Here is a 71,393-nt window from a genome sequence, read left to right as displayed (position 1 = left end):
CAGAGGTGCCCATCTGAGGGGGTGGTGGAGGAGGAGGCGGGGGTGGAGCTCCTGACATAAGTGGGGCTGGAGGAGGAGGTGGAGGAGGAGGAAGTCCAGCTCCAACTCCAGGAGGAGGTGGTGGTGGTGGTGGTGGGTACATGCCATTTGACGGAGAGATTGGCTGCGGAGGGGGAGGTGGGGGGAGACAAGTGGGTGAGGTCATGCAGGGCGGAGGGGGGAGGCCACTGTCCATGGAGGAAGGGGGAGGTGGTGGTGGTGGAGGAGGAGAAGGCATATTGGGGTCTAAGTTGGCAGGAGGAGGAGGAGGCAGGCTGTCGTTTGTGGTGGTGGAGGCAGTTGGAAAGGTGGGGACTGATGGAGGAGGCACAGCGATGCCTAAACTGGACCTGTGTACAGGACATACAGAAACGCTAATGTTAGCATAAATGACGTCGACAGAGTGATACACCTGGAGTGATACATCTGGAGTGATACACCTGGAGTGATACACCTGGAGGTCTTTATAACATGGATATTTGTTATTTGCTTTGTTGGTGGTAGTTTCATGAGCAGATAGATACCACACTCATTTCTGTGCGCTAAATATGGAGCTAGAACCAGCAGCCTGTTAGCTTAGCTTAGCTTAGCTTAGCTTCGCACAAAGGCTAGAAATTGGAAAAATAGCTACAGTGAAGCCTAACTCTCTCCAAAATAGAGATATAAATATACCTCTACAGCACCTCTAAACTCCATTATTACAGGTAAGCTAGCTTGTTTAAGCTAGCTATTTATTGGCTGGACCTGTCACTTCCTGGAGTTAACGCTTTTTTTCTAGAAAATGTTCTAAGCTAAGAAATACAGGGTCGAGGTTAAAAAGTTTTGGTAGGCCAATTTTGTTTCCGTTGGACAGAGCCAAGCTAACTGTTCCATTTCTTTCCAGTCTTTATGCTAGGCTAAGCTAACCAACTGCTAACTGTAGGCTACTTAAGGCTTATGTCTAATGATGAGGCTTCTGATTTAACCAGAGGTGGGAAATAATAACAAAATTGGTTTCCACTGTACTTACGTAGAGTATTTAGGTATCTGTACTTTACTTATTTAGTTTAGTATTTAAGTATTTATTTTTACCCCCTACACTTTAACACAAAAACAGGACTTTGTGCTCCTTACATTACAGGCTGGTTACTTTAGTTAAAATGCATTTAAGGATAATTGCACGCTACTTTCCCAACATGAAGACCAATTTTACGCTTTTTAACCTAAATGAATGAGACAATAACATTCAGAAAAGACTATTCCGACGTAACGGACATTAGTGGGACACTTGACCACAGAGAAAGTAAACCAACCAAAGTTTCAGACGACGTCGGAGCAGATTCAGCGCTGTAAGATATTTCCCATCCAACTGATTTGCACATATAGCTTTGTAAAAATTGAATTCAAACTATGTCTTATAGTCTCCCATGCATATTTCTCAAAACTGTTGCTTTAGTCCATGATGCAGAAACCCTTCAGACATGATCATCAGTGTCAGAAGTTATGTTAGATATTATGACCATTTTCTGATAACCACTATTTGTCGAATTTTGAATAATAAAATCAGTTTTTCTATGCAAAAAGCAAAGGACGACTGTTTGAACGTACACAGAGAAGTCTGATGTGCTCTGGATGCTCTCTGTGGTATCTGCTCTCTTTCTGGGCTGCTGCTCGGTGACCTGTGGAGGAAACTGAATGAAGGAAAAGAAGAATAGAAGGTCAGCTTCACAGTTGGCAATATCTCCCTCAACACCACACTATCACACTATGGAAAAGGTGGTATTCATTTTGCTGTACCCCCTAAGTCCATTGTTAAATAATGAAAGCTGGGTTAAAACTGTTTTCAATTTAGTATTAAATTTACCTGAAAACTGTGTCCGACGGAGTCCAAGATGGAGTACGATATCGGCACTCTCGTGTAGCTTTTCTCTGGCTCCTTGCCTGAAGTCGGCGGGGCCAAATGTTTGGCGCGAGTCTTTGTTTTTGGAGTAGTAAAATTACCGATTTCTCTTCTGGCTACCTTCTCAAAGTGGATCGCTGCAGCCTGGATCAGAGAGCAGAGTGAACGGACTCATTACTTGTTCCCATGACAAAATCTCTCTATAAACAAACGGAGCATAGTTATATCTATACCAAATGGACTATAGGTTAATGGTTGGATTTCTGCTGGAGTCCCTGAAGGTCACACGATCAATGCTAAAGCAAATTAAGTTCATTAATGTGTGAGAATGAAAATAGAAAATATAGAGAACCTATTTTAAATTAGAAAGGCAAATTTGTACAGTGAATACAGATTTCTATAAAAGTTATAATCCAAGAGGGCTCCAGTAATTTAATAAAACCAGCGACAGAATGTTTTTCCTAGCTGCCTACAGAAATGCAGGTAACTCTTTATTTTTGTTCCTTATTCAGTTAGTTCACCAAAACAAATATAGAAATCTTAACGACTATGCCTTAGATATTATTGCCAGCTCCCACAGGTCACAGCCCTTTCTGGTTCAGACCTCAGGTGTATTTCAGGTAAAAAGTGTTCCTCACCAGTGACAGCAGGTTGACGGACGACTCCATATCTTTGATCTGCATGGCCTGAGAGTCCAGCAGCCTCAGCAAGGTGCTAGCCAGACTGTTGATCTGATACGTCACGCTGGCCAGAGACTGGGCAGCCAAAGCTTTGGCCTCCTCAACAGCTTTGGTTGTATCCTCTGCCTGCAGGATTTTTAAGATTATAAACAGAACAGGTAATTAATTCATGGTTCAAATTGAAATGGGGGAGGCGGTAGTGGGGTCTTTACTAGCTAAAAACAGTGGTGATACTACAGTATACAAATACTCCATAATATGTTGAAGTCATACATGAAATTTAACTAAAAGTATGAAATAATATATTCTATTGGAATTAAATTAATAATTGGCTACTGTCATGACGTTTGAATGTATAAAAATACATATTATTGAACATAGATTGTACGTATAAAATCTTGAGTTGATAAATTAATACAGATGTCACATAAATGTAAGGCGTAGGCTATAAAGTAGGCTGTAATATTTTCCTATTACATGTAAAGGAGTACAAGTGAAGACATACGCCAAAAAAGAAGGCCCTACGTCAATTTTGCTGTCAGGCACAGTAGGCTACTTGAGTAACTGTAGCCTACTTAGTTACTTCCAACACAGGTAAAATGCGTCCAAAACTTTTTACAACTTAAAAACATGTCATGTTATGCTTTCATAATTAAGTTATTACGTCTTTTTAACGAGCATTACTCACCTGAAGGTAATTGTTCTCGCAGTAATCCGCCACTTTGAGGAGGTTGCTGTGATTATCAACGAGACCCTTCCTGGCAGCCGGCGCCTCTTGAAATATCTGAGTTATAACTTCAGAAAACTTCTTTTGCTCCGTCATTTCTCCCATTTTCCACCGCAAACAAACCCTTTAAAGACCTTGTTACTTTGCTTGAGGAGGATGCTAAAGTTTCTTGGCAGCAGTCAGTCGGGGCGGGGAGGGGAGTGGTTTGGTGGGTGAACGCGGAATTAACCGCAGGGGTAAGATTTTCACCGTCAGAGCAACAGCTGGTCCCGGGGCAGGGCGGGATGCACGAGCGGTATCTTCTAGAAACATGTGTCTTGTAAGATGTTATGGTGTAGGATGTATTATGTATTACCATAAGTTACCATATTTATTTAACCTAGACATTAACATACCTGGGTTATACAGGCTACTGAAGCATGTTTACTGTATCAATTTAGAGAAATATCAGATTAAAAGTCTCCTCATTGGGTCCTTGCAGGGCCGTGCACAGACATTTTTGGGGGCAGGGGCTCAGGCAAAAAAAGGGCACTTGCCCCACCCACATGCGCTAATTCCCACCCTGATGTTGTCACACTGCTGCCATCCATAATCAGACATTATGTTGTTGACATGGCAACTGTTTATATTCTACTGAACCACGAAGAAACCACAGATTTGACATGTTTTCATGAAAGAAACTCATTCTCATTAAATCAGTGGTTTCTTTGAGAAAGACAGTTAGGAAGGATGCAATTTAATGGCATTCAAACAGAATCTGTTTGAAAAAATTACATAAATTAGCTTGATTGCTAGTGAGTAGCAAGTCCTACTGACCTACTAAATCTGTTTTTTTTTAATGGATAACATTAAAAGTAAGTGTTGTTTTGGTTGATTTAATAATTCAAACAGTGCCTACCTGAGTGATATCATCCACTGTAACAGAGCCGGGGTAGGCCTGGAGTGTGCTTTTCATGACAAGTCAAGACACATTGAAAGTTAACTGATTGATTGAGACAAAATCATTTGGGAGGGGGTAGGGTGGGGAATGCAGAGTACTTCCTAAATTGATAAGGCATATTTTTCATGGAAACTACATTTAAAAGAATCTTTTTATTAAGGCCACTTTTTGACTCTGGGGGCACAAGGGCCGGGGCTCAGGCCCGCCTTGAGTCCTATCTGTGCACGTGCCTGGTTCCTTGTACTGGAGACATTTTTCATTGTTTGCAGGACTAAAAATGCATATTACTCTATAAATTCTGACAATGACTGATGGATTTGAGTTCAGGACACCTCTGACTAAAGATAAACTTAAAATTAAGCATTTTTACAGTATCAATTTAGAGAAATATGTCCCTAAATTCACTATTTGATGGCTCCTGTTAAACGTTGTATTTCAGATGCTGGCTGTCTTGTAATGAGAACACACGTTTCGCTATAGCTAAGTTTCCTTTGAAACTGTCCGCACTTGTAATGTCTGTAACATCCACTAGAGGGCAGTGCAGTCTAGACAAACGTCATCCTCTCAATGTCTGTTGATTAGCTGGTGCTAGTTGTACCCTGCATTATGGATGATATTAATGATGTTGTTATTGGTAATGACAATAGGTTGTGTTTTTTGCACATTATCAACTCTATGAATGTGCCATTTTGTGCTGTCACAAATCAGAGACGGTAACTGTGTTTAAGGATCAGTTGAACTGACATTTGTAATGATAAATTTAACGTCCAAACATTCATCACATCAACATTTCCCTGATCCAAACTAAAAGCTGAAGCCTCTGCTTTCAGTTTGTGTTGATTTTGGCGCCCCCTGTGGACAAAGCACTACATTTTCTCTCTTTGCTGATCTTGTCTTGTAAGTCATGTTTTCTGATGAAAAATCGATGTGGAAAATATAGAAAAAGGGCTGATTTGGCAGCCCAAAGTTTATTGCCTCGTCCAGCAGTGGTTACAGGCATTAAAAATAACTATAAAGATAGACTCAATCTTGTTGCTGATGGTCTTGTTTGCGTTTGTAGCTCATGTAGAGGCATCAGTATTCATTTCAGTCTGTTTCATAACCAACAAACTTAACTTAATAAATGTAACATTTCATTTCTTTAAGTGCATAACTATTATGGACAATGACTCCCACCTTCTTTATAACATGCTGGACAATTTGAAGATCAATTTTAGCAACAGACTTCTCCACCCCCGCTGTTCCACCGAAAGATACAGGAGGTCTTTCTTACCTCAATCAGGCTCTACAACACATCTGCACATGCCAAATATATTATATTTGGCATGTGGCATTTGGCCATATATATTTACATCTTTTAGGTTGTGTTATGTGTGTTATCCTATTGGATTATAAAATGTTACATCATATCACTATTAATACAAATGTTCTTCTTACTTCTCATAACGCACTTGTAATGTTTATAACATCCACTAGAGGGCAGTGCAGTCTAGACAAACATCTTTCTCTCAATGTCCGTTGATTAGCTGGTGCTAGTTGTACCCTGCATTATGGATGATATTAATGATGTTTAAAGAGTGATGCACAGATAGTAACCCCCCCCCCCAAAAAATGTCCCTCCTAAATGTGAACATTAGCTGAGGTCGATGATGTTTCACCTCTCATTTAAACATGTTATGTAATAATAAAATACTCAGGCCTGTCAAAATACCGTGTGTTGTTCAGTATATCCTGTAATAAAAAACTAGAACTCAACATTCTTGATTATGTTTGCAAATGTGGCAAAAGAGGTTTGTAGATGCCGACAGTCCAGTCAATTACAGCACATGTGACCAGTGCACATGTTCTGCCTTGTGTCACTTTATCAGGACACTTTCATCCTGTTGGCACTCACAATACTGAGCCATGTGACAAACCATGATGGCATGGTGTTGTTTGGTTTTGATTGTTGACTATCAGGTGATAAAAGAAGTCTGACAAAGGGCCACTTCACTGTAAACATGCTGCAGCTCCACACACTTTGGTAAACTGATCTCGTACATCAGTCCATTTGTACGATGGCTAACGGTAAAGAGATGACAGGAAATGTCTTTTCTTCTTTGTGCTAACACAAGATTGATGTTTTGTGGTTTAGCATAAATATCCCAACAACTATTTAAGAATTGTGTTACATTTAAATGCAGACATTGTCCCTTAAGAAGGCGTTGCAACTTTCAATATTGTATGCCCAGCACTAATCACAAACAAGTGCTAATTAGCAGATATTAGCATGCTAACAAGCTAAACTTAGTTGGTGAGGTATACCTGCTTAACATAAGCATTTTCGCTGTGAGAATATTAGCATGCTGATGTTAGCATTTAGCTCAAAACACTATACAGCCTAGATGAGCTGCTAGCATGACTAGCATGTTGCACTTTGCTAATCAAACTTTAACCAAACTGAACGTGGTTCTGTCGTTAACTAAACGTGAAGCTAATTTCTAACTCTCACACTAAATGTAGATTAAATGTGTTTCCCACCAAGTATCTGAATAAAATGGTGATGACTCCTACGAATCTTTTGCTCCAAATGATGTAAAAAAAACACTCTTTTTAAAGGACTGTCGATCCAAAATTGTTTTCACATTAGCTCAATTACTGGATATTAATAGTGCAGTAAAAAACACATCAGTGCTGTTAGCAGTTTGTTGTCTGCTATTACAGGGATATCTGTCTACTGATAAGAGATAACAGATGACTTTATGGCTTTATTGGATGTTTGTTTTCCCCGTGTTCAGCACAATTGAAAATCATATCATGGTAGCATATGAATGATCAAGCTAACATGTAATTTTCGCATTTTTGTAAACATTGAATAGTTGGCAAATTAAAAGAACTGTCTACAATAAGGATAACACTGATTACTGTTACAATAATACAATTTTTCCTGTCTTGTGAGTTGTAATGTGCAGCACGAATCGGTTTTTAGTCAATGATACATGGCTGTATTTTGTCCCTTGTTGTTGTTGTTCTGTATGATTGAATGCAGCTTATAATACTCACACAGAGACTAACAACATGTACCACACTGTACTCGGACAAGACACGGCCTAGTAACATATTGTACTATAGAAAGGCCGACTGCAGCTGGAAAAGTGAGATCTATACTTACCTTCCTGAGTGCTCATTGACCTCAGACACTATGTCATTTTGTTTCTGATCCTCCAATGCAGAGCCAAGGTTTTGCAGCCCTCAATAATCCTGTCAATCATTATTCCTCTTTTACACCGATTGCTTTGTTACGATACACTTTTTACCCTCTGGAATCTCAGTATTGGAGCAGTGATTTCATTCATTCATTATTTTCTAATAAGCATCTTGAATCATCTGAAAAGATAGTAAATCACCAGGTCGTGTTCCTGCTACAGATTAGCAGAATTGAAATCCAACACGCTAATCAGTCAGGAGGGCGTAATCGGCACACTGCTTGTTTACTCAGCCCAAAGTGTGAAACCTGCAGCGGGGAATTTCCCATAAATTCCAATCATGATTATTAAGCAGAAGCCTTGAAATAAACTGACTGTTTCTGACAGGAAAACAATTCTCTTTGATGTCTCATTTGACATCTTATATATCTCAGGTGACACCCCTGACCCACTTATTCAAAGCAAAGGAATCATGGTATTAAAACATTTGTTGAGATTTCGCTGATATAAATGAGGCTTGGAGGAGGCTAACCAGCGTCACAGCTTTGCCCTTTGTCTTAACATAGAAATTCAAAGTCCAACTGGTGCAGTAATTCTTGCTAATTCTACCTCTGATCAAGTATTGGGTGCAACAAAACTTTTGGAAGACACTTGGACTTTTACAGAAGAAAAAAACAAGAGTAAATATTGACATAAAAATGGCTGAATTCCATGTAGCTGCTTCAGTTTCAAGGTCCTGGTATTGTACATGCTGACCAATAAGAAGCAGTTGTTGCTTACTTGGACACCAGTCAGAACAGTGCCATATTTAATGTTAGTAACTACCATTGTTTTTCTGCAATGATAAATAAAAGATCAGCTGTGCAGGTAGACCATAGTGTACAGTGGTTTTAAGTACCTTTAAAGTTGGCCTACTTAAAGGAGCCCTGAGGCGTTTCTTGTAAACAAACAAAGGTTATGTTTGTGTTGATTGATACTTACTGAAACAGAATGTGTGCAACCTGCATGTCTAACAAATGTGTCAAATACATGATTCTTTCTTTTCAAATAAACCTAATTTACTATATTGTCAATGACTTAACTGGTGGATTTTTGATTTACCTGGGTGCATTACTGCCACCTGCAGATCACTGGGGTTGTGTGAACCACGGCCAAACCATGCACAAAAGAGAACAAATAGGCACTCATTTCCAAATACACTCCTCCATATGGCTACTAGTGGTCACATTGGACCTTTAATACCCACATTGAGCCAGACCCTGCTTCAGAATGTCATATTTATTTTCATAAGAAGACACAAAAATATATCTCTTTAATACCTTTATGACTGCAAAAAGAGGACGCTTTCCACGACCAACTTATAGCTTAATGATTTAACACTTTGCACTTTGACACTGAAGATTCTTGTTAAAGAACAGATGTGTACACTTACAGCCTCTCTACTACCTATGATTTAACATTGACTCACAATGATCACAGCATTTGAGTTATAATGTCATGTTCTGATACTATTTCCGTTATAGTATCACCTGAGCGAGCAGGGTGGAATTTGTTATTTGCATATTCAGCTTGTACTTTTATGAAATGTATAAATCCATTGAGGGGCGCGGGGTTTAGCTCAGCGGCCTGTGTACATGCACAGCCCTGGATGCAACAGCCCCAGGGTTCAACTCCGACCCTCTGCCCTTTGCTACATGTCATCCCTACTCTCTCTTCCTCATTCTCGACTCTATCCACTATCCTTATCAATAGAGGCAAAAGGCCAAAGAAAAAATCTTGTGAGTGTTGCAAAACAGGACGAATCATGCACGATGCATGCATATGAATCAGAAGTAGAATAATAGTTCTTGTTTGCATGGGGTTTAAAGTTATTCAAAGTGTAGCTGAAGAAACTGTGGATTCTACAAAAAAAAGTGAACATGTTATCTTAAACAGAGTTAACATGTCTGTTACTATTGTGTATCCCGCAGTGTCAGACACACACATACAGCACCGGGCCAGCCAGGTCCGACGGTGTGCAACAGAAGCCTGTTGAAGATTGGATGTTTTGGGCAATCTCAGCCTCTCTACACTTCACAGACTTCCATTAAACCAAAGCCAAAATCAATTATTGTGTCGGAGACTGCAGGGAAAGTACACTGTCAGGACACACTAACACACACACACACCTACACTGCTATATGGCAGCAGGTGACACTCTTTGTGGGACCTTATATTGTATTCTAAACTTGATTGTCTTCAGGCACCTGCTGCCCTTTCCTCAGCTGTGAAGCCACTGGATTTGATACACAGAATAAAAATCATGTGATGTACTTTCTAATCTCATCAAAGTTATAAAATTATATTTGGCCAGACACCATCGGCCACAAGTGTAAGTGTGTAAAAAGTCTCTCCCGCCCTCCTCCACCTGATCTCTTGATCACGGTTCTCCGTCCATCTCTATCAGTGAAGGTAAGACGCACTCTGCCAATAAACAGCCAGACACCTGCTGGCCGTTCACATGTTGCACATGTGCCTCACGTTCACAAAGATATCAGCAGATGTGTGGAGAAGTTCTAAAGATATCTGTTATTGCTGTTAAGATAACTGCAATATGTCCTTTGTGCTACAAGTATACAAAATGACTTCTTTTGGGCAGATTGAGGCTGATCTCAGCAGAAGAGCGACTGACAAACACCACTCAAAGCCGCCGTCACACAGCTTTTTTTAAAAGATCAAACCACACTCGCCATTGCCATTAACCATAATTCACCATGGTCACATGGCTGGGAAGCTCAAATAACAATTATATAAAGAATAATGTTGTACAGTATTTATCATTCCTCTACCTTCCGACAAAAAATGGAAAAATAAAATCCAGTGAGAAATAAAGCCATATTTCAAGTTCTGACATCTTTAAAAAACCCATGAGCTAACATTATTAAACAGCGAGCATTAGCATGTGACCACTTCCTCACTAAAATTACCTTTTGACAATGTCGCACAATATGATTCAAAAGTTTTCAATTACTACCTGACGTCAATGTTAGCTTGCATTACTGTTCTAGTTAACAGTAATGTTAGCTAGCTGTTAGCTACGTACAGCAATGTTACCTAGCTGTTAGCTACATACAGCAATGTTTCTTCCTTTCTCAGGACAGTAGCCTACTGTAGCTAACATTCTTAACAGTAATGTGCAGGTAGGGACGGGCTGATCTGGCATCTCTGTGATTATATTTTTGCACATTGTTGCATTTTCAGGCCTAGAGCTGGTATGATTAAAAAAAACAATAGAGATAATATTGAAAAAAAAACCCAGTAATGTTTGCTAGCTGTTAGTTAGAACAGTACTGTAACTAACATTACTGTCCTAGTTAACAGTAATGTTAGCTAGCTGTTAGAACAGTATTGTAGCTAAGATAACCATCCTAGTTAACAGTAGGCCTAATGTTAGCTGGCTGTTAGTTAGAACAGTACTGTAGCTAAGATTACTGTTCTAGTTAACAGTAATGTTAGCTAGCTTTTAGCAACTTACAGTAATGTGAGCTACATCACTCAGGACAGTAGGCCTACAGTAGCTAACATTACTCTCCTAGTTAACAGTAATGCTAGCTAGCTGTTACCTAGGGCAGTGACATAGCTAACATTACATTAGTTGAATGCTAACGTTAGCTGTTGAGATTACCTCATTTAAATAATTTGCAACCATGAAACACGGCAGTAAATAACAGCATTTGAGCTTCCCATCTTGAGAGAGTCTAAAGAAGAAAATGGCCATGTGAATATGATGAACAGGCTCAACCTTGTCTAAGAAAAGTTCACTAGAGTTCATTTACCTCTAATGTCAAATGTCAGCACGTTTTAAATGACACCTTTATCTGCTCCACAGGGAAACATGTTATCAGCTGTAACACTAAAGATCTCTCTGTCCAAGTCATTTGTTGTTGACGAGATTCAATTTAAAAGCCTTTGTTGATGGATAAAGAGCTATTATAAAGGCATAATAATTCATGTGTAGTCATGTAAATATCAAGGGTAATAGATAGTCTACTGATGACTCAAGACTTTCACCAAATGAACATGCCTTAAAACTGAAGCTCAACATGAACCTAAATATGAGCTGCAATTTTAAATCTCACTGTTAAACGATCTGTTATAATTTTTAATGGCTGCTTAATTGTTGGAAAAGAAATATGTTTGATCCAAACTTCAAACTCTTAAGAAAACTGTTTTCCAGCTGTTATCCACCCATTAAGATTCATGATGCGTTCCTTATGCGCTATCATTTGAACATTATCATGTTTTATGGCCTCATTCAGTCATTTTGAAAGACCTCATTGAGCAGCTTAAAGACACACTGCCTGGTTTTGTCTCAGTGTTCAAATATCATCAAATTTCCTCGCAGCTAGCTGTCAGTGTTTTCAAACTCAACACAGTTCACCCTCGAGATATTAGTGCCAACAGTGAGCTGGTTTGTTTTTGGCTGTAACAAAATCAGAGTGTATTTTTACTAACTCCAACAGACACATGACATATGATATTATTTTAGGAAAACGATATGATATAACAAAGATTGCAAAAAGACTCACATTTTCTGATGACTCACATTTGGTTTATTTTAACATCTTGATCAAAGTGTAACCACTTCCAGTAATCATACATGTCCCGAGTCAGGGTCAGGTGAATGATCAGCTGAGGCAGTTGATGGATTTTAAAAGAGTGTGAACATGGCTTCATAAAGCATAAAGGGGATTTCAAGGTTAATTTGACAGGAAACCAATTAAGCTTTGAGGCGTCCTTTCACATTAAGAGGGTCGTTTAATTTGATGCTTTGCAAGTGACATCTGGCAGACGTCTGTTCTATGTTAATACTGTTTTTTTTTTAATTGAATGACACATAGCGTTACATTGATCTGTGGTTCTGCAGATTTTAAGACATCTGTCAAAAATCCTCCAATGCAACATCACAGTTAACAAGTAGTTGGTTGAGAAAGAGGAGCATTTAGCTACTGGAGTGCAAGATATTGACCTCAGAAGGTGGTGGGGACCAAAAAAAAAAAGATAAAAGAATTTCCACACCACAGCAGGGACACAGTACAGTGGATTATACTACGAGCTGGAGCCGTGCAGCCTGAAGCTTCTTGCGTTTTTTTGTTTGTGTTTGTTATCTACTCTCAAACCCCAGTTCGGAAGAAATGGGCCTTACTGTGTGGAGTTTGCATGTTCTCTCCGAGCATGCGTGGGTTCCCTCTGGGTACTCTGGCTTCTTCCCACAGTCCAAAGACATGCTCGTTGAGGTCAGTGGTGGCTCTAAATTGCCTGTAGATGTGAGTGTGAAAGGTCGTCTGTCCCTACTGCCCTTATTACACTGCGGTTCCGCCTCAGCGCTGTAACAAAGCTCCACCGTCGTGCAGGCTTTACCATTTTACATTGGACCAAGCAACGCCGGTGTAAAGCCGCCCCAGTGTGTGTTTTTACTCCATTGCAAAACATAAAAAAAGGAAAGATCTGGACAAATAATTTTTGATTTATAAACTGCTTTTAAAAAGTCTGCATGCTGATGCAGTGGTTAGCGCTGTCGCCTCACAGCTAGAAGGTTCCTCGATCCCATCCCGGGCCTTTCTGTGTGGAGTTTGCATGTTCTCCCCGTGCGTTCCCTCTGGGTACTCCGGCTTCCTCCCACAGTCCAAAGACATGCGCCTTAGATTAAGTGAGGACTCCAAATTGCCCGTAGGTGTGGGTGTGAGTCTGTCTCTATGTGTCAGCCTTGTGATTGGCTGGTGGTTAGTCCAGAGTGTATCCTGCCTCTCGCCCAATGACAGCTGGTATAGGTTCCAGCCTCCCCGCGACGGTGGACAGGATAAGCGGTATAGATGATGGATGGATGGACGCACTCATGGCGCATTCTGAAACGAATGCAGGCGGGGTTAGCCAAACACATCCCCTGCGTTTTGCTTTAAATACAGTACAAAGTGTTTTATACGTAGGACCAATACTCCTTAATTAGATCTGCACTGAATGCTATAGCAGTGTACCATGACCTTGTGCAGACTGCTCTCTCCGAGGACTCAATGTTTACATCATCATGGCGAGAAAGAGCACAAGTTTTTTTTGCCTCAGCGGAGGAAGTAAACACTTCTGCAGAATATTTCCTCCCCTCACTTTAAAGAACACACTGGTGCTCATGTGTCACAGTGACTGATATAAGCTGTGCTGTTTACACTGACAGTTACTGTGCAGGAGCCAATGAAATACAGCTAATTACATGCTGTGCATCTTGGGTTTTTACTATACAGATGCCAAGAATGGAGACAGATTGAAAACCTTCCCTGTGCATGGCAGCTGTGCACCTCCTGGTGCTTAAAAAAGGAGGTTATTGGGGGGTTGTTGCAGACTTTAATCAAATTGGTGGGAATAAGGTAACGGCTTTCTGAATGAGGTGTAATTAAAGTTTTCTTTCCTCTGATTGGAGAAAGATCAATTCAAGGTGAGCCCCTTTCATAGTCCTCTTTCTCTTTCAGCCTTTTCAACCGCCAGCCTTCAATCCTGTCAGCCCCCTCCTGTTTTATTCCCCTAGCCCCTCTCTCTTTTTCACCCCCCCCCCTGCCTTTATACCACCCCCCTCCCTCTGTTGTCACTAAGCTGAAGGAGGGAACTGAGAGCAAAGTATGTGGAGTCCCTCCCAGACACTCCAGTGCTGCTTAATGGGGATCTGCTGCTCCACAGGCAGGCACATCTCATCTGTGATCTCCTGCAGTCAGAGGAACTTGGATCTGATCAAAGATTCTTGTCGGTGAATCCTCGGAGGCTGGTAGAGAGTGAAGAGAGGAGGGAGAAGAGATAGTGAGGAAGGAGAAGAGTGGGGGAATGTGTCCAGTGCTGTAAAGTGTTGAGAGGGGAAGGCTGCAGAGAAGTGTGGGCTGGGTTACACTGGCACTTAAAAAGACGCTCGCTTCGGCTTTCTGTGCATTTCACCAGCAGGCAGGCTGGGAGGCTGAGAGCGGAGACGTGAAGGAGTGCATGAGACAACAGCTCCAGGGGAAAAGGTGCACTCTCACTTCACTGGAGCAAGTGTATTTTTAGCTCCCAACTCTTCCACTTTACAGTTATTTCTTCCACTCTGTCTGTGGTGGACGCTCATCATGGGCAGGTTTGTGTGGACGGTGTGTCTGCTGCTGCCAGTTTTTGGACTCGCTGTGGATCTGCGGGAAGAATGGAAGCCAGGGACTTATACCAACACAAATGATAGTGCATTAAAGTTCCTGGATGACTACAACACAACAGCCGAGCAGGTGCTATTCTACAGCGTGTCTGCCAGCTGGGACTACAACACCAACATCACAGACCACAACTCGAAGCTTCAGGTAGGGTAACTCCCAAGAGTCTGGATCTATTTTTTTCTCACACGCTGTTATTATTCGCTCATGTACTGGCACTGAATGCATGCATAGTTAAGTTATGAATTGAGCATTGGAACCCTGCTTGACTTGAAAATCAACCCCTATTCATCCCTCTCCAGAATGACACGCTCAGTTTCCTCCTGCTGCAGCCAACTCAGCTTGTGTGTTACTGGAAATGTAAAACAGATCTGAACACCTGCAGTGCAAACGCGGTCAAGTTTTGAACACATTTCTAGGAGGTCGTGCACACTATTATGTTGTCTTTTTTATTAGTTTAACTGTGTTTTTATGATGTTCTCTGCTTGATGCAGATTGTCCACCTGCTGCAGGCGGCTGTTTTACGCACACTAGCAGCTTTTATTGTCCGACGTTGCAATTTTTGCAGCTATAAAATGCCGACAAGCTGTAGGACGTTACATTTATGATAGTCAACAATGGTTGGACTGTTTTATCTTGACATAAGGGTGTAACGTTTGAATAAACATTGAAGATAATGGTGCAGGATACAGGTTGAAACCGCGGAGGTGTGACAGCGAATTCACTTCAGGCAATTTAACAAAGTCATATTCATGCAAACAATACAAGCTTTCTCACTCATACACAAACTCACAAGCGCAAAAGCCTCTATTTCTTCCCCTCTGCGTGCTTGGACAGCTGTCACAACAGGATTTCAGTACACGATCCAGGCTCTTGTCCACAAAGTGAACAGGTGTAGAAGTAGCCCCCTCCCCTCCGCCGCGCTAGTGTCAGCAGGGTCAGGCCGCAGAATGTGTTCCGCTCCCCAAAATGCGTCGGGGATTTAAGGTGAAAGATGAGGCCGGATTGAAGCTGCCGTGTACGAGGGTGATTTTTTTTCTCCCCCCTGACGGTTCAAAGATGGGATCAAAGTGGATCAGAGCGCCGAGCTGCATCTGATGTGGCAGCCAGGGGGAGCAGGGTGAAGCAGCCTGACAGAGACATGCACTAATGATGGGACTCCACATGCTTAACTTTCATAACATTCAAATCATTACGAGAAAACTGCAGATTAAACTACAGCATGTGCTCATGCTAACATTAGCATGCACAGTTCCTCTGCAGCTTCAGAGGTGAGGGTGATTCTGTTCCTGAATGAGGACGAGTTCACACACTCTAACCATGCTGAATAATAAGTGAGTAGATATCAATGACTGATATCCTTAGAAACGCCAGCAGCCTTCAAGTGTCGAACTAGACGCGAACTAGAAGCTTTTATTTTGAAATACTATCAATCCTTTTTGGAAACCTTTGCTGATACCGTCTTCTCCTTACAAATTGCAACACTGATTGCGGGCTTGTATAACACAAAGACCTTGAAGGGGAAGACGATCAGCAGAAAAAAAAAGCCATCTCAGTCTTATCTTTACTGTCTTTCTGTGCAGGAGAATGTGATTATCTGGGTGTTGGCGGGCTGGAGAAAACGATTGAGAAAAAAGACAGGGGGGGAGCAAAGGTCAGAGTTAATACTTCAACTCACTGTCACCGGTTTTCCCTGGTGCGGCCTGTTATTTCAGTGAGAGAGACAGATAAGAGAAGGCTTTAATGGGAACATCGCTGGAGAGGAGCTACTGTGCTGTCAGGCTTTGCAGGATGTGTTGAGCAACTGGTGAGCGCTAACTCATTGCTCTGCGGTTACATCAACATTAGTGTGTGCAGATATGAGGAGTGTGACTTAGATAGCAACATTTACAGGATGATTTGCATTTTTTTCACCAAAACATAGGCTTGGAACGCAATAAAATACTTTATTCTCACAATTTAAACATTAAACGTGCAGTAAATGGGATCCACCGTGCAGCACTACTCCATCATTTTAAATAGGAGCAATCCAGGGACAAACACATACACTATCTATACAGCTTTCTACACTAGCCTTGACTCCACCCATTCCTCCAGCTCTGTCATTATAACAAGAGCATCTGCACTGTGTCCATGACCTTCCACAATGCCATAAAGAAAAGCTCCTGAGATTAAATGGAGGCCATGTACGAGCATGTGTACACAGGACACAAAGACATATTTTACAAATATTATCCTTGAGCGAGGCCTTTTCTGTCCCGTCCTCGCTCCCCGGAGACAGATCGAGCCTTTTATTGATCCCACTGGGAGGATGTTCTGGTACAGCTGTCAGGGAAGAAATGGAGGCATGTTGCAGGAAGAGGAGTTTAGTAACGGCATGTGCGGCCGTGCAAGCCTTTGCAATTATTAGATGAGTAAACTAAAATATTGACTTAATAAAGGCGTGACATTAACGGTCAAAATGTTTTTGTAATGCAGCCAACAGCTGATTAACCCAGAGACTGTTGGAATTAGGTGCAGTCTCGGAGCTTAAACCTGCATTCTTTCTATTGACCATCAGGGAGCGACGCACTGGGTGCAGTGATTAGGTCATCTCTGTTTAATTAATTAACTCAGTGATCATTTTCTAACAAGTTTCTGGTCTTGGCAAAGAGGTTCCTGGTTGTAATTCCGGTTCGGACACAGGGGGCCTTTCTGTGTGGAGTTTGCATGTTCTCCCCATGCATGTGCGGGTTCCCTCCGGGTGCTCCGCGGTCCTCCCACAGTCCAAAATCATGCTCGCTAGGTTCATTGCTGACTCTAAGTTGCCCGTAGGTGTGAGCATGAAAGGTTGTCTGACTCTATGCGTCAGCTGCTGATCAGTCCAGGGTGTACCTCGCCTCTCGCGTAATGACAGCTAGGATAGGCTCCAGCCTTTTGTCAAAGGATTTTGTAAACGTGTTTTTAAAGGTGAGGTTTGAGGTTTTCTGTCTCATCGCTGTCAGAGGCTGTTGACATTTTCTTTCCCATTCTCCGTCTTTAAAACTGTGTTACATTTAAATTTTTCCTTCCGTCTTCAGTTTTGTAGATCTCTCTGATGTTTTTGTCTCTTTTCTTTTTCCCCTCGGTAAACAGACCAACATCAAATTTACCGGACTTCTTTCGGCGGATTGATATGATTACAGTTAGTCCTCTGGACTTTGTGATTAGAGACGAATCCCTAGCAACGGTCTGTTCTTCATAGCAACGGTCTGTTATGTAGGAATAGAAGACCTCGGAATGCCATAATTAACCAATCAGAATCGAGTATTTAACACAGACGTGTAATAATGTAATATTATGTTCAATTTGAAAAGATCCAGTTATCTGATCCTGAAAATGTATCCAATATTATCATGAACCGGCCGAAAGGACCCCATGATGGGGTTAATTAGGATCCCTTTGCTGAATGATTTAATGTCACTGTGCCAAAACACTGCTGGGAAATAAATGACAAAGTATAAAAGCACCTGAGCTTCCTGTTTTCCCCTGTGCACTCGAGGGTCACCCTAAGGTGCTGGTAGTTTTCCCAGTGTGAGACCTTCACAGGTCAGGGGCAGGCCTTTAAAATGTTCAGAGCGACTGCATGAATGAAGCGATGAGGTACATTACCATTGCCTTTCTCCTCCACTTGTCTTCAGGTAACCGCGTCCCTTGAGGAGCAGGCCTTCTCCTCAGCTTGGGGGGCAAAAGCCAAGGAGGTCTTCACTAAGGATGTTCTCAGCTCTCTCACCCCCAGTGACCAGAAGCTGATGGGAAAGATCATGATCCTGGGAGCGGCCAACCTGCCCCCAATCGAAAGAAAAGATGTGTGTATAATAATTCTAGTTGGAAACTTCCTGAGACCTTTTTGATTTTCACTTACATCTCTCCCTCTCGTCTCCAGTATAACACAATCCTCAGCACCATGGACAACATCTACTCGACGGCCAAGGTGCATCCACAGCCGAACATAAGCTGGAGCCTGGAACCTCGTGAGTAAATACAGCAAAACAAAAATGAATTAAATGCTACAAAAGGAACAGGAAACGAGAAGCTTTGAGGAACAGGAAACAAACAGCGACGTGCTTTAAGAGGTTTAGATCTTATCTTGCGGAGGGAAAAGTAACAGGGTGGGCAAAATGAAAGGAGAGGAAGTGTTATGGATGTGCCCGTGAGTGTTGAGTTAGAAGCTAAAGGAACAGCATGTCGGTAGCTTATAACGCTGTGAACAATGGATGTGTGTTTTGTTAGCAGCAAAACTAATGGTGAGAAACGCTCGCCAAGAAAAACACCGCACGATCGGAGAGCAAGAACTATTATTCCTACTGAAAATGATTCAAAATAAATAAGTAATTTTACTGTTGTTAGAGAGCCGATTGTTGGTTTCTTAGTCTTGGAAATGCTCTAAGCTGGAGCAGGGTCATTCAAAGTGTGTGGTACATCCCTTCACGAAAACAATGTGTCATTATAATAACAGACGGTCAACTTTTCCACCATTTCAACCATCTTCTGTCTCCTTTACCTCACCTTCATTTCCCATTTAGAAGATTAATGTTGTTTTAAGTGGCGCTCAAAGTGTCGCAGAGTCGCCATAACTCAAAGATAATCTCTTGTTTGTGTCCGTTCTGGCCTTAAGAGAGCATGAAGTCATCTTAACACCAATACATCTTCGGTGTTTTTAGGAAAATCATACAGCCTTTGAGTTAAGTTCGTACACACTTTTCTTTGTGACTTGGTTGTGATGGGCTCTTATCTTTCATTTCCCCAGATCTCACAGATATCATGGCCAACTCCAGGAGCTACAAGAGGCTGCTGTACGCGTGGGAGGGCTGGCACAACGCATCAGGGGTCCCTCTGAGGAAACACTACCCCAGGTTTGTGGAGCTCAGCAACAAAGCCTCAAGAGCCGATGGTAAGACACTCCCTGTGACCTTTGACATCGCAAGCGCAAGATTCAAGATGAAATGCTAAAGACATTTTCTTTCCTGTTTAGGATTTGCGGACACCGGAGCAGACTGGCGCTCTTGGTATGAGACTGAGACCTTTGAGCAGGACTTAGAGCAGCTCTACAGGACCATTGAACCGCTCTATCAGAACCTGCATGCTTTCGTGCGCCGCCAGCTCTACAAGCAGTACGGCCCCAAGTACATCAACCTGAAAGGACCCATCCCCGCCCACCTGCTCGGTACAACACAACATTACTATGCTGCTAACAAACAGGCTGACAATAGCCATGAATATTTGCTGAATGAAATAAGGAACTGTGTGAAAATAGTTTGTGCAGAGGAAAAGTTTTGTTGTTTAGCTTGAGAGAGGGCAGAGAGATATTTTTGTCAAGGCAGACGAGGGTATTCCATTTTTTCATTCGCCAGATTTGTATTTTATTTCAACCTTTTTCTTGCACACTTACCTTAGAGTTGAACAGTTACATCAAAATAGATGTGTGTGCGCTATAGTTGCATTTTGCCATAAGCCCAAGACACAACCATGACTTTTTTAGGGCTTTACTTTATGATAGATGGAGGACCAATGTGTCAGTAATCTGCAAGTTTTCTTCCCTAGCTGAAGTTGCCTTTTTTGATTCTTCATTTATACCTTCAACAGAACTATGGTAAAGTCGAAAGTCTCAGTTATGTTTTCTTTGGCGGCACCTATGGTGATAGATGGTAATTGCGGGAGCACACTTCCCAGATATCCAGACAGTGTTGCATGTGTGACGTCCACGGTTGGCTCCGGTTTGTACCTCTTTTCCTCGCTGAAGGTCGCTTTCCTTTTCAGACTGTTTGTATCTGTAGTCATCGATCTTTTCTTTGTTTGTTCAGACATAGTAGATTACTGTTTACTCGCAACACTTGCCGTGTGGTCAATGTTTCCACACCTAAGAATGTTGCAACAAAGCTGTCACTTGTCTAATTTTTCCATCAATATTCACCTTGAAATCAAGAGAGGATCTTAGAGGATCTTACCTTTTTCACCTCCCAGCCTGCGCCAATAATTTTCATACAGTCCCTAACATTAACAGCCATTGTACCTATGCATTGCACTGAAGTCTTGGAAAATCGAGGAAGATGTAATCAGCCATCTGCGCTGATCTCATTACAGTGAATGAGGCATTTCCTATGGTTCCTCTGAGCCGAGTATCGCATGACAAGACTGGTTGCTAAAGTGTGTTTTCTTCCTCACCCTCAGGAAATATGTGGGCCCAGACCTGGAACAATGTTTATGGTATGATGATCCCATTTCCTGACAAACCCAACATGGACGTGACTGATGAAATGGTCAAACAAGTGAGTAAAGTGACTCGGACGGATTGTAGGACAGAAAAGATGCCTCCTGTGGGCATGCGGGCACAAAAATGGAAGCGCAATCTGGAAATGTCATACATCAAACCTCTGTGATTGTTTCTCCTTCACAGGGCTATGATGCCGACCGCATGTTTCTTGTGGCGGAGGAGTTCTTCATGTCCCTGGGTTTGGAGGAGATGCCTCAGGAGTTCTGGAACGGGTCAATGTTAGTGAAACCTGAAGGTCGAGAGGTCGTGTGCCACGCGTCTGCCTGGGACTTCTACAACCGCAAAGACTTCAGGTAAAACACATTCATTTAGATGCATGTACTATGTAGGAAGTTAAAGTTACACCTTATTTGTTGCTGCATAAATTGAAAATAGACTTAAGATATATTGAGATTATTGTTAGACAATAAAACTGAGAGTTAGACCTTCAAATGTGTGTGAAGGCGACTTATGGACTGATGTTTCATCATCTAGGATCAAGCAGTGTACCACAGTGACGATGGAGCAGCTCTTCACCGTGCACCACGAGATGGGTCACGTCCAGTATTACCTGCAGTACAAGGACCAACCTGTGGGTTACCGTCGTGGAGCAAACCCCGGTTTCCACGAGGCCATCGGCGATGTTTTGTCTCTCTCTGTTTCCACACCAAAACATCTGAAAACCATCAATCTGCTGGAAACTGTGACCTCTGACATTGGTGAGGGGAACGAGACGATCCATGCCACTGAAACACCCTCCCACACAACATTTAGATTCATTCTTATATATATTGTTATTTACACTGTGTTTCTGCAGAAACTGATACGAACTACCTGTTAAAGATGGCTCTGGAGAAGATAGCCTTCCTTCCCTTTGGCTACCTGATCGATCAGTGGAGATGGGGTGTGTTCAGTGGAAAAACACCTGAAGAGCGCTACAACTCTGACTGGTGGTACCTCAGGTAGGCTTTTATACAAACCACTTACAGGAGATATTTCACGTTAACTTGTCTGTGAAGGTTCTCAATCATACAGCTCATGGTAGTTCCAAGCTTAATGGGTTGTTAACGTGAAACTCTAATCCAAAAGGCAACTGGACTTGGTTTTTGAAGTTCCTGAAGACGTCTCATCCGAACTGAAGAAGCCTTTTGAATGAGAGCTGAAATGAAACTTGAACCAAGTCCAGTCACCTTTTGGATTCATCTTAGAATTTCACGTTTACGAATAGTTTGACATATTTGGGAAAGTTGATTTAACACTTTCATGCTGAGATGGATACCACTCTCAGTTTCTACCAAATACCTAGCTACGTCTAATAGCCGATTAGCTTAATGTAGCACAAAGACTGGATACAGTACAATAACAAAATCAAACTACTATATCTAAAGCCCACGTCTTTGTTCTTTAACCAAAGTAAAAAAAAAACATCAAGGGGTTAAATCCTTCACTACTTGGCTGGGTGCAGTAAATTCCTGGAGCTTCTAGCTTTTTGTTAAGCTAAGCTAATCAGCTAGCAATAGTCCATTGTTTGAAACATCACACAAGTTAACAAAAAATGACTCAAGAGTGCAGAGTTTTTTAGACTTTTTAGAAAACTTTCATATATATTAACAGCTTTTTGTTCGACAATTTGTTAGCACTTGTTCAGCAGTGTTAGCATTAGCACTGAATAAACTCAAACATTCGCTTTCTTTTAGCTCTGTTTTGGTCTCTACCAACTGATGTCTGACTCCGTAGCAGCTAATAGCTCCAGTATGTTCAACAGCTAGCTAACATTGTCTGTTTGATGTTTAGCACGTCATGTACAGGGATCTTTTAGTGCTGCGTTTGTAAAACCCAATCGCCAGCTTCGGCCAAAAACACGCTTTGATGGGGGGCCACACTAGTCAGATTGCGGGCTGGACAGCTTAACGATGATTTGAGCCTCCTGCTGAGGGGAGCTGCAGATTTGAGCCATCTCTATGCACAACCTCTTTCATAATGTCACACTGACATTTAAATATAGTTAGCATGAAAAAACAAACTGTTGTAGCTGCTTTCATTTTACATTGAGTAAATTAAGTTGACACATGGTGAGACTTGTGCGGTAAAAACAGATCAAGTCCAGCTGCTCTGTTGTAACAACAGACGACTGGTTGCACCGTCTGGGACTTAAACTTAAGGGTATTTGTGAATGCAGGACTTCCTGGAAAAACTGAACAGATGCCCAGCTGACAATTATTGGAATCTTCAAACTGGTTAAATAAGAAAAAACTTGTTTCAGTTATGTAACCCATGCCTTGTGCTCTAAATGTGTCTCTTATTCCCTTTTAAAGGACCAAATATCAGGGCATCTGCCCGCCCACCAGGCGCACAGAGGAGCACTTTGATGCCGGGGCGAAGTACCACATCCCTGGAAACACGCCATACATCAGGTAGCACCATGATCCAGCACCACTAATATGTGAAAGTTAACACTCAGGATAGATAGTTTGGGGCATTGAATTTTTTTACAACATGTATTAAAGCTTGAGTCACACTGACCAAAAAATAAAACAACTTAAATTCCATTAGATTGACGCAGTGCTATTTTTGTGCACAACGTGTGTGTGTGTGTGTATGTGCCTGCACACACACACGTGAAAGAACCAGGGAAATAACTGAATGTGGTACAGAGAATGAACATGCAAGAATGGCCGGTGATCTGGGATTTAAGGTATTTCGTACTGTAATCTGGACTGAATTACAGGCACTGCATTTCATTACAATACCCCTACAATAACAGGAAGTAAAGGCGGGAGGCTCGATTAGAAAAGCCTCTGACCCCTGATAGTTCCTTTAACAATGTGGGGACTGAGAAATACCTAAACACACATGTTAGATAATCAGAAGTCTTTTGTCCATCTCCTTATGATTTGAATGTTAGAGAAAAAGTTTGAAAGTGTGCGTAGCATATTGCACACCAAAGATTTCTTTCAAGCATTTCTTTCCCCCTCAGGTATTTCGTCAGCTTCATCCTGCAGTTCCAGCTTCACGAAAAACTGTGCGAGGCAGCCAATCACACAGGTCCCTTACACACATGTGACATCTACCGCTCTGCAGAAGCAGGGGCCATTTTAAAGTATGTAATCTGATTGGACCGCCATTGTTTTTATCGCAGAGCATTAATAATGTTTATTTAAGCAGTGAAGTAACAGAGTTTCATTCTACCTGCTCCAGGAAAATCCTCGAGGCTGGCTCCTCCAAACCTTGGCCTGAGGTTCTCCAGGAGGCTATCGGCACCAACAGGTTGGACGCCAACTCGCTGATGAAATACTTCGACCCCATCATTCAGTGGCTGGTGAAGCAGAATGTGAACGAGACCTTGGGGTGGCCTGACTTCAACTGGGTACCTCCCATCCCTGAGGGCTACCCTGAGGATGTCGGTAAGAAATTAGTTGCAATCCAAAATCGAAACATAATCATGAAAGTTTCTGTAAACTTTCCTGATATCGGTCTTGAATCGGGTGTGGTTTCACTCAAGTATTTTTTACGAAAAAATTAAATACACCATAAATTCCACAAACCAATAACAGCAAAAAGTCACAAAGCAAGGTGTTTACAACTAGTGCCTCTTTGATCCAAGTATCGAGAGCTGATATTTTAAGACAAACTTCCAGACGCTTTAAAAAAATAGCTTGTAAGAAAATAGAGATGGGCTAGAAGAAATTGTGGCTTGTTAAATTTCTTGCTGTCTCTTCTAAAGTTTCCTCTGCGTGCACACAAACAGATTAGTAGTGCTTCTTTTTCATGTGAATATATATCTCAATACGCATCCTGCATTTCACCTGACGTGCTTGTCTTCCTCTTGTTTACCCAGACAAGAACACAGATGAGCTTGATGCGAAGACATTTTTGTCTGAGTACAACGAAACTGCCGAGGTGGTGTGGAACGCCTACACCGAGGCCTCCTGGAAGTACAACACTGACATCAACGAAGCCAATAAGCAGGCCATGGTGAGGCTTCTGACTGACCTACTCCACCTTAACAATTTTCAAACATTATTTCAATTATTTTTATTAATGATTATTATTTCAAACATCAATGATGTGTGGAAGTGTCAGTGAGTCACTAATCAGCCCATGATAGCATGTTTCTACCTGTCTACCTCATTATCTGCCTACCTACCAATTGTCAACCACCCTCCCGATAACCCTTATTCTACTGTCACATGATGTGAAAAGACAATAATGTAAAAGTCTTTATTATCCATCTCTAGCTTGAGAAGAACCTGGAGATGTCAGCCCACACGCTGAAGTACGGACAGAAGGCCCGTCAGTACGACACCACTGACTTCCAGGACGGCTCGGTAAAACGCATCATCAAGAAACTCAGCGACATTGAAAGGGCCGCACTGCCGTCGGCACAACTGGAAGAGGTGTGGTGGAAAAAGTTTCAGTTTGACCAGTTCTGTTGGTTGAACTAAAGGACAGTTGGATAGATGTTCGTCCTTAAGAATAAATTACAGAAAACCAAAACCCAGTCTTAAAACATTATAATCTCATGATGATGCTGCTCAGAGGGCGTCTACAAAAGAAGAAATCTATGCTAGCTTAATTTACCAAAGCAAGGATCAAGCCATATAAGCTGCCTTGTGAAGCTAATAAATTAGCTAACATAAGCCTGTAAGAACATTAATGTAATCTGAAATATTAGTAGTAGTAGAGTGTATCTAGTAAGTTTTGATATTGTTTTCATTGTCAAGCCGTGATAATCTAACTTCCTGCTAAACTAAAATCCAGTTAGACCATGAGAATGTGTTGGAAAGGCCACATTATAAAAAGTCAATGATGTTGTGTAGGAAAAATATGGACAAATACTTTGGATTTGTTTTTAAGCCTGTTTTTCCACTTGTCAAGAGAAACTAGACAAGAGCCAGCTGAAATAAATTTGTTTGCCTGTGTGCTGGTGTGTTGTAAAGGGACGACTCTTTTTCAGCCACACAGAGCTCTAGGACCTGTGTACAAAGGAATACATTTGTTATACTAACCAACTCAAGGATGGTTACATGCCCACACCCTTTTTCCTTCACCTGGGCACCCTGTAGAAAGCTGGCAAATTGAAATACCAGATATCAGCTGCTAATGGTTTCAGCACTAGCTAACGTTTGGTTCATGTCTCTTATCTTTCAGTACAACACTCTTCTATCCAACATGGAGACAAAGTACAGTGTTGCTCAGGTCTGCAGAGAAGATGGGAGGTGCCATCCACTGGACCCAGGTAAGACTATGACATATACTGTATATCAGTCCTGAAAATAACGAGTATAGATAAATGTGTAGCAAGCAGTGCCATAATTGCTTGTTTAAATACTGCTTTCAGATCTCCAGAAGATCATGGCAGAGTCCAGGGATTATGACGAATTGTTATTTGCCTGGAAAGGATGGAGAGACGCTGCTGGCAAAGTACTTCGCACGGATTACAAGAGATATGTTGAACTGGCCAACAAAGCTGCCACACTCAACGGTATGACCTTAAAAAGCAATTTCACAACCACCTTAAGACTCTTTCTGATCTATCTTGCTTCAGAAAATCCAATAACTTTGTCCTTGGATTGGAGAATTAAATTTTTTAGAGCAAGGTCTTTTCTAAAAGAGAAGATTAGATTTCGTCTTGGTGGAGCTAAAGAACAACGTTTACACATTTCCATCAGTACTTGATGGAAAGTAGCTAATATAGATTGTCTTGGCTGTACTTACACAGCAATATTTGCTTTCATATAGTGGGTTAGACAATTGATGCCACTTTTATGTGTGTACAATAAATATTTAACTTCTAAGAGCTGCCTGTTAGCTTAGCATAGCACAAAAACAGGAAACCGGGGGAAACAGCTAATAGCTACCCTGTTGCTGTTAAACAGGAACAAAATGTGCCTACCAGCACCTCCAGGGCGCGTTTTATATAGTTTATTTGGTTCTTTTAATCTGTACAAAAGCAGAACTCCAAAAATATAGTTTATGTTGAGGCCAGAGTCCGTTTTTTGAGGAGGCTCTGCTGTTAGCTTAAAACTTGGTCAGCTAAAAAAATAGCTTGGCATGTAAAACCCTCCTGCTGGGTGGAAAATGTAATGACACTTGGACAGTGTAAGGCTAGCTGCTTCCCCTTGTTTCCAGTGTTTGTGCTAACAGAAGCTAGCTAGCGCTAAATTTATGAATGTGGTTTCCTCGAATAACTGGGGCCTTTTTGTCTGTTTTTGCTAGTATATGCTTAAGCTAGCATATTTTTTTGCAGATGATTTTGGTAAAAAGTTAATCAGACAACTGGCTAAACATAAACACCAAAAAGTAGCTTGTTAGCTTCCCCTTTAACTGTTCATTTGACATGCAGGCCATTTCTGCTTCTTAAGTAGCTTCGCCCAAAAGACATGTTAGCATTGCCCGCATTACTGACTTAGAAAACACCTAACTGATGAATGCTTACATTCCTGGTACTGTGTTTAGGTCACACTGATAATGGGGCTTTCTGGCGCTCCCTGTATGAAACTCCCACCTTTGAGGAGGACCTGGAGGCTCTGTGGAAGGAGCTGGAGCCTCTCTATCTGAATGTGCATGCGTATGTCCGCAGGGCTCTGTACAAAAAGTATGGCCCCAAGCACATCAACCTGAAAGGACCCATTCCTGCTCATTTGCTGGGTGAGTTACAAATTGAACATTCAGTTCTGTCTTTCTTAAATCTATACTATGTGTTGGCAAAATATCTGGAGTTTAACGCCGCCCTCAAAGATGTATCTTTGATTATGCCAGCCTCTCAGTGGTTGAGGCTCAGGTAGCTTATGCCAAACAGCATTTCAATCAGTATTTCACTAAGGAATTTAAAGGATTCTGACACCCTCCATTTATGTGGAAGCATACCGCATTGATATTCTGTCGTTGACTGCAGTTGCATTTGGATTTAGGCTGGATTTAATTTGCTTTCAGAGGCGTCGAGCGTGAGATTGCGAGTGACAGCTCGGTTTAACTCTGGCAGAGGTTGTAGAAATAGGATGTATGAATGCTGTCTTCTCTCCACTCAGGCAACATGTGGGCTCAGACGTGGTCTGGCATAATGGATCTGGCCATTCCTTACCCGCATGCTACGCAGGTTGATGCCACTCCAGCCATGGTAGCACAGGTGAGTAAACACATGAACCAGCTGTTACATAATGATGATTGCTGCACACATGAATGAACCGGGACTCACAGGAAGAACACACTCTCACACACACACTCCTGCACTCTTTCACCGCTTGCCATGCAGCTTTAGAGGTCTTCAGAGGTGAAAATACGATTTTTCATAGCAGCCATTCATAGCTGACATGAAGAGTACTGAATTCATAAATCTCTTTATACACATTTTAGAGGGAAGCAAGAGTGATACCTCCTGTCCTCATAAAACCTTCTTTGCTTACACTATGTGCAGTCATCCAATTTCTAAACAAAGCTGTGTCCAAATGTTAAATATCTCATTGCCTGTTTATACAGTATTTATGTGCACATATATCTAAATCCTCATTGTTACTCTTTCTCTTCTGTTCAGGGCTGGAACGCCACCAGAATGTTCCAGGAATCGGACAATTTCTTTACCTCGCTGGGTCTGCTGCCGATGCCACGGGAGTTCTGGGACAAATCCATGCTGGAGAAGCCGTCTGACGGGCGCCAGGTGGTGTGCCACGCGTCAGCATGGGACTTCTACAACAGAAAAGACTTCAGGTAGAAAAAAAATAAAAAAGGCTCGGAAACCAAACTCAGAATGTGAGATGTACAGCAGAGGAAACACTGTAAATATGGGGATGAAACAAAACAAATATAGCCAGTCTAACACAAGCACAGACAGCAAAAAATGATAACGTCTTGAGCTCTGCTTCTGCCGGAGAGGATCAATCCTCTTTTTTTTAATACAATACACAGCATTGAGTACCGTGTTGAAAACGTGTGTTCAGCCAGGAAGATGTTTATGTTCACAGCTGTAACCACGCCCTTGTTTGTTCCTCCAGGATCAAACAGTGCACTGTGGTGACGATGGACGACCTGATCACGGTGCACCACGAGATGGGCCACGTCCAGTACTTCCTGCAGTACAAAGACCAGCCCGTGTCCTTCCGCGACGGAGCAAACCCCGGCTTCCACGAGGCCATCGGCGATGTTCTCGCCCTGTCTGTGTCAACGCCCGGACATCTGAAGAGCATCGGCCTGCTGGACAAAGTAGAAAACAACCACGGTGAGTGGCCACGACCACGAGGGCTGTATGTTCATATGAAAACATGTTTTGTAATAAGCTTGTAATTTCTGTGTTTCTGTCCCCTCCTCTAGAGAGTGATATCAACTTCCTGATGAGCATGGCGCTTGACAAAATCGCCTTCCTGCCTTTTGGCTACCTGATGGATCAGTGGAGATGGAAGGTGTTTGACGGACGCATCCCATCGACTGAGTACAACAAAGAGTGGTGGAACCTCAGGTAAAGCTGATGTTTATCAATTTAAATTAATATTAAATTAATTAATTAGTGAGTGCTAGATTGATTGTGTAATAAGTGATTGCTTAGTTAATTGTTTATCTAAATAACAACATTATATCTCGTCTTGATTGCAGAATGAAGTACCAGGGCCTGTGTCCACCTGTCACCCGCACTGAGGACGACTTTGACCCAGGTGCAAAGTTCCACATCCCTGCTAACGTGCCCTATGTGAGGTAAATCTTCATCAGGACACACAGGGCACATTGATAACTGCCTGGATGTACTTCAAGATAAGATATAAATGTTGCACAATAGAAGATAATGTGCTTTTGCTGACATGGTTAAAAAAAAAAGCTATCACCATTACGAGCAGTTTCTGGTTCCTGTTGGCACAATGTTAAAATAACATGTTTGATGGTTTCCATCAGGTACTTCGTGAGCTTCATCATCCAGTTCCAGTTCCACAAGGCTCTGTGTGAAGCTGCCAATCAAAAAGGGCCTCTACATACATGTGATATCTACAAGTCGGCAAAGGCAGGGAAGCTCATGGGGTAAGTGCACACGACAAATGACACCACGCATAGTGTTCCTTTATGACGCATACATATCCCATGGTGCATTTGTGACACGAAAAACTCTTCTCCCTCTCCTTAATTAGGTAATGGGTGTCATTTATATATGTACATACAAATCAGCAATCAACCCTTTATACTTGAGGGAACCAGACATTATTGTGGCTCTGAGCTACGGCTGTTATGAAAGATGTTAGTATTCTCCATGCAGGCAGCTGTTGAAATGTGTGATCGTCTCCAACACACACTCTTCCTTCTGATCCTCGTCTCCTCTAACCGTCCTCTCTGACCTGCTCTCTTCACAGTGATGTGATGAAGCTGGGCTTCAGCAAACCCTGGCCCGAGGCGATGGCCATGATCACCGGCCAGCCCAAAATGAGCGCCCAGCCGCTCATGCAGTATTTCCAACCTCTCATTCAGTGGCTGGAGGAAGAGAACAAGAAGAACAATGACGTTCGCGGGTGGCCCGAGTACGACTGGAAACCTGAAAAAAGTACGTCCAACAAACTCATGCAAACACATCCTTTCATACTTCCATAGATACACAAATAAAAGCACACACATGCAGGCAGGAAATGTGTGTCAAATGAGTTTTCCAATCTCCAAGCCAAATGTGTTTTGAACTCCTTCCCAGGAGAGAAAAGGCGGGCGCAATGTCTTCACACAGAGGCATTCATGTTGTTTTCCTCCTCTGCCGAGGCTTACAGTGGGATCAATCTGCGGCTCCTCTTGTTTTACTGATGAGATCCTGCTGAAAGGATGCGCACAGATTAGATTGATGAGATTCTCAGCAACAGAGTGAAAGAGAGAGCTGGGGAAGAGATAGTGACAAGTACACAACAACAACACAAGAGAGACATGGAGAGTATAGACACAAATGGTGTTTACAACAACACGGAAATTTGGAGTCGACTCTCTGAGACAAAAACAATGTCATACTTAGCTATTCAAAAATGCCATCCTGTTACAAATTTCAGACCTGTCAAGTCCTTTAGGCATGTTGTTGTGCGGCATCTGCAGGCAGGAGGAGTAACATCTTGCGACAGTATTTTACCGTTGCATTCTTTTTGAGCTTCTAAAATTTGTGCCAGGCTCTAGATCTTTTTGATGAATATGTTAATGAGTATTTTCTGTGTTTTCCCAGCAGGTGAAACTCCAGCTACCAAAGTGGACTTCCTGGGTATGAGTGTGGACAGCGCAGGTGCCGTAGCAGGCCAGTGGATCCTGTTAGTGATCGGCGTGGTCCTCTTGTTGGCCACCATCCTGCTGGCCTACAAATACAGGAAGTCAAAAAAGCCTGAAAAGTCCATGTCCATGGTGGAGCTCAAGCAAAAGGACTAGTGGACGGTGGTGGCTAAAGGGCTGACGTAAGCCTGACTTACTGTAGCTGCTCGCACAGTGCCAACCTCAATGTGAACATCAGTGTTTGTGTGTACTGTATAGTACATGTGATCAAATCGCCCTTCTGTTTGGTCTGCCTCCTTATAGTCTTGTATATTTATTGTATACACTCGAAGTCAAATTATTTTTGCCTATGCAAAAGATTATTACACTTTTGTAATTTATTTGCAATATTTGAATGTTTAGGGAGGAAATGTTGTAAATGAATGTTTGTAAAGTCATTAATTGTGTCAGAATTTTTTGAATATTTGATTTTGTTTTCATTTTTATGTTGGAACCTCTGCATTTCTACAATAAAGACATGTAATATGTTTCTGACTACGTGCTCAAACAAGAATGATAATGGTTGAGGCGCTGGTTTAGCTCGGTTGGTAGCGCTTTTTTTTATATTTATATAAAGGTATTCTCTAGTTACAGATTCTACATAAGATTTCCTGGACGGCAAGTGTTCTGGTTTCCGTTTGTAGTGCGCTTGTAGTCTCACTATGTCACGTATCAGCAGGATACGGCGTATGCAGGAAAAACAGTCCGTGTGGACTGGTTAGCTCCCACCAGTGGCTATTCGATGATGATTATTTAGCTTCTTGTTAATCTCTATTAACAGACATCTGCATGCTAACAGCTAACAATCTGCTCTAGATTTAAAATTCAACTTGAGATAAATGCCCTGACGCGGCGTGACGAAAGCTGTTCAGATTTCCCGACTTCCTCGAATGCATCAGAAATGATCGATCCGACCTCCGTTTAACAAACGAGCCTTTTAAAAGTAGTTTTCTTCTCCTCTTGACGACAGACCTGACAAAGCTTGACTTCTTACAAATTTGCACCATGATATTAAAAATGTTAATCACAAGTAAATCACAAGAAAAAACGGTTTCTTTTTCTGTGAACAATGAAGCACGCGGAAAAGGAAGTCTTGACTGGAATGTTCACCGTTGTCCCCGGGGGCTATATCGTCGTTAAACTATAGCTGATGGGATCCGAGATTGCAATAAAGCTAAAAGCCAAAACTAATCATCTAAATGGTATCAAATAAACTGCAAAAGTTGTTAAAACAATTTAATTTCAATGACACTGCACAGTGAAGAACACCACAGAGACCAGTTTGTGCAGCCCTTCCCTCTTTACTCAGAGTCTATAGAGCGTCTGTTGCAGCCACAGTGACAGCCTGTGGCCTCTGAGGTAACAGACTATAGTGGTAATATAACACTTGGTCCCATCAGAGACTTCAGAGACTTTTGGTCCAGTTCAGTGCTGCAGGCCGACCTCAAAGTGGGCCACAAGAAGTGTCAGCTTACTGTCTCTGACAGAAATCCAAAGTTTCAGGACAGTGAAATAACAAAGGCCAACGACAAATGCATTCATTCAAAAAGACAGTATGTACAATTTATAACGACAGCGTACAGTCTCCAGACACATATTACATCATGTCTAATCAAATCCAGTGTCATGACTCCCTGTATGTGATATTCTTTAACATATCAAAATGGTTTCTTTACTGTTCTAATGCGAGGCAGTGTAATAAATAAGAATCAAGTGTGCTCCCATCGTATCACAAACACGTTAGCTAATTCGACAAACAGACAAGAAGGTGTTGCTTTTCACCAGGGGGGGCTTTAAATGTTTTTTTCATCAGTGAGTACCATTTTTTTCTCTGTACCTTTTTGTATTTATTCTCCAGGGAAACATTCAGAGCCACAACCATAACTACATTTCATCTGGTAGTAATGTTTGTAGTCCAAAACATAACGTGGATGTTCACGTAAAGATTTGGCTGCTGTGCACTCTTAAAATGACTGACGTAGATCTAAAATCCTTACATAGCCTTCAACCACCGACCACAAAGTGATGCCTGGAGACAAGAAAAGAAAGACGTACACAATGACGGGGAAAATCAAAAGATCTCTTCCTCTGATTAGAGAGGGAAATGGTGGAAAAAAACATGATGAATGACCAACAAGTCTCGGAGAGAAAAAAAAGAAAACACAAAATTTGGTACATAAAAAGCCTGCAACATAATCAAACAATTTAGTCTTGAATGCAACCCAGATTCCACTGTACCACACTGCATTCGGCAAAAATACTTAACACATCACAATCTCCGAAACGAATGTTCAGCATATTGCACTGAAAAATGAAATCTACTAAAGAAACAAAAAAAGAACGATCCACAGTTGGTCCGTGCGCTGCAGTCCGTGTGGCCCGACCGAGCTCAGAGTTCTGTGTTTGGCCCGTATCAAACCAGCGTGACCGTGAGGCGTTCAGGGTCCAAAGTAAAGGCCTCAGTAGTAGTAACGCTGCATCTCTGTCCAGTTGGTGATCCAATACTTTTTCTGCGGCTCCTCAGGCTGAAATCCCAGATTGAACTGGTAGCGCTCAGCCTTGCAAATTCTCACCCCCCGGTGCTTTGGCATTATCCGGTAGTAGACGGCTCGCTTGAAGAATCCAAGCTGCCGGGGAAAGAGAGAGAAAGGGAGGAGGTGACATTAAAGAGGGAACACATTAAACAGCAGGAGAGCTTGGATTAATGACGGACGGCGAGGAAGATTTAGGATTCATAAGCTGAGGAAAATCAAGTTAGGTAGAAGATAAACCAACACTGAGGAAGGAAAAACTGGATATAGAAAGATCACACAATGCATAGTGTTAGCCTGAAAGAGAAGGAGAAGCAGCGTTAGGCACAACAGCAGACATAAAAGAGAAGAAGTGTTAAGCAGGTTGAATCACACCCCAAGCTAAGCGCTGTAATTAAAAGCATCCTCAGTAAAGTCCATTTGCGGGGGCGTTTTTACCCATAAGCCCTACTGGTGTGTGCTGTTGGGGGACCCGTGGGTGCCTCAGTAGTCGTCGGTCAGCCTCTCTGTCTCAGAGGGCTGGATCTTCATCTCAGCCTTCTGGGCCTTGGCCTCATACATCTCCCTCCTGTTGGCCCGCTGGAAGAAGCCACACTGGAGGAGGAGGAGGAGGAGGAGGAGGGTGCATGGAGGAGGGTGAATGAAAGGTTAGACTGATACTGTGGTTATACATCAGTCAGATGAATGGCTCAACAGCGATTATATAATCCAGAGAAGACGGTTGGTGTGGGTGACAAATACACTCAGAGGCGGTGCAATCAGTGCTGTGATGATTGGTCGGCTCACCTTCCACAGTATGAGGATGATTATTCCCAGGAGGAGAATTCCTGCCACTGCTGCAGAGATGATGATCCACAGTGGGAGCTCGTATGGCACCTCCACCCCCTCCACTGGTTCTATATCTACTGAAAACTACATGAGGGGTGCAGAAAGTTCAGTAAAATCCTCATCATCATCATCATCACCATTACCACTGCCATTATAACGCACCATGGTGGTCTGACTGTCCATCTTTAAAGTTGGTTTATCTGTGATGAGCTTCAGGGTGGCTTGACCTCTGACCGTGACTTTCAGAGCGTTGGGATAGTCCTGCAGACACACACACACAATTCATTAATTCTGTAACACAAAATTTCCCCTTGTGTTTAAGTCCACTATTAATCTGTGAAAATGTTGCTTGATTTGTTATATGTATGGAAGCCCTAAGCGGACATACATCCATACATTTTGTTTACTACGTTTTCCCGTGATAACGACTTTATTTCAGTTACTTTCTCGAGATCTCAACTTATTTTTCTCGTTATCTCAGGATAACAAAGCTTGTTTTCTCATGATAACGGGATAATTTTCCAGCTATCTAGAGGCTGGTCACTGTGATATTACAGACCACGACATGCCATGCTGCCATTGCCTGCACTAATGAGGTAAGTTAAGTTTTGATCATCTGATGTTATGGTGCTGAAGCACTGTTATCTCGAGATAACGAGATAAATAAGTCGAGATCTCGAGAAAACAACCAACAAGCAATGACTTATTATTGCGGGCAAACGGAGTAAATGAAATGTATGGACGATGTCCGCTTCAGGCTTGAACTGCACAAAACTCACTGATGCCTTTGTTATGAAAAAAGATATTTAAGTATATTTTATTCATGACAAAAATATTGACAACAATAAGCAATTAACATGCAAAAATATTTGTTTTAGTGGGTATGTTTTTACCTTAAGTGATAATCTCGAAGATTTTAATTTAAACAAATGTTTGTTAAGTCACTATCTATTGCTGAATGTGGTAACACAATGGTGATTGAGCTGATTCGCCAATAATGAATGCCTTTGCATTTGCAGTATTATGGACTGGGTGTCACAAGCAGCGCCCAGTTAGTGACGCGTTTTCCGTCACGCAGCAGTGGTTGGTCTGCCAGAGAGGGTAGGCGGAGCTAAGCGGCTGCTTTTCCGGTCTCTGCAAGTGTTGCGAATAAACAGTAATCTACTATGGCTGAACAAACAAAGAAAAGGTCGATGACTACAGATACAACTTCAAAAATAAGTGAAAATCCAAAGAAAAAGAAACAAATTCGACGCTCAGATGAAGGCAAAGGAAAGCGACCGTCAGCGAGGAAAATCAAGAGTCACCGACCGGAGCCAACCGTGGACGTCACACATGCAACACTGTCTGGATATCTGGGAAGTGTGCTCCCGCAATTAACGTTTATCGCCATAGGTGCTGCCAAAGAGAACGAAACTGAAATCTTTGAGATTACATTAATATTATTCTTTGAGAATGGCAATGGAAAGGAAAGCACAACAGATGTGGTGTGTGTGTGTGTGTGTGTGTGTGTGTGTGTGTCTAGATTCACATGAGCTGACCTCCAGCATTGTGCTGTTCCACAGCCGGGAGCGGACAGAAATCTTGGCTGAATTCGTCATGTTGAGCAGAGGACAGGTAAATGTCACACATCGAGCTGTTCCTTTGGAGCATTCCTTCAAAACACAAGGAGAAAGAACTATTATACAAATTGACAATTACATCGTGTTGCTGTCGTAGGTGTTTATTCAGGATGCAAACAGTCTCCGTAAGGATTTGATAGATGAGAGAATGTCCATTAACGCCTGTATAATCTAAAGTCTGAAGCAGTTAACATAAGTTAAACTGTTAAAGGAGTTTTGGGAGTCTGCAAGGCCAGCAGGAGATTCACTTTTGCAGCCAGTGATAATGTAATCAGTATACGCTGATTGAAAGAAGGTATTTCTAAATGGGTTCTAGCCACACTAGCGGCATGGCGATTGAGAAGGCAGTGTTGGTATGCCACTCTTCTACCCGACTGAAATATCCCAGCAGCTAATGAGAAAGAAGGCCCTGACATTTGGTACAGATATACATCATCCCCAGAGGATGAATCCTGCTGACTCTGGCGATCCTCTGACTTCTCTTCTGACCCCAACAGCAGACTGACATTTGTGATTCAGAGGGGAAAAGTCCACAAAATACTTGATGTATTACTGTGCAATATGTATGCAGTTATGTTTGTTATATTTATGATACTGTGCACCAATCTTACCAATAGATGGGTCTCTTTGCGAGGAGTGAGCAGAGTGATGGCTGCCTGCGGCTCAATGATATGTGGCTGCGTCGCATCGTCAGCATCATCCACGGCAATCTGCCGTTTAATACGCCTCCGTTCGCTCCCTGACAACTGCAAGACAAGAGTGGGAGAGGAAAAATGTAAGAAGGAAGCAGAAGAGACAGAGACATGACATCAGAAGGCTCATGGTAATTACTGGTTTTGATAAAGACATTACCAAATTCTTCTCAGAATAGCATTTTCATTCATTTCCACTGTCTATATCGAGGCCGCACGCATTGTGACTTTCTATTTGGGGCTCTGTGAGGTTTGTGTGTGGCGACGCGGATGGTTTTTCCAAAGAGTATTTCTGAACATCTGTGGTTTGGCTTTGGGACCATTTTCACACATATTTTCTGCCACTGACTCTTAGTCATACTTCTGTGACTGCTGCAGTTTACACTCATGTCAGGGGGAATTACAGCTTTAAAAACAAGCCTGTGAACAGCACAACACATTCAGAGTTAAAGTAAAGTTGTTCTTGCTTTACATCAGCCTCATTTTGGGAAATTAAACATGCTAACTGTTACATTACACAAACATTTTCTGAGCTGTTAAATCACCAAAATAAACTGTGAGCAACTGTCACACAGATGTTAATCATGCTAGCTGCATAGTGCTCTAGATTTGTAATCGTCAGTAAAGTCAAAATTGTAATTTGTCTCATACTTTTGTTTATGACGCCCAAACTTGATGGCATTTACATCAGCGACAACTGTACCTCCTCTTTAGTGCGATCAGCAAATGTTACCACTGTATTTTGTTAATGCAACAATTCTAGAATTAGCATGTAGCGCTGCATTTGTGTGCGTCAGTTGGTCTGTCAGTTAGATAAAATGTGTCTCCTCCTGCGGTTTACGACTCACAATATTGATGAAATTTCCATCAGCCTCAGCTGTTCTTCCTTTTTAGTGGTAATTAGCAAACATTACCTCTGTGTTCACATCAGTGTTGGCATGTTAGCATTCTGGCGTTAGCATGAAGCTTAAAGCTGTGCCTCACATGCTCGCAGCCTCACAGAGCTGCACGGCCGTAGACTTATAGTCTCGAGTTTAGCTCTTGCTCTTTCATTAAAGTCAGTACCTATGTGTTTTTGTAACCGTTTTGGTGGCCTTTTGGTAATGGGGACATTTTTGGATGTGCGTATGCGTGTGGGTTTGTATATATAATGAGAGAACAGAAAAACTTGTGCGTAGTTGAAAGTACAAAGAGATAGGAAAGATTAGATGAAAAAGCATAAAATGTATCAAAGGTCAAAGGCTGAATATAAACACAGTATGTTTTCATGTGGCTCATAGTCAGCTGAATCACTGGTATTCTTTTGTGTGTGCGGTTTGGTGTAAATCACTTTGTTCACAATCTGCCTCATCAGTATCTTTTAGGGCTTTACAGGTTCCCTCAGCCTCTGTTAAGGCTGTTTATTGACTTGTAAAAAAGGAGCATGCAAAGCCTGAAGAAGGAGCCTTACAGTAAGGTTAAGCAGGTTGACAACTTCTCCCGGAGGGTTACATTCGATCTCTGAGTCGCCTTTTACAACAATCTTCGTCAGGTACAGCAGCCACTTGCCGTTGGTGACCTCAAAGGGCCACTCAAACTCCACAGCCAGGGTGCCCATGTCTCCCAGGGGCTGTCCTCTCATGTTCACCTAGTTTTAAAGAAGTCAAGAGCAAAAAAAAACTCTGTAGAAATTAAACACATAGTGTGAAATAACAATATGGGCTTGACTGTGACTGTGTAATTCCTAAATAGTATCCACCCCTGGTCGTGCTTCCACCACAAACCAAGGCTCACATAACATTCCCCCGCAATATTAAACTTCTGAGGAACAAGAATTTGGCTTCAAAGACAGGGCGGCGCCGAGGGAAATGTGGGTGAGTAGCACACATATTATAGATGCAATATACAATCCTGGAGGTCTAATATAGTCTGAGTGGTGGAGGTGACTCACATTGAAGGTGAACTCCACCAGACTGCCCACGTCACTGGTGTTGACCATGGCTGACTCGCCCATCACTGTGCCGCCAAACTGTGTTTGCACCAGCGGGTTCGCTCTGGTGAGGGTGATGGATAATGTGATGTGACATTAAATACCTCAGTATCCATGGCATTTCTGTGCTCTTTACTGTATATACAGTGCGTCATGAGTTGATAATAGGACTCACATGGAGAAGGAGGGCAGGATGGTGTTCTCAATCAGCAGGCCCACCGGCACAGGCTTCAGGTCCAACTGCTCACTGAGACTGAAGAAACATCCATTATTTCAACAGGTGTGTTATGTTAATTTTGGACTGCCCTTTAAAAAATTAGGAACAGCTATCGTTGTCTGAATGCTGCACATGCTTTAGATATAAAAGAAAGAAAATGATGCGTCAACATTAGGCGCTTACGTGGACAGCAGCAGGTGAGACTCAATCTCCTGCGTGTACAGATCGATCCCTGACGTCTCAAACTTGAGGGCAAGTGACACCTGATAATGAAAGCAAGGGAATGTAAAGTCTCAAATACATCTCAGCAGAGGAAAAAAGAGATACAATCAATGACAATTAATTCAAACGTACCTTTTCATTGCCTCTAAGTGGATTCCCCAGATCACAATTCACTGCTGTGCCGGTCAAAGTGCATTGTACATCGTGGTCCTGAACACACCATAAGCATATAAAAGAATAGAAAGAGAATTAAAGTTTAACTACTTTTATATGATGGTTACAAAGAAAAGACAGAATGTAGAAGAGAGCACATGACAGGAGGAAATAACTATTAAATGGGCCTTTCTCTGTCGTCTGCTGCCCCCCAGTGGACGTACCTCAGACCTGACTCCAGAGTATGTCAGTGCGTAAGGGATGGTGACGTTGAGCATGGCCTGGTGGGCGTCTTCAGCCTGCTTCCCCCCGTCAGGACTATTCGTCACCTCCACCATCAGCCTTAATATCTTCATATTGCTGTTGAACTGAAGGACCTGGAGTTTGCCCTGCCTGGACACAGGGATACATGGACAATATTTACTGATTAGACACTTGTTTTTCACTTATTATTTTGCCCTTTAATACATTAACCACCTCATTCACATCCAGGTGTGGCAGCTAACCCTTAAAAATAAGTAAGTAATTTGTATATTTATAGTAAATAAGCACACAGCTGTGTACACATAAAAAGGGCAAATTCAAATTACACTAATACATGTATATTAGCAATAAAGTAATGGTTTCAAAATTTGGGATCGACACCTTTTCACTGTTTAGCAGAGAGTTAGATATGAAGCTCAACACCTCTCATGTCTGTAGGCTAACTATTATGAAGCTACCGCCAGATGAAGCTAGCTTAGCTTAGCTTAAAGATTACAAACAGGGAGCAATAGCTAGCCTGATTCTGTCCAGAGGCAATTTTACGGATTAAAGAAACAATAATAATAACATTCATTACATTAATAACCATTATGTCACAATGCGTTAGTACAGATTGCTAGTCTTAGCTGCGTGGCTAATGTCAAGCTAGCAGAAAGAACAAGCAAACACAGCACTGGAGGGGAAGGCATACATCAAACCAAAAAATATGTCGGTGGTTTTCCATGTTTCCTCAAATTTTGTAAGTTACTTATACATAGTACTTTAGCATGTTGTAGATAGATAGTTAGGTGACACTGCTGACACCTTTCTAATGTCTGAATGCTAATATGAAGCGACTATCAGCAGCTATTTAAGTTAGCTTGGACAAAAAACAGGAAACAAGAAAACAGCTATCCAAGCTTAGTCCAGAGGTGTTCTGTGTGCTAATGTGCGAGATGTAAAGATGCTGTTTAGGAGGACTTTGTAGTTGTTGGATGGGGCGGTAAGCTGTGTCCTCAGGATTTAAATCTTTGAGGTAAGCTAGGCTAATCTTCAGGTAGCTTCATATTCAGGCTACCTCACAGATATAAGAGGTGGTATTAGCCTTTTTCATTAGCTCTCAGCCAGAAAGCAAAAAAATATATTTGCCCCAAATGTTGAACAATTCTTGTCAGCTGTTTGTGGCACACATTTAAGAACAAATAAGAACATAAGAACAACATTATAGTCAAAGAGGGCTTCACTATTCAGTATGTCATGTCACCTGGGGTAAGGCTTGTCCTCTTCATCAACAAACTGGGCTGTCACCTGCAGGTTACTGCTACATTTGTTGTCAGAGCCACACTCCTTCTGAAAGCTAATCTGTAGGAAATGGAACATATTTTATGATATCATATCTCATCACATACGTTTGTTTCACTATATAAAGTATAGTGATTTAAAATTTGTCCTTTGAATGTAGCGTGTCCACCGCTCCATACCTCTGTTCTTTCAGTGATTGTCTGCTCCTGGCTGAGAATTGGGAAGAAGTCCAGGTTCTCAAGGGTACTTGTGGATTTAGGTTTTTGTTCATGCAAGGACATGTTGACGGAAAAGACCACTGGCTCCAGCTTGTCCCTCACAGGAGCCTGTAGAATCATCCAAAAGCATTAGTCTTAATAAGCACACACTTAACGGAGCGTGAACACATTAAAACAATTTGAATCCTTGTAGTGATTAATAAAACCGTTCACAAATAAATACAAATAAATCTATATTAAAAAATATATAAAGTTTATTTATGAACATACACAATTGGGTGTATTTGTTTTCACACCTTACCATTACAATCAGTTTCATGGTGTGACACTTTTGTTTTGAAGATGGCACACTCAGTATATCTGTGTATGTGTCATCGTTGTCCAGAAAACGAACGCGAGGGCTTTTTCTCCTATCCATGTCGGCCTCCACTGTGTACTTCACCTCTTTACAGAGCAGGAACACATAAAGAATTCACATAAGGAAACCAGTCGCTTACATGAATATACAATCTATTAAAACACGTAATTGAAACACGATTCAGTAGCAGAAGTAAAGAAGGACTCCTTACTGATGTTTTTCTTGAAGTCTTTGTTTCCGTTGCTCAGAGTGAAAGACATACACAGAGTTGCTGTGATGCTGAAAAACACAAAGAAATATACATCTATTATAAAAACAAACAAACAATAAGCCAGTATTAGACTTAGATAATCTGAGAAAGACGTCTCACCATGGTGTATTTTCAGGACACTTATTGGGGTCCACAATCTTTGGCCCAACAGTAAAGCTCCTGGTTAAGTGGATGACTGGTCGAGCCCTGAACAGAAATCAGATGACAAGAGGAATCATAAAAACAGTTCACATATTTTTACTCAACAACACCAGACCTACACTCATTGCCTCAGCCACTACCACTACCAGCAGTCTGTATTTTAAGTGAAGAATTAAAACCTTCTCCCTGCAATGCCGTGTTTCTCTTTAGCCTCTCTCCTCTTCCTACCTGAGCAGGGCCAGGCGGTCGTCCAGGGAGCCGACTAAGATGTCAGGGTAACTGTTGTCATCCATGTCCATGCCTCCGTTGAGCGAGTAGCCGAAGGTCTTGAATCCTCCCACTGACTTACCCTCGATCACCTGCAGAGGGCAGCATTGACACATCGGAGATCAGCACAACAAACCTGGGCCCTTTCAGGTTATATCTTACATGTAAGCATTGCAGACGTTACCTGACTGGGCTCCTGTGAGACTCCCTGTTTGCTTCCCATCCATATGTAGACCTTTCCTGTGTCGTGGAACGGAGCTCCCACTGCAACGTCTGCAGACATGAAAAATGGAGTGAAATATCAATGGACACATGAGAAGACAGGCGGCTGAATAAAAGGTCTGTCTTCACCTCTAGGTGGCAGCATAGCTCTTCTTAATGACTAGTAAAAATCCAGTGGAAGCAGCTTCATACCGCTTTATAGTACTGTATGTTTCCTTTCTGAGCTAAGTGCTTAGCAACAGTGCATAAAAACAATCATACAGAGTCTTAATGGGGAACCATACTTTACCATAACTTAGAGCGGACAGAACAGTTTATGCACCGCCTCCTTATACAGTAGTTTACACAAGGGTTAATAATGGGGGGAATATATATATAAATAAAAAAGACGTTAACTAGAATAACCTGCTTATTTTGTTTGCCCTCCCGCCATCGTCAAAAATGTGTAATGATTAGAGTCACACCTTGGAATCCGTCTTGATTGACATCACCGATTGCAGCCACTGCAAAGCCGAAAGCAGAGCCCGAGGGACCCTTCAGCACCACGCTGGCCGTCTTCTGGAACGACCCATTCTCGTTCATGTAGATGTACACTGCTCCTCCCTGATCCTTCTTGCGGTCAAAGTAAAACGGGGCACCCACGATCAGGTCATTCCAGCTGTATACAAAGAAAAAACAACAACTTATTATGCAAACAACTAATACTGCTGGTACATGTTCTTTAAAATCCTCCAGATGCAACATGGTTTCACTCATGCATTCATGGAGACGGATCATCATGGAGATGATTTCACCATGATGTCATCACGAACACCTTATCTCAGCTGCTGAAAGGACAGGTTTTCTTCCTTCATCTTACCTCACGCATACATCAGTGTCATGCATTCTCTGCATATCAGGGCAGCACATAGCTACAGAGCATTGGAGCATGAGGCAGCTCAAAGGCACAAGATACAGTTACAGACCAGCCATGGACACGCGCGAACACAACACTTGTCCTCCTAAAACTCTACTAGTTTAATGAAATGCATTGTGGAGGGCCTCATATTGTCACTCTTTTATATTTGAAAGCAATATAGTGTTTTTCAGTGTGGAGAGCAGACACGCACTCGTCATTGTTGAGGTCGGTGGTGGCCAGGCAGTTCCCAAAATAAGAGCCCACTTGTTCTCCCGGAATGATTAACACCGGCTCGATGTTTTGGTAATTCTTGGTCCCGAACACCACAGAGCCCTTGGACTCGTCCCGGGGAGACCCTGTCACCACTGTGTACTCGTCATGGCTCAGCAGCTTTTTCTCCTCAATAACTGAATAACCTGCAGACGACAGCATTCAGGAGTCACTGTGTCATTGTACGTTTGTAAAGCAGTACAGGCCTTTTGGAATCGATCAAAAACATCATCATATTTACCCATATAACTGTAACGTCTAAGTGACAGCTGTCCAAAGTCTTTGTCTCTGGAGTCCCAGCTATTCGTTGGATCTCTCCATATAACATGGACATTACCTTCATGAAAAAAGCATAATTAGATAACAATGTTATGTCTGCTTCATGAACAGCGTGCAGATTTCCCAGACAGAGAATAATCCCAGTGTTTAACTAACACTGTACTATTTAGGAGACGTACACAGGGTTTAATCCCATTCTGTGAAACCAGCACATTACTTTAACAATAACTAACAAGAAACAATCTTTTTAGACGTTAACTCCTTGTGCCCACCTTGCCACAAGTAGCTGCCCGTGCCACCGATGTAGACGTCAGTATCCGTTATGCCAGCTGAGATGCCCATGCTGCACATGCCCTCATGCAACAAGTCATAGCTGGGGTCGCAGACCTCGTATTTGTAATTCTGCCATTCATCAGTATCATCATAGGTCAGGTCGTTACTCCTGACGTAGCACTTTCCTATCATCCGCCGCTGCTCCTCTGTGCCAGCTTGGATGATCTTCACATAGCGATGCCCGCACGCCTAAAGAGCCAAAAGAGAGTTTATTATAGGACTAATTTACAATGTGTGAAATCTGGTAACCTCCTCTAATGATGTAATGAGATTAAATCAGAGCTTATAAAATAGATCTTTCTTCTTGCTGTATATTGTACATCAAAAATAATCATTTGAAACAATATCACACCCTATGTCGTGCTGATATTCAGTAAAACATCACGACATTGGGTGTGATATTGCTTTTATACAGTAACAGTTACACAAGCAACAAATAGAAGTTAAACGTAATAATCAACGACAAATTATTTTTACTGCATCAATGCAACTACTTCCACAACTTAACTGAAACAGGTTGCCAAGCAACACAAACATTCTCCTGCACTCTGTGTCTACAGGTTACCACAGATCAGCTGTTTTTTATCAGTATGTTTGAATGTATCATCGACCAGTGAAATAAGTCTGCTGTGGGATTCAGAGGTACCAGCTTGATCAATGTAGACATACACACTCTGCTGTGATGTTAATTAACAGAACACCTGGCTGAGGCGGAGTGATACACAGAGTGAAAAGTCCCAGTGATGTTGTCTAAGGCTGTGTTCGAAACACCATACTATATATACATACTACATACTATATACTGCATGCTATAAACTGCACGCTATATACTGCATACTGCATTCGGCAGTAGTATGTAGTTTGGATGAGCTTTTCAAATTCATTTTGCAGTGTGCTACACCAGGCGGAAGTAAACAATAACCGCCGCTTCTTTAGCTATAGCGCCCCCTTCTGCTTGAATGCTGCTGCTGTCCATCATTTCAACTGCCACTGTGACATTCCTGCGCTTTGCATTGTGGGATACAGTAGGCGAAGTAGACTGGTCCGAACTACGTACTGCTAGTATAGTATGGCATTTCGAACACGGCATACTGTATATCAGTACCCATGGGACGCCTCTTGGTCGAGACTAAGTGTTGTATAATGCTTTTTAGTGAACCACTCAAACAATATAAGACTTAAGGAAAATGCTCCAATTTAAGTAATTGGAATTATTTATGTACTATAAAAGAAACAGAAAATATACAAAACATTCAACATGTACCGCTTCTTTAAAAATGAAGACTTTGCGTGTATTTTGCGAAATCTAAAACACTGGATGAAAAACTAGTTAAAAAACAATAAACTAGAGCCCCCATTGCCGTTTCCAGCAATGATGAGAGCATCAAAAGGGATATAAACCAATATGTATGTGTAGGTTTGTCTTTTAATTGATTTATCTGTTATCAGGTTGATCTACACGGCATTTCCTCCCTGCTTGTGTCATTCTGTGGGTGTGTGCGTGTGGAGTGAAACATCCGGTTACTTATGATGCAGTAACTATTGCAACATTAACACTCTGTCATCTGTGACATTAAATATTGAAAATGGTTTTATCTCCCCATGCATCCCATAGTCAGTTAATGTCGCTGTACACATAATAAGCCACCTGTGACTCTGACTCATACAGACAGAACAGAACAGTCGTCTCACCAGCACACGTCCCCCCGGCTGAGCTCTCTGACTGGCCACTGTCACACCCAACCACATGCCCTCCATCATCTCAGACGGTTTCACTGGGGAAGACATTAAACGGTTTAATAGGTTACTTTCAAAATAAAAGTATACAAAAACATTTTAGATTATTGACAAGTTTAGTTTGAAATGTAATTTAATGTTTAGTTCAAAACCAAATTCCCAATTTTAATTAAGTTTAAAAACCCAGCATTCAGTCCAGAGTCGTCCATGTCCATTAAAAAAACATTCAGCATGATGATTGTTATTATAGTCACAGGAAAACTAACCCAAACAGTAAAGCTTCAGTCAGCCTGGATCATGTCCTGACAAACATGAACCACAAAAATGTGGCTGTGACTGCGGCAACAGACACTCCAACCTCAACATCAAAAGTGATGAGGAATCCTTTTATTATGGTTCTTACTTTTCGCCTCCGGAGGGTCTATTCACCTCCAGGTACAAAAGCAGTGAGTCTATCAGTTAATAACCTTCAATTAAGGAAGGATGCACTTTCAGAGTTTCATATCCTGGAGCGCATCATTTAGGCGCAGCGAGTCATTGGGAATAATAAAGTACATTTTGGGGATTAGCCTGAGAATGTTCGACGCACGCCCTTTATCCTGAGAATAAAGAGGAAGCTAGCTGGTTAGCATTTTCAGGTTTTATTGACAGTTGCTTACTTAACAATCAGGGAAGTCCTCTACGGTGGAAACGCCACTGACTTTACACAGAAAGGACAGTTAATTTATCACAGAGAGTACAACTCAGAGTGATAAAACCAGTGTTTTATGGCTTTGAAAGACACACTGCGAGAAAGTTTGAAAAAGTAATCCCTGATAATGTGAGTTATTTTGGCCTGTTGTTTGTGGGACAAGAATATTCTTTAACACAAAGTCTGAATTGGTAATTTGGGGAATTAAGTATTAAAGTCGTGTCAGCCAGACAGGCAAGGTTCCTTCTCAAAAATTAGTGTAACACACGTGTTTATTAGTGAATTATGGGAAATGTAGGAGGTTTTTTGGTGGGGAGTTTAGCCTCCAGATGGGATACCCTTTCTACCGATTCAGTTGTAACAATTAAATTAACTTCATGAAAATAAAAAACAAAAAAACTTGAACTTAAATACTATTACTTCTTGAGTGCTTATTATCAATGATAGCATAGAGTGCTAGTGAAATGATTCAGTCAGTCTGTTCAACGCAATCCCTTGAATTTTCACGTAGCACCATCAGTTTGTGAAAAATCAGCCTCAGCTGTGTTTTGTGTTTCTAATCTTACCATGCTAGCATTGTCATTGTGAGCCTATTAGCGCACAACCATTAGCATTTAGTTCAATGCACCACTGTGCCTAAAAACAGCCACACAGAGCAGCTAGCATATGTTGACTCTTGGTCTTGTTCGTATTGCAATACATAATCCTCCTCTCATCCTCATCTTGGAGTCTGCTCTGGTGCAGACTGCAGTCAAGACACGTACCTACACTGTGTACCTCAAGCTAGTAGCTAACCACACAAACATTGTAATAATACTGGCACTCGGCATTCCCCTTTTAATTACCAAAAGTACAAGTCATTTCTGTTAGTTCTGCATCAATCTTACTTTCTTTGATCAGGTTCATTCTGGTGCAGTCATCGGTGAGTGTTGAAATGGGACAGGAGTAGACGTCGCCTGTTTCATTGACATTTGGTAAAGATATGGCTCTCTCCTTGGGTGCTCCTGCAAGAAGCCTGGACACACACAGAGGGACAGAGAGAAAAGCACAAACAGATTAGAATGATATTATATATTGAGTATATTACAGCTCAATCTTGGTGTAGACAGTAGCAGTAACATAAAAGATCTGAAGTCTGAGTATCTGAAATGCATCAGATACAGCCCTAAATGTAGCATAGGCGAGAATGCCAGTATGCACCGACATGATATTATAATGTTATTAGCTGCCCCCCAAACGTTTCCTCCCTGAAACAGTAGCCTTAAACAGGAATAAATCTGTATAATGGCTTTAATGATCATGTACTGTTTTAGAGCAGCAAAAAGGATCCAATTTCAGGTTAATTCACATGAAGTTAGCAAACAGCAACAGTGCAGCGCTAGCGGTGTAAGCTAGCAAAATAAAGTCACCTATCAGTGTTTCCTCTTCACACATTTAAGGCTGTATTTTTTTAATTTAAAAAATAATATCATTGTAACCCTCTATAACACAAAATAAAGCAGTTTCCTGTTAAAAAATCAGGGGTTTTCCGACCCTTTTTAACACATATACTGGCAAACAAAACAGCGGCTAACGTTAGCTAGGCTTGTTTTTGGTTGAGAATCCTTCAGTGTAGTGAGCCAGGCCATACAACAATGGTAAAATCATGTCATATTCATACAGGGTTAGTAGTATAGAACTGTTAGATAACAATTATGATTATTATATATTTCTTATCCAACTGGTTATGAAGGGAAACTCAGTATTAGCCAATACAATTTATCTGATTTGGTATCAGAAGGGAAAAAATTTTACTCAAAAATCTCCAGAAAAGTATCTTATAGGTTAGGTTATTTGAGCTGGAGCTTCTTCTTTTATTCAGCATTAAGCAGTAGAATACTTTACCCTTACAAAGTATATTCATTATAAAGGGTAACACCTTAGAAATAGAGGACGTGTTAGGTTCCACACAGACACACGCAGCGGAAAGAGTGGAGCAATCAGAGCATGACCCGTGACAAGTCTGGGCACCACACACACCTACATAAAGACACACAAACAAGCTTCTCTGTGACGGACCTGATCTTTTTGTCCACTCACCCGGACACTCCCTACATCAGCACCTTTAAACACACAACACAACTTTGAAGTGGAGGGATTACTAACTCTGCTCGGCCCTGTGCTGGGACTCACTATTTACTGTCAGCACAAGATTTATTAGCTCTACTTTGTAGGCGGAAGGTGCCGACAGTCTTGTTTACGGTGTGTGTGACACATGACCTGTTGTATGTGGGAAACAAAACGTATAGTAGTGTGGGCAAAGTTCTGAATTTAAGCTTCTTTTTCAGTCAGACTTGGGTTCATGCTGGTCGCTGACATTTTGCTGGCAGTGGTGAGCAGTGGAAAGTGGAAAATGATGAGTCAAGCTGTTAGTCAAGCTTGTGGGCATATTAACTGGAGGGGCAGATGCCTCCCTTACAGGAACCGATAAGTAAGATTAAATACAGATAAAAGGTCTAGATTTAAAACACGTTTACAGCAAAGTCACTGAGCAGCCATATCAAGACATGTCTCATGAGTCAACCCTGCATTGTTCCAATTTGAGGATAATACTGCAAACATATTGCTCAGAGGTTATGTGAAGCTGTGTGCCAGGCTCTACCACTCCACCACAGCCTGCTGTATACACACCCTCACAGAGACAAAATGCCCCCATACATGTTCTTAATTTAATCATGAGAGAATCTCAAGAGCCGAAGCAAAAATATTTTTTCTTTGCATGCATCACCTGAAAATGAAAAGACTCAGAGACTTTGTCTTAGGCTGGAAATCAGTCATGTGAGTTTGTTTCCGGGGCCGATGTTAGACCGAATTAACCCATTACCGACTTGAAACTTGACCATCTGGGAAATGACAAAAATTCTAATTTTAGTTCAGGAGTATTGGCGTAAACTGAACTCTTATCTTGTGTCATTCCATGTTAAAAAGTGAAATATAGCAGCCTGAGCTTTACATTGAATTAGGGTTGCAACTAACAATTATTTTCATTATTGATGAATCTGTCAATTACTTTAACAATTAATCGATTAATCATTTGGATGATGAGAAAAAGTGATGCCTTCAATTAGCTTCGCTCTTCATCCAACAGTTCAATTACCAAGGATTTTTAATTTACAAAGTGACTAAAGAAGCAAATCCTTGCATTTAGGAAGCTTGGAACAAGAAATGTTAAACATTTTTGCAGAAAAGTATCAAATATTTGGTGATTAATCGCCTTACAATCAACTAACTGATTAATCGATGGAGCTATACATTGAATATTTTCAACGAATGCATTTAAAAAAGACATCTTTCAGCAAGCATTTGGAGCAGTAAGGTATGATTATCTCTTCTTTCAGCTACCAGATGGGCATTATCAGCAGTGAATCCATTATCTTGCCACAGTGATGACAACCAGCAAGAGCCAAGATGGCCTCTGAGGGCCGGCAGTTTCCAGAGGACTGGGAGGAACAGGCCTTGGTTCAGGTAATCATTCAGTAATGTAGACAGCATCTGAGATTCAACAGAAAATGTGAGCACATGAGAAAGTACGTGTGTGCTTTCTACATACACAACTTCCCTTCTTACATCGAGAGTTATTTAATCAGAAGTCACGGCCACCCAAAATGTTTTTCAGCTCTGAACGGTACAGAGAGTCTCAAAACATCGACTCACAAGGTCAGACATTCCCACACAGAATCAAAGCATTTTGAAAAAGGGGTCAACGGTGTTATAAAACACTCAGAGGCCACTTAGGGTGAACTTCGCTCACACAGAAAATCATAAAGAATTGGGGCACAGAATTTAGTGCTAATCACACATTGAGTAACCTCGGCTGGAAGGCTTTTGGCAGCAAACAAAAAGAGTCTAATTCAACCTCATAAACACTCTTACTGCTGTCTTACTGTATTATAAGATCTTTGTGTGTTTGTTGTGGAAGCTGAACACTGCTGATGCCAACACGCTAAACACATTCGGTGTTTTCAACCTGATAAAAGAGGCTGATGTTTTAATTCATAAAGGCAACACTTTCATTAAAAAAATAGTTTGACATTTTGGGAAACACGCAACTTTGTTGAAGAGATTTAGATGAGAAGATTGATACCACACATGTCTGTACCGCATATTTAAAGCAACAGCAACAGATGCCATTTAGCCTAGCTTAGCATAAAGACTGGAAACAGGGGGAAACAGCAACCTTTTGGCGTCTTTAAAGCTCAGACATTAACACATGTTATGTGTGTTTTTAACGAATTAGCTTAAAAACATTAGCGTAAAAACAAGATGTTTTCTACTTTGGTTAGCTTTGAAGCTAACGGTGCAAAAGACTCCAGGAAGTTACAGGGCCCGGCCAAGAAACAGTCCGATACATTTTCTCCTCTAATACCACAAAGTGTTGTTTTTACAATTTGTTTTTGGACCATTTAAACAGTTACATATGTTGTATAAGTTAGCTTGTTATTTTAAGAGATGCTGCTAGCTAGCTTTTGCTGCCTTAAACCAGAGCTAGGCCACCTGTTGCCCCATTATTGTAGTCTTTTCGGCAAGAAAAAGGAATAAGTGTATCTCCCAAACTGATGATCTTTTACTTTAAATAGGACTCGTAACTCACTCTGAACTCTCCTTGCTATGATAACAACTGAAAGATTTTGCTCTTCAAATATGCAAAGCAAACCGGCTAGACCAAACACCACTACCAGCCTGTCCTTCATATCACTGTTATCAGGTGGAAACCTCTCTGATGTCAACAAATGTCAACAAAATAAAATCAGTTTTTCAAATGAATAACCTCAAATGTATTCAAGTTTATTTGATGGGATTTAAAAGGATTTCTTAACTCTTCAAAACTCATATATAAATCACTGAAACCTGAGTCACTCAGAGTTGACTCAGGCCTGACAACACGCCTCATATCCCGTCCTGGTGCAACTGCAACAATGTGTGCTCTCGTCCTATCTTGCTCCCTGCTCATCACCTCCTCATAAACAGTCTGTCAAAGGCCCGGGGAGAGGGACGAGAAGGAGGGAGGGTGCAACCGGCAAGCTGCATTCCTACTCTGAGGACATGTTGAAATTCGCCCCCTCCTCCTGACAAGTGATCTGAACGGCTGGCTAAACTGAACATGTTCTGCGGCTAACACACCCAGACAAGGTGAGCACATCTGCAGTCAGGACTTCAACGGAGTAAGAGAAAAAGGGAGCTGGATGGACTACTGTACTTTTTTATGCGTTAAACAAACAGAGGTCAACTTATCTAGTCAATTTAATCACCAATGCCCACCAAGCTCCTGACGGCAGCTCAGGGGAGGAGGGAGAGGAGGCATTGAAAAAGCAAGGGAGTGATGAAGGGAGGAGAGAGGAGTTGCAAGGTAAAAGGGTGATCACTCCTGTCTTGGAGGACAGAAAAAACAGCTTGGTTTGTCTGTCTAGAAGACTCTCCCCTTAACACGTGTATTTCTCTGGTAGTTAATAAAAATTGCACCCCGCTCCCACCTGCTTCTGACTCAGACTAACAGCCCTGAAACCCTACTTAATTAAATATGACTAAACCCTTTAGGACGCATTTTCTTACAGGATCTTACAGGCTTTAGCAAGACTAAAAAGACAGGGCGAGTCTAAGAGTTTACAGAAGAGCAAAATGTCTCAATGTCAGTGGACAAACTTACAGACAATAACAGCCACAGTAACTTATCAGAGATATAAGGGAGTAAGAGGAGTAGCATGTGTGGAGGAGAAGTAAGGCCAATAGAGAAAATGTTCAGTTATCAGGATGCAAAATGTCTCTTTTAACGTGCATTAATCTTCATCCGGGCCCTGTCTGCCACACGACCCTTCACCCTGCTGGCCCTGGCTTTAAATGTCAGCAGGTATAAATATTTAAAAAACGGGTGATTGATAGAAAGTAGGACACAAAGAGGCTGAGATGAAAGATGGAAATGAGAGACAAAAAGAAAAAAGGGAACTCTCTGTTTCTTGTTTTATGTGGGCAGTGATGTGTTTTTTTCAGTGCATGTTTATGTCTTGTCGCTGCTGGAGTGTGTTTGAGACTGTCGGCCTCTCACAAGTGATGGATCACCTCTCCAGATAAGGCCATAGGACAACCTGTTTGTCACAGGGTGCGGCTGGGTGAGACCTCAGGGCAAAGAAAAAGAAAAACACTTCATCTTCACGTTAGAGAACCTCAGGGCCTGTTTTTCAATATCAGACATGCATCTCTTTAAAGAACCATGACAGAATGCCTAAAAACATGACCCAGGAAGTCATGACTTGACTAAATACTTTACATTGTTCTATCTTCATACCATTTAACTTCTACGACACCGAATGGCTCAGTATACAAGTTCTATGGATGTTGTTTAGATTGAAGATTTCTATAACATCAAGCAACACTTGATATAAACCAGTTATAATGTTCTGTGCGACATCATGAGCAGCTACACGTCTACTGCTTCTTTTCTGATAAAACCTGTGATGTGTCAGTCTGCTGTTAAGACCCAATGAAAGCAGGTAGATACCAATGACTGTATATATAGATGGACAACGCATCTCCATCTATTCTCATTGGAATTGATGCCATGATAGGCGTCAATGTCCATAGTGATTGTTTTAGTTACGTCTCCACTCGCCGTTCCTCCTCTACTCTGCTAATCCGGAACAGATCGGCTGCAGGAGTCATATTTGCCAACAGAGCTGTCAATCATCCTTTTGACAACATCAAATAACTAATTAAAAATAAACTTGTCATAGAGATATACACTTGGACATAAACCAGCATGATATGAACTAACTATAATGACAGAAACCATGTTTGAGAAAAATGTATTTGACGTGTATTTTGATTTTATACTTTGACTCATGTCCCCTCTGTTAACATGGAGGAGGCGGGCTTTATGACCTATACTGCAGACAGTCAGCAGGGGGCGATAGAGAGGTTTTGGCTTCACTTTTAAGGAGCTGTCCTGTCGTCCAGAGTTTTATACCGTCTATGGTAGATACACACAGATGTAGCAGCTGGTAAAAAGGTGCTGTTAGATGAGCATACAGAGGAAGTATTATGGGAGGGAATTGAACAGTGCTGAGGACATTCAGCAATGCGCAGTACGGATGCACCGATCCAATACAGATATCAGATATTGGTCTTAAACTAACCTATTGGGCAACAGTGATAATGGCTTTGATTATACTTCTGCGAACTGTGTCAGTGACCAGCAGCCAACGGGCTGTTAGAAGATATTTAACATATAAGCCAACAAGAAGGAACCATTGGTAAAGTCAAGCTGGGTGTTGCCTTACAAATCAAAGAATGACCCCAGTCTCTTCCACACAGTGACGCGTGCAGCTTTTTATTTAAACACTCATCTCAAATCTGTACTCTGTATGGGCTGATACCCAAAGTAAAGGTAAAATGTTGGCATGAAACAGATATTAGGCTTTATTACACTCCTTGTTCTGGACTTTGGCCTTAAGCAAGTCACCAAATTGCCGCACAAGTACAGGTCAGGGAGGGACTGATTCACAAACCGACCCTGCAGACTGGTATAAAACTGTGGCACTACACACACACACACACGTACACAAACACACACACACACACGCACTGATTCCAGGGAAGCATCACCACTTAGACCCACTAAGATAGTAAATGGAGATAAAATTGAGAAGGAGCGACTCAATTTACAGATTAAATTAAGCATCAGGACGAGAGCGGAGAGAGGCTGAAGTCTTTTTGTGCTCCTGTAATGATGTCATGACTTCAGCTGAAGACCAGAGGATGGTGCATATGCTGTGTTACTGAGTATAAGGAGAGTATGAAGTCACGTGATGAGTGTGTACTCACTGCAGTTTCACTTGTATTACAAAAGCACTCTGATAAATCCAGGTATTTGAACTTTCAGGAAATAACTCACAGAGTAAAGGGTGAGTGCACACATGACTATCTGACTGTTCACTGTGAGCATGCCTTGTTAATAACCCACCAAACGTACAGAACATAACCAACAGATGAGTCCTCTCTGGACAAACAGTGAAAGATCAACCTGCTGCAGGTAGGATGTGTTAGTCACACACACCCGCCATCGCAGCAACAGGCCAACATGGTACGGAAGCTGAGAGTGGCCATACTTTGATGCTGCTATCTTGAGTGAACAACGATTCACGGCCTATGTGTGATGTTTATTTTGCTGCAGGTGTGTCATTAGAGCAAACTGTCTTGGAGCCAAAGTTGCGACAGTTGTAAAGAGGCCCTCTGAGCGTGCTGGCATGGCCCTCGTGGTGCAGTAATAAGTAGTAAAGAACTTTTCTTTCCTTGGGTAACAGCGTTTTCTTAATATAACTTAAAAAAACTGCAAAATAACCTTTTCTTAACTTCCATAAAATGATGCAAATCACATATTAATGTGGATATTTTTTCAATATGATTTGATGGATATATGATACACTACCAGTCAAAAGTTTGGACACACTTTCCCATTCACTTGTATGAGAAAATGTGTCCAAACTTTTGACTGGTATTGCATATTCAAGCAATATCACATGAGCGGGAGCAATGTTGTGATGTTATTAGGCCTAGCCGTGATGATATTCAGTATGACATCACAACCTCGAGTGTGATATTGCTTTTATACAACAGTTAAACAAGCGGCAAATATCAGTAAAAAGTAACAATAAACAACAGGTTATTTTTTTGCTCCACCAATTTAACTGAAACTGGACTTTTGTTGCTAAGCAACCCAAATATTCTCCAGCACTCATGAAATGCCTCTTGTCCAATCAGATTACTTGCTCAGAACTAACTGCGAATGTATGTTGAAATAATGCAAATTACATGAGGCTAAAGTCTCTCATGAAACAAGAACTTTTCTAACTTGATTTAAAATGATTTCTGAATGAATTAAGTGATGAATGTGGATCTATATGTGGAGGATTACATGATATGTATGAGTAAAATAACAAGTGGATTAACGATGATGATGGGGCTATAATCCAGCCTAAACAACAACATTTAACCACAAAAACTCAACCCTAACAGCCGTCAGCACACAAACTGACCTACAGTGTAGATCTACAGTGCTAAAGAGGGAATAGGACACAGTTTATGTCTTATATAGAGACAGATCCTTCACTATAACTGCCAAAGGTGTCAATTATTAACAAAGCAAACATGCATGAGTGAAAGGAAGGTAGTGGCGAAATGTGAACACCTCGCAAACCATGAGCACACCGCTGTGGCCAATCAGGCTTAAACTGGAATTTCACAATAAAAGCAGTTCACCTGGTAGGACACATTCAGAATATTGCTAAATTTTTTGCTTCTGAAAGCCTTAAATATTTGTTTTAAAGTCAGTGACTGTCACTTAATTCAGGGCTGAGGCAAAAGGCGGGCAACCTAGCTTTCTCTGCCTTGCCCTCTAGCATCTCTGTCAGGTTTTAAATAAAGCAGCAAAAGACGAAGAGCATGCAGACAGAGGGGAAATGAAATTCTGACATCATTGTGATACATTTTAATTTGGTCACGAGGGGGAAATGTTTAAGGGAAATGAAATGCAATAACTACATTACTGTTGGTCGAAAGAGGAAATGGCATGAACATTTGAATAAAACTAAAATAAACCATCAGTGTGCTCCTGTGCTCTTCCAGCGATCTAACAGGGTCTCTCAGCTGGACAAACATCTTGTTTAAAGACCACCATCTGCCATCGGTGAAACAGTAACAGGAGAGCAAACTCATTTGGACCCAGTGTGACAAATTAAACATGGCAGGTCATCTTCCTGATAATAAACTAACTCGCTTTTCAACAGCGACCAGGAAAACCTCGTCTGACAAGGACAAAGCTGTTTTGGCTGCAGGTCGGTCTGTGCCCACACAGGACTAACACACACACACACACACACATACACACACACACACACACACACACACGCACACAAGCTATATAACAAAGTGTCAGACAGACTGGACTGAGCCTGGACACATGTGACCCGTGCACACACTCTCATCATGCAGCTGAAGCAGATCCACCAGAGACTCACAGTATCAGTAACAGCATGTCCATTAACACTTTGACCCCAGCTGCATGTAAAGGAGGGAGGATATGTGTGTGTGTGTGTGTGTGTGTTACAGGTGGACTACATCACAGCTCTAATGGAGCAGACACTGTTAGCGTGCCTGTGTGTTGCCAAGTTTGCACTCAGATATTACTCAGCTTATAAAAAAGCAGCGCAGGTGTGTGCGTGAAACATCTGTTGTTACCTGTCGAGGCCTGAAAACATCCCGGAGACACCACTGCAGCAGATATTTGTCTAAAACTCTCATATATACAGAGATTTTGTGCACTTTTTCACACTGACTTCCACACATACCACGTGTAAACCAATACTTCAGAGCTTCAAAGATGAAAAATGAAAAAAAGAGGGAGCTCCATTGAAGCATATAGTTTTTCTAGCTCCAGGTAGCCCTCATTAGCCCGGAGGCCGCCTACGCCGGCTCCTTTTCCACGCTGTTTAAGGGCATTTGTACAAGCGGGGCAGAGAGGAGGGATCTCTTACACTTTTGTTAACATAGACACAGTGCGCTCTGCAGGTATTTCCAATGAAAGCCCCACCGTAGAGAATCTCCTCTGTGCAGATTAGCAGGAGGCGCGAGGCCCCGCTGGGATCCATTTCAGCATGTTATTAGAAGCCGTCATTCACTCTGCTGCGACACAGAATGCAACGCTACCATTAGCAACCGATTGGACACAGGGTATAAAAGATTAGGGCCGGTCACTGTGGGCAAACTTGCACCTCACTTCAGCCGGGTCTTGTACGGTGGCAGAAGCTTGGCCTGGACTGAAATTAGTTTTAAAACAGTAACTTTAACAATGCCAAACACTGGTTAGTAAATCATTAACTAAGGCTCCATCAGCCTTTTACTGGACCATTTTAGGATGCCAAGTTATTAAAAGTTACTTGGCAGCTGCTAACTCGCGGCTTCCTCTCTATCATGTCTGTTGTTAAGGGAGGTTATAAGAGTAATAAGCAAGGCTGCAGTTTAAAGAGTTAATGGCTAACCAATCAAAGTGATTTTTTACATCCTTGCAACCCTAAAGTTCTTTCTTATTGATGGCTTATATCTGATCTAAAAAGCAAAATATATGCTTCCGAATTAAGTCATTACTCACAACTCAATAGCTACATATAAAGTGCTTCTTATAACACAAACTTATCAAAGAGCAAAATCATGAAATAATGAAAATTGACGTGTAACAAAGTGGAAAATTAAGTTGTATTGCTGAGAATATATATTTTTTTACATTGTATCCTATTAAATTTAATGTCATACTTACTTTTAACTAGATCCTACGGAAGCCCTTAATGGACATACATCCATAATTTTTATTTCTCCATTTTCCCGTTTCATTTGGCCCAGTATCTCGAGATAACAAAGCTTGTTTTCTTATGATAACGGGATAATTTTGTTGTGATCGAGATATGGTCACTGTGATATTACAGACCAAGACATGCCATGCTGCCAAGCTAAGCCTGTTTCTATGTCCGTTTTGTGCTTTTACAACTCTGGAGATACGAGTTATGATCATCTGACGTAACGGCGGTGCCACGTCCTTATCCTGAGATAATGCGATATAGATAAGTCAAGATCTCGACAAAATGACCAGAAATTACTCGGGAAAACGGAGTGAATAAAATGTATGGATGCATGTCCGCTTAATGGAGGAGATGATGTTTTTGGCCATTTTTCTGTATTAGAAAGGACGGCGGAAAGATTCGGAAATGTGGCAAGGACGACATGCAGCAGAAGGCCGAGGGTCAGAGTCAAACCTGGGGCCGCTGCAACAAGGACTGAGCCTCTGTACACGGGGAGCGGGGACGGTACACGTTATGAAACAGTCTAATTTTATATAGATTAGTCAGTATGACCTACAAAAGCAAACCAGACCATCAGCTTAAAGATTGACTATTTCTATGCAGTTCTTGTTAACACTGTCACGGTGTAGTATCTGATGAAGCGATTAACAGCATGCAGGTGGAAAGTGCTTTAATTAACATTTTTTTCCGGTCAAGTTTCATAGTAGTTAGCCAGTTCAAAGGAAGCAGGAAGAGATTTTAGGTTAGAGAATACAACATGCACGCTTAGAACACGACTATTTAATTCAATCAATCAACCATTTGGCACAAAATATTGATTTCAAAATGATCAGTATATTTATTCCATGACACTCAAACTTAAATTCACGCACATCAGATTTATTGGATTTCTTTCTGCGGATTGAACAGTTTGTCCCTCAGATTCATAGCAACGGTCAGCTCTTCATAGCAACAGTATGCTATAGAGAAATAACAGACCTCGGAATGGCGTAATTAACCAATCAGAGTCAAATATTTAACACAGCCTTGTAATACGCTCACGCAACAGGACAAGATCAGCAAAGAAATAAAGCGTGCCTTCAAAATGAACCAAAACAAAAGTTTCTCATAGCTTCTTTGACACAGTGAAAACAGTATTATGTAAAAACACCAACTAGCTACAGTCGTCTTCATAATACATTAAACAGACAGTGCATCTGTATGTTAAAGCACAAGGATTCTGTCGCATGTTTTGACGGCATACATGTAGATCAAATGTTTGCAACGCTTCCTTTTTCACTTGGATACATGAGAAACAACTTCCTCTCATGTAGTGCATGTATGAGGGTCTAACAGACAACACAGCATTGTTATCTGAAAGCGTTGCACTCAGGCGTGACACTGGTGCTCTGATACTTCAGAGGCAAAGACCACAAGCATTTCTGTGAGGGGGGATGTTGGAACGCAGCCAAGGCAGACAGATCCACCTGCATCATTTACATTAGCCTGAGCTACAGCGGGACACATACATCACGTTCAGTTTAAGTTATGTGATACCAACAATGTAACTTTTGACTTAAACACGTGTGTTGTACTCCCTGAAACCACTCGTCCGCAGTACATCTGTACACTTTCAACCTCATACATAACACAGCACTGTGCATAAAAATGACCAATTAAAAAAGGGCTTCGAGAAGGTGCAAAAAAGTGTAAAAAGACGAGCGTATGGGTATTTTCCTTCCATTTCTAGCTGTGAAAACTTGTTCCCATTGGATGCCATATTAACTAAGAGGAATTCAAAGTGATCTTTGGCACAGTGGTTCTCAAAGGAGCGATGTTTTTACAGAGTATTCCAAACCAATGATTTTCCAATGCACTATTTGTTGTTTTTAAATATTAAACTTGAATTTTAAGACCAGAGGAGGCGTATTTAAAGATTGTGAACGTCTGTAGTGTTGCATTAACTTCACAAAAGAAATATTTGACTTATGAATAAGATGTTGAATTAAACAGAAAGTGTGAGGAAATGGAGCCATCATCCTGTGCATGTTCAAACTTATCGTGGGACAGTTTGCCTCTGTAAGCAGGTCGATCTGTTTAATCTGCACCTCACAGCAGAGAAGGGAAGGCCCCGCCAAATTAAAAGGCTGCCTTTCATGTCCTCGGGCCGCTGCAGTCAGACAGAAGTGATGTGGAAAAATTTAACTCAGATTAAATATTAATCAAAGACTTCTTCTCAGGTCATGAGTTTCCCCATCTGTAAAATAAAGGAAGCTTTCGTGCGCTAAATGATGAACAGTGAGTTTAAATTTTAGAGGGTTTGTGTGTGTTCCCCAATAATAGTCCCCAATAACATCATTCACGCCCCTCCTGTCTTGTCTCAACCTGAAACCTGGCAGGTTGTGACTGTGCAGAGAAGGGCACTACATTCCTCACATACCACAGAGTCAGGGGACTGGAAGAGCCAATAGGTGGCCAGCTGACTGCCCGGTCCCTCCTCCTCTGCTACAACGGAGAACAAAAAAAAACCCTCTCAGGGAAAATCTCTGGGAGACTTTAAAGGGGTGATTCAAAGAGAAGAGGGGGGAGCGGTGAGGTGAATACCCCGAACAAATTGGCCTCAGGTAGCTTTGAGATCATTCAGGTGAGGCCCTTCCCTGAAAAACCAATGCTAATTGGTCGTGTACCCCCCTCAATCCAAATAGCATTCTTTAGTTGAGCCTGGATGCTTTAAATCTTAGTCTCGCCTTATATTCAGACTAATAGCCGACAACTTAAGTAGTCAAGGAGAAACTTTATTGCACTCTCTTAATTGCAGAACAGGGAGTGGAACTTTTATCCTGGGCTTTGTTTGACTCATGTTTGCACAAAGAACGGCCACTTTAAACATCATGCATGTCACGACTGGTTTATATGCATGCTGTCTTGCATTTTTCAAATGTTCAAGCTCCAGTTTTGCTCCAATAACGAGGAGCAAGGCAACAAACTGCTCTGTGGTGTGGTGAGACAGATCAGGGGCCGCAAAAGCAGCCAGACGAACACAGAGGAAACAGGCGGGGATGTAAAAATCAGCCCTACTCAAACATGGGAAACTCCATCACCAGCACTTTGTGCTGTGTCTCTAGAGAATCACAGAGTATGTACACAGCCGTATGTACACAACCAGGACTTACTGGACTGTTTTCACTTAATAGTGGTGGCTACAGAGATTACATATAGATAGGCTGTAAGAGAGGACTCTGTTGAAAGCGGAGGAGCAGCAAAACTAATTTCTTAGGACAGCAAACATCTTTCTTAAGAGCTGAAAACATGTAGCGAGAATTTTGTTGGAGCCATTCAGAGCGAAAGTGACATTTTGTAACAGGTGTCAGTCTCCTTTTGATTCAGTGGACACATTTAGGGGAAGAGCGTCTCACTTATTTAAATTCAGAAATAAATCACTCTGATACACTCTGAAACACGCACCACGAGTAAACAAACACAACATCATTAGCATAAGGCTATTTCTTGCTTTGCCAGATGTTAAGCTAGCAGAGAGGACATCACAACACAACACTGAAAAGAAAGTGTCGTGTGTGGTCTTAATGTTTTCAAAAAATTACAGGAATAGCCTGACATTTACACATATTTCCTTTCCTGTCAAAAGTTGGATGAGAATTAATCATACTATCATGTCTGAATGCTAACTACGAAGTTGCTACTAGCTGTTTAGGTTAACTTGGCGTAAAACCTTGAAAAAGCTAGCCTAATTCAAACTAAAGGTCTCACTTCTATAAATTCAGAAATGAATCACTGGCACAAGGCATGAAACACACCACGAGGAAACAAACACAAGAGTTATTCAAATGTTAACATCATTAGCATAAGGCTATTTCTTGCCTTGCCAGATGTTAAGCTAGCAGAGAGGACAAGACAACACAACGCTGAACAGAAAGAGTCCTGTGTGGTCTTCAACATCTCCAAAAACTTACAGGAATAGCCTGACATATTGGGTATACACTTATTTTCTTTCCTGGCAAAAATTTGATGAGAATGAATTCTACTATCATGCAAACTATGAAGATGCTACTAGCTGTTTAAGTTAGCTTAGCGCAAACAAAAGCTAGCCTAGCTCTGACTAAAGGTATACTGTGTTTTAATTGGTGAGACTTAGCAATGTTATTTTTGTTGTAGAGGGACAGCCAACTGTTTCCCTAGTTTCCAGTGATTGTGTTAAGCTAACGTAAGATAAGCTAAGTGGCTGCTTCATATTTAGCGCACACCCTCACCTCACCGTAACCCTGCTGAGTGTATTGACCTTAGCATGTTTTACAGGGGCATCTTTTGGATATCATGGCCAGCTCATATCAGTGTTGAAGATATAACATTAACCTTAGCACAAATATGCTAAAGCCTCCTAGCTAGCCGCAGACTGATGACACTTTTTACACCGCCTTGTCCCTACAGGCCACCTCATTACCACGGCCATGTGGACCCCTTCTTAGGTTTCAGTTTGTAGATGATGATCCATCCCTCTGGAGACGGGGCCAAGATGGCACATTGATCAAGTGTCAGCTGGACACTAAAATCCACTCAATAAACTACAGAAATCGGTGCTGCTCATGAATCCACCACTTTGCATGGAGATCAGGCTGATAAACTTCACATTCAAACACTTGACTGGTGACAGCACAGAGGAAGTGGGCTAAGATTTACAATGTTCTTCCTGCATTACCCTTCAAAGCAGAAGACAGTGATAACAGCAAGTTATGAAGTTGCGTGTGATCAAGGATGCGGAAGGATGAGGGGGGCCGCTATAATTGGCTGAGGGAAATCCTACACTAAGCAATGATACAGTTTGAGGATCTTTCATTAAAGAAGCTATAGGAAAGATGTGTCACTTAAAATATACCTTAAAAAAAAAGCGTTTCGGCCTACTTTTATGTAAAAAAAACACTCCACATGGGCATTCATGTCTTGGTAATAACAAACCTCTAAGTGTAACAGGCCAGTGCTTGTGTCTTAGCTGAAAGGCATAGCCTGAGGATAAGTATGTTGAGCAGCTATGTCACAGCTTTCTCTGTATTTTAATACACAAAAGAATTATAGTGTCTTGATACGTCCAAAACTCATAAATATGGAAGCGTACCAATGATCACTTTTTAAGAGATGTTTTTTAATTTTTCATGTCCTGTGATGACCTTAAAGACAGACTTCTGCCTGTAGGCTATATTAAACTTCATACAGTGTTCACCTGGCACACCTATACAGTAAGCTTTAATTTCCTGTCAGAGATTAATATATCAGGAAATATGGCATTTCCTATTTAGTCAATATTGCATTTTCAAACGCACAAAAGAGTCAAAGTTGGAGAGGGATACATCAGTTAGTGAAGGATTGAAGGTTGTGAAAAATTGTGAAGATTTTAGAAATTAAATGAATAATGTACGTGGAAAAAAGAAATATTCATGTCAAACTACAACAATGAGTTTAACATATACTTTCAGTACCCCAGATTACTGATTCATGTGACTCATTTCCACACGTTTATCAAACTGCCAGATTTAATCCGTACAGATTCAAACCACTCCGGTGTCTGTTAACAGGTGGTTGCCTTGAGAGGAACTGCTTTAAGAAAAGGGAAATGCGTGATACGAATGAAAGCGTTTAACAAGTAAGCGCAGTTCGTAAAACAGGTGTCTAACGCAATATATCGTAGCCTGAGTTTTGCGCAGTAAGTTGGCGCAATAAGCGTCTCTGAAGCGGATCAAATGGTTGTTTTTCGTAACGCGTCCTGGTTTAATGCAGGTGCGGAGCCTGTTTGAATCCGGACATTATTTGATACCTAAATAAAAAAAGAAGTGGAGCATTTTCACATAGATAAACAGCTGATAACTTACAGGAACTGTGCGGAGCCCTTCGTCTGTTCATGCAGTGCTACAGAGAATCCAAATAAGCTCCCTTTGGTTTTCCCCACTTTGATCACAGGAAACCGTTCATCGATATTAAATCCAGTGCAGGTTTGAGTCCCGTGGTACAAAGCCAAAACAGCGCAGAGGAAAAGTCTCGGAGACATGTTTTTGCGCTTCCAGCAGATCCACGATCAGCGTGGGTCCGGCACGGCAAGTCTCCCACAATGAGCTCCAACAGGTAGGCTCGCGCTTCACAGAGACCTCCCCATTGAGAGCCGTCAGTGCTACTGCCAAGGTGTCGGTGTCTGCCTCCCTCTGCCTCCCCCTGCCGCCCTCCCTTGCTCTCCCTTCCTTCCTCTCTGCCCTCCACACCCATTTGAAACAAGTGCACTCGCTGCATTCACACACTGCACGGTGTGGTTAAACCCACGTCTCTCGCTTTGTACCCCCTCCTTGTCTCTCTTTTACACGCACAATTGTGCTTTCTACCTGTTGTAAGCCTTCCAAGAACAGAAGCTGCAAAGGAAAAAGTTTGTTTTGATCAACAGGTTGAGACTAGCATGCGGTGGCTCCATTTTTTCTGTGCAGTGTGAAACCTGGATTTTCATTACAACTTTCATGCAATTGTCAAAACTCCCCAAAGTGCACTAATAGACGCATGGCCTGCCTCACATGAGCACTCTCGGCCTTGCTCCGCCTCCTACATCGCTCAAACTTCTGGCATCCAATAGGCCGTTAATTAAACCCGTAATCCCCTTACAGAGTTCATGCAACAGGTCAAAGTTTCCTAAAGTATCTTTTCCTTTTCTTGAACCCCCTCTGAACCATCTCTACCCTTCTTCTCAGCAACCCCTGTGATGTCAAGAGACCAACTTCAGCTCCATCTCCTCACTAGTTTTTTTGCGACCTTTCATCATGTGTGCTTTATTAGCTGACTCCTAGCTCAAATCTGGCATGGCTGACCTCTTCTAATTGATGAACTGAGCTCCCACTTTGCATCTCCTCACGCTCCAGGGGTTTCTCTCCCCCAGAGGTAATCTTTCCTCCATCCTCCCCAGTGAAATAATGCCCTATGGGGACTGTAGTTCACTGTGCACATTCCACAAGCCCACTACGAGAGGTTTCTGTCAGGAAACACTGCCTGTAGTTACAGATATTCATGTTTCTTATATTCACAGGTGGGTGCATACTCTGTGTTGACAAGAGAAACCACTTCTCAACTATTCTTAACTTCATTTCTGATCTCAGGAAACAGGCAGATTTGAACCAAAACACAGCTACTATATTGCTCATTCTCACAACCCTGGCCTGCACATTTGAAATCTAACATTTTTCAAGAGTTAATCCAGGCTTAACCTTTGTGTTTATTCAAATAATCCAGCCAGTGAATGCGTCTCAGCTCAAAAGGTGAGCGCACAACATGCCAATGTATACAGTGTCAACATCCGGTTGTTCCCTTATCAGACATGCAGCGCTGACGCTGAACAGATCTTCGCGATTGGGAAAATAAAGACCCAGCGTCGGCCGCCCTGACGTGAAACAAGACAAAGTCCTGAGAGAGACATTAGCAGAAAGGAATTTATAGCAACTAAACAAGAATAGAGCAGCAATCTGACCTTCCCCTTTATTTTGTACCATGTGATTGATTCCCATGCACTACAGCCAAAAGATCTCGAGAGCACCTGATCCTTTACCCCTCTGGGTTTAGACCCGCCCTTTTCACGTCTGAAAAGTGTCACTCTGGAAAACTGACAGACGATACTGACAAAGTGCGCCCTTCTTTACTGAGAGAAAAAGATACACTCTTGTATGAGGTGTGTAATTTCATTGACAGCCAGCTGTTAATCACTGTTATGGCTCTTTATAGGGATGCCAGGTAAGGATACTTAAAAAAGACAGTCAGTATCTCATAACTTATTTCACAAGGGCAGTGAGTTCACTTTGTTACAGTAGAGAAAAAAAAAAAGATCCGGCCTTCAAGTTGTGTATTCCCCAGACCCAACTGTAAGCCAACACCGGCCTGTGTGAACCATGGGGACAAAGAGTCGAATGCAGTTGCTGCTGCCCCCAGAATCCTCTGCTATACAACCGTCCACTCTTAGCCCACACAACACACATGGAATGTTATTTGCAATTTATCTCCCAGTTTCCTGTTTTTTTTTTCCTTCACCAAACCCACCAACGTCGTCCCACGTCACCATACCACCCCAGAACAAAAAAAAAAGGATTCCCCCATTCCTCCACTTCTCATCAGTCGTCTGTTTTTCTTTCTGCCTCACTATATCCGCTTAATTGAGGGGGTTAAGCCTACATACTTACATCTTCCCGCTCAAATTTCTAGCTGTTTTGTGGTTTGTTGTGTGTCCCGAATGGCTCCACAAAGTTCTCTGAAGGCATCCTTTGAAACAGAGCTGAGGGGCTAATGGCATGGGGCGTGGGTGATATGTGGAGTTCCTGATGTGAATGTGTGATAACACAAATGGACTGGCTATTGTAGAGCTCTCATAATAGTCCCATTTTGATTATCTCCCTGACTTGTTACTGTACTTATCCAATTCACCATGTTCACACAGCGACAATTTCCCTCTGACATCATGCTCAGCGGGGAAAGCTTCATGTTAGTTTAATGAATGTAGAGAATCTGGCAATTATCATTTCTTCATTTCATCCTTTCACCACTTCTTGATTAATGCAACTAAAAAGACAATGAACAAATCCGGCCATATATCAACAAACAACAAATTTGATAACCCATTACCTATTGTTGGAAAACAGCTAGCATTCAACCACTTCCTAGCTAAGATTACATTTGCTAGCTTACATTGTCTACATCAGCTACAAAGAAAATTCCAAGCTTATTTTTCATAAACTAGAAATTTACATTTCCTTTAGTTACTAGTTTAATTTACTTCCCTTTAGCATTGTTTAACACTACAAACGTTAAGCTTTCAGCCACCTCCTAGCTAACTGTAATGAGAGCCAGTAAGCAGCTGAATGCTAATATCGAGATCGACTCTCGCCACATATTCATTGTTCATTACGTATACAGTTGCTAATCAATCTAGCAGTGAAAAGATAGCGATTTGTCAAGAGACCCCAAATTTATAGGATACATTATCCCTGATTTAGACAACAGCTAATGTAAGCATTGGGCTATTTCCTAGCTAACATTACATTTGCTAGCTTACATCAGCGAAGAAGACAATTTCAAATTATAACATTAGCTAGGAATTTAAACCTGTCCTATTGTACTGTTTAACATTACCACAGATAATCTTAGCCTTCAGCTACTTCCTAGCTAACAGTAATATGAGATAGTAAGCAGCTGAATGGTAATGTTAGCTGTTGTTTGGCTATAGCTAATGAGTTATCAAATATGCTGTTTTAACTTGAAATCTGGCCGGATGTCCCTCTGGAGTTTCACTGTTCATTGTCTTCTCAGTTTCCAATCCAGCTAGAAGCAGTGAAATGATAAGATTTATACATCACTATACCCTGACTTAGACAACAGCTAATGTTTGCATTCAACCACTTCCTAGCTAACATTATATTTGCTAGCTAACATCAGCTAGGAGAAGCTCTTATGACTACCTAGGATTTTATGCTTTTCCTATGTATTGCTTAACTCTACCAATCATAATATTAGCTTTCAGCCACTTCCTTGTTGCTTGTAGGTGGCTGAATGCTAATATCAGCTGTTGTCTGACTATAGCTAATGAATTATGAAATATATTGTTCACTTTAAATCTGGAGGACTCCCACTACATTTTAAGTTGCTAATCAATCTAGCAGTTAAAGGATAGCGATTTGTCAGAAACCCCAAATTTATGTCACAATACATAGGCAACAGCTAATGCTTACATTTAACCACTTCCTAGCTAACATTACATTTGCTAGCTAATATTAGCTAGGAAGACATTTTCAAGCTTATGTGACATTACCTAGGATTTTATGCCGTTATGTATTGCTTAACTCTACCAATGGTAATATTAGCTTTTGGCCACTTCCTAAGCTAACTATAATGCTAGTAAGTGGCTAAATGCTAATGTTAGCTGTTGTCTGACTATAGCTAATGAGTTATAAAACGTGTCATTTTTGTTGTCCCTCCACATTTTCACTGTTATTTAATTCAGTTGCTACGTCTTGGATCATTAACCACAGCAGATTATTTTTTTTATATACAGTATACACATTATAGAGCTCAGTTCCCACTCAGGGCCTGATGTAAGAGGAAAGATGGCCACTGTGTGAATATGGTATAATATGGTAGAAAAATCTTGAGAGCATGAAAAGAAACTAGATGAATATTAATCTCCAACAGCCAGGCTGGAGAACATAACATACAGAGCAGGACATTGGTTGAATATGAAACACAGCACGCTCTCTCACGCTGCATGGTGCGGTCTGTTTCCATGGAGCTGGAAGCTGCTATGAAGCCAGTATGTACCAGCGGTTTTAAAGGACAGTGTGGTCTGTTTAAACTCACGCTGGGCTCTGATGACCTTTTACAGGAATAAAACATGATCTACTCTGCCCCGTCTACTAGCAAACAGAAATATACGTATAAACGCAGACACATGCTGCTCAAGACAAGAGCACATTGACACAAATAATATGCAGATTTTTCTTTTTACAGTGTAACATTTCTGCCCTACTCTGAGGACAGCTTCAATACTTGTGCTGCTCCTTGGCACTTGGCAGAATATGATGTGAACTGCTGTCACCCTAAAGAGACAAATACAATGACCTTAATATTTTCCTGCTGGAATTTTTGCTGTCTGGTTCAGATGAAATCTAAATTTAGAACAAAATATAAATAATACATGAGATGAATCTAATAATATGTCCTGTTGTTTCATATACAAAGCTTTGTCTGAATAATCCAGCCTCAGTTTCCACAAGAAGAGTCTGTAGTCGGTTCTGTACAGTCTAAATACTACAGTGAAAGGACAGTCATATTTGCCATATCTTTCCTAACAAATGTCCACAACAGAAGGGAAACAACTGTCCTCGACTTATCTACCAATCAGCTTTGGTATGAAGGGAGGGTTTATACACTGTAATAACAAATGTGTTATTTCAATCATGCACTATTTACCCACCAAAACACCACATCATGTTTGGCATCAGTTTTCATCTTGATGTAAAACAGGATGGATTTGCCATTATTACTTCCCCTATTGAACCACATATGTTTGTTCCATATAGAACAACTGGCCTGATGTCATATGATACCTCCGTCCATACAATGTCTCTGCATGTGAAAATGATGTTTTATGACTTCTCTGTGTTACATAGTTTTGTGTTTCCCTGTTAAATCTTCATTTATGGGGCAGCAGTGTGGTGGGTGTGGTAAGTGCATACATGTGTAAACTAAACACACTGTATGTATGTCTGTGTGAGTGTGCTTAAGTTTGTGAATATCTGTGAGAACATGTTCACATCTGACTGTGGGGGCTGTATGTCATCATCCACATGTGCATGTTCTTTGACTTTTTGGTGTGTCTGTGTGTGTGTGTGTGTGTGTGTGGCAGGAAGGAAATGCAGCAGGGGTTTGGGACCCACACAAGGTCCCGCTGTTCTTCAGGTCTCTAGTTCGTGCTAAGTGTAGGAATGTATAGCCTTAGGAGGAAGGCGTGGCCCCGAACACTCTCCCACTGTCCAGTGGCACCTGTTTTTCAGCTTAGCTTTCAGGCAGACAGATAGAGCGATGGGAGACAGCGGGTCGTCGTCAGTCTGTTGTGGAAACAAAACAGCTGTTACATGAACTCATGTTATAAATACAATACTCCCAATACAATGGGACCTAAACATTTTGCCTTTCTTTCTGTGAAAGGAATAGTTTAAAATTTTGGAAATAGGCTTATTTTAAATGATGAGTGAGAAGGCCCTTTATCTGTATGTTAAACATGAAGCTACAGGCAGCAGCCAGTTAGGTTAGCTTAGCATAAACACTAGGGGAAATGGCTATCCTGGCTCTGTCTGAGGTAATAAAATCCACCTGTTTATTATTGTGTTAATTTGATAGGTTAGGTATCTCACTCTTATCTGTCTATCAAATATCAAGCTACATTCAGTAACAGGTTAGCTTAGCTTAGCATAAAGGCTTGCGAGCCTGGCTCAGTTGAAAGTTGACCTATAAGCACATCTCGAGCTCACTTACATATTTCTAAGCTTTCTCAACAAGAGTTTAATGATAAGGTTGGTACCTTCTGAAGCTACTGGCATCAGCTGGTTAGCTTAGCTTAGCATATAGACTTCATTTTGGGGGAAATATCATGCCTGGCTGTGTCTGAGGTGGGAAATCCACCTTCGAGCACTTCTAAAGTTCACTAAAATATTGTGCTAAGATGACAGTATATGTACCTCACTCTCACTCTTATCTGTCTCGTAAATATGAAGCAACAGCCAGCAACCAGTTAGCTTAGCGTAAACAGGAAACAGGTCAGAGGAAGTGCTCGCCAGGATCTGACTGAGGAAAGGAAATCCACCCTTAAGCACTTGTCAAGCTCACAACAATATTGGGTAACACTTTCTTTCTTTCTCACCTTCATAAGGACTCATTCATGTTCATGACTGGTGACATGTCATGGTTATGAAGGTCTCATGTCAGTCTTATGCACACCCCTTCAGAGAAAGTGTTACCCAATATTCTAACAAGCTGATCAGATTGGCACCTCTCTCATATCTCTGTTAAATATGAAGCTACAGCCAGCAGCCAATTCGCTTAGCTTAGCAAGGACTGTAATTTGAATTTCAAATAATGAGTGTAGCTCTGTCGGAGGTAGGGCTAGACACCTACGAGTCCACCTACAAGCACACTTCGAGCTCTTTACAAAATATAAAAGTGTATAAATTAAGTTTATGGTTAAATAAGGGGTTGTGTGCTTTCTTGGCTGGACATTCTGGTGACCTCATGGTAACAACACGACTCTTTGAGAACAAAAAAATGATGTGCTAGTTTTGTTACCTTTAGACAAAGCCATGCTTGCCTATTGTTTCCAGCCTTCATGCTAAGCTAGGCTAACTGGCTGTAGTTTACTATACAATTAGGAGAGTAGTGTCAATCTTTTAGCTAACTCTGAAAAAGAAACCAAATACACACAAGACCCAAACTGTCAAACTTTTCCTTTAAGCCTTTGTTTGGCTGAAACAAACCATTTAATGCCAAAACTAATGTAAAATAACACACAGTTTCAGAGCATTTAAATATGGAGGAGGCGAGTTGCGTTTCTTCTGGGATCTGGGATTCATAACTCAGTAAAAATGCACTTAAAGCTGAGTAGTTTATTCTTCCCGTAGTCCCTCCGCCGTTTTAAAAGTAATCTAACCCAATAAAACACATCACAAATATTAAAAACCCTTTATGCTGCTTTCTGGAAATGTAGCGTTTATAGTTAAAGGAATGTTTGATAGAGTTAAAGATTTATTAAGGGTAAAAATGAAATTAAAACACTTGCTGCCCTCTCAGTAGCGTTTAATCATTAAAGGGGGAGTCACTCCATGAAGCATT

The 71,393-nt window shown here is 41.6% G+C and overlaps 3 protein-coding genes across 6 annotated transcripts in view; 1 reads left to right on the top strand and 2 right to left on the bottom strand.

Annotated features, from left to right (window-relative positions):
* Positions 1–3,430, bottom strand: part of abi3b (ABI family, member 3b) — a 3,601-nt gene extending 171 nt beyond the window's left edge. Inside the window, exons 1-5 of the mRNA XM_069664936.1 lie at positions 3,287–3,430; positions 2,557–2,724; positions 1,883–2,062; positions 1,627–1,709; positions 1–389 (exon numbers count right to left, since the gene is read on the bottom strand). The exon at positions 1–389 is cut by the window's left edge and continues 171 nt beyond it. Coding sequence (XP_069521037.1) covers positions 1–389; positions 1,627–1,709; positions 1,883–2,062; positions 2,557–2,724; positions 3,287–3,430 — 964 coding nt within the window. The remainder of the gene's footprint in view (positions 390–1,626; positions 1,710–1,882; positions 2,063–2,556; positions 2,725–3,286) is intronic.
* An 11,002-nt stretch (positions 3,431–14,432) lies between these two features.
* On the top strand, positions 14,433–31,635 carry ace (angiotensin I converting enzyme (peptidyl-dipeptidase A) 1). Of its 2 annotated transcripts, none has more exons than XM_069664449.1 (25): positions 14,433–14,793; positions 18,306–18,473; positions 18,551–18,638; positions 19,415–19,558; positions 19,640–19,831; positions 20,836–20,933; positions 21,062–21,231; positions 21,413–21,636; positions 21,735–21,879; positions 23,233–23,331; positions 23,895–24,017; positions 24,116–24,321; positions 24,756–24,892; positions 25,156–25,314; positions 26,069–26,156; positions 26,259–26,402; positions 27,377–27,568; positions 27,949–28,046; positions 28,452–28,624; positions 28,909–29,132; positions 29,225–29,369; positions 29,504–29,602; positions 29,798–29,920; positions 30,247–30,434; positions 31,086–31,635. In XM_069664449.1, the coding sequence occupies exons 1-25, from the start codon at positions 14,572–14,574 to the stop codon at positions 31,280–31,282; spliced, it is 3,846 nt and encodes a 1,281-aa protein (XP_069520550.1). In that variant the 5' UTR covers positions 14,433–14,571; the 3' UTR covers positions 31,283–31,635. The 2 variants fall into 2 exon arrangements, with proteins under 2 accessions (XP_069520550.1, XP_069520549.1); XM_069664448.1 differs by having other exon boundaries at positions 14,570–14,793; positions 31,089–31,635.
* Positions 31,636–32,414: 779 nt separating this feature from the next.
* On the bottom strand, positions 32,415–64,145 carry itga3b (integrin, alpha 3b). Of its 3 annotated transcripts, none has more exons than XM_069664314.1 (26): positions 63,869–64,145; positions 47,517–47,644; positions 45,894–45,976; positions 44,141–44,390; positions 43,831–43,926; positions 43,531–43,735; positions 42,886–43,079; positions 42,384–42,472; positions 42,161–42,291; positions 41,891–41,977; positions 41,732–41,799; positions 41,464–41,606; positions 41,124–41,270; positions 40,907–41,004; positions 39,624–39,792; positions 39,379–39,456; positions 39,208–39,287; positions 38,983–39,060; positions 38,769–38,871; positions 38,289–38,465; positions 36,758–36,892; positions 36,066–36,179; positions 34,687–34,785; positions 34,483–34,608; positions 34,135–34,290; positions 33,705–33,792 (listed from the first exon to the last, which is right to left on the bottom strand). In XM_069664314.1, exons 1-25 carry the CDS (start codon positions 64,042–64,044, stop codon positions 34,180–34,182), a joined length of 3,165 nt encoding a protein of 1,054 aa, XP_069520415.1. In that variant the 5' UTR covers positions 64,045–64,145; the 3' UTR covers positions 33,705–33,792; positions 34,135–34,179. The 3 variants fall into 3 exon arrangements, with proteins under 3 accessions (XP_069520417.1, XP_069520415.1, XP_069520416.1); XM_069664315.1 differs by having other exon boundaries at positions 33,755–33,792; positions 34,148–34,290; XM_069664316.1 differs by lacking the exons at positions 34,135–34,290; positions 34,483–34,608; positions 34,687–34,785; ... (1 more) ...; positions 36,758–36,892; positions 38,289–38,465 and having other exon boundaries at positions 32,415–33,792.
* Between the last annotated feature and the right edge of the window lie 7,248 nt (positions 64,146–71,393).

Source organism: Semicossyphus pulcher, unplaced genomic scaffold (genome assembly GCF_022749685.1).
Source record: "Semicossyphus pulcher isolate SPU_LCO1_2020_fin unplaced genomic scaffold, fSemPul1.0.p SCAF_16, whole genome shotgun sequence".
In the NCBI taxonomy this organism is placed as follows: domain Eukaryota; kingdom Metazoa; phylum Chordata; class Actinopteri; order Labriformes; family Labridae; genus Semicossyphus; species Semicossyphus pulcher.
This window is presented reverse-complemented; position numbering and strand designations above follow the sequence as displayed.

Bases quoted from the DNA above. Each gene is read 5' to 3' on its own strand.
- ace (XM_069664449.1), top strand. From the start codon at position 14,572: ATGGGCAGGTTTGTGTGGACGGTGTGTCTGCTGCTGCCAGTTTTTGGA. The intron at 26,157-26,258 runs GTAAGACTATGA...TACTGCTTTCAG, and splicing joins GTGCCATCCACTGGACCCAG to ATCTCCAGAAGATCATGGCA. The intron at 29,921-30,246 runs GTAAGTGCACAC...CTCTCTTCACAG, and splicing joins AAGGCAGGGAAGCTCATGGG to TGATGTGATGAAGCTGGGCT.
- itga3b (XM_069664314.1), bottom strand. From the start codon at position 64,044: ATGTCTCCGAGACTTTTCCTCTGCGCTGTTTTGGCTTTGTACCACGGG. The intron at 43,736-43,830 runs GTAAATATGATG...TGTCGTCTGCAG, and splicing joins TAGACGTTACAGTTATATGG to GTTATTCAGTTATTGAGGAG. The intron at 41,005-41,123 runs GTATGGAGCGGT...CATTTCCTACAG, and splicing joins CAATCACTGAAAGAACAGAG to ATTAGCTTTCAGAAGGAGTG.